The following is a 72,089-nucleotide window of genomic DNA, read 5'->3' as shown; positions in this document are numbered from 1 at the left end:
TGGCACATCACTATGTTTATATGGTAAAAGTTATGCAGGTTATAGAACCCACATGTTTTGATGAGGCTATTGGAAATGTGTGTTGGGAGAAAGCTATGGATGGGGAGATGGATGCATTGTATGGAAATGAGACTTGGGATTTGGTGCCATTGCCTGAAGGCAAGAAAGCTATTGGTTGTAAGTGGGTGTATAAGGTGAAACATAACATTGATGGTAGCGTAAGCAAGGACAAGGCTATATTGATAACCAAAGGATATGCACTGACACATGGAATTGATTATAAGGAGACATGTGCCCCAGTTGCAAAGATGGCAACAGTGAGAGTTGTCATTGTGGTGGCTGCAGCTAAAGGCTGGTTTTTACATCAGATGGATGTAAAAAATGTGTTCTTTCATGGCTACTTGTTGTAATAAGAAGTGTAAAAAATGTGTTCTTTCATGGCTACTTGCAAGAAGAAGTGTAAAAAATGTGTTCTTTCATGGCTACTTGTAAGAAGAAGTGTATGGATCAGCCACTTGGTTTTGAGGATACAGGTCACCCAGAGTATGTATGTAAGCTTTGTAAGGCTTTGTATGGGGATTGAAGCAAGCTCCATGAGCATGGCATGACAAGCTTGTTGAGTATCTTGTCACTATTGGTTTTCATCATATGGTAGATGCAGATCACTCTTTGTATGTGCGCAAGAGTGATAAGGGTATTGTGATCATCACCATATATGTAGATGATCTTATTGTTGGGAGTGACAACTTGGATGAGATAGAGCATGTGAAAAGTCTTCTCAAAAGGCAGTTTGAGATGAAGTATTTGGGACATATGTGCTACTTTTTGGGAATTGAGGTCATTCACACACCTAATGGTATTTGGCTATTAAAGAGACAGTATGTATTCGACATGTTGTCCAAGTAAGGGATGGCTGATTGTAAGTCAATCTCGGTGCCATTAGATCCAAATGGAAAGCTGAGTGTGGATGTAGGTTATGTGTTGGAGGATCCCATTATGTACAGGAAGATTGTGGGGGAGTTTGATCTATGTCACGATGAGCAAGCTAGACTTGAGTTACATTGCTGGCTTAGAGAGCCAATTTATGCAGGTTCCACATTACCCACATCTTGATAGTGTGCAACGCACACTTAGGTATTTGAGGGCCACAGTTGATTATGCATTATTTTATGCTGCAGCAAGTGTACCATTGAAACTATATGGGTACACAGATACAAATTGGACAGGTACCTCTAAGAGAGGAGATCTACTAGTGGATTTATGTTTTCATTGGGAAGTGCTACTGTGACATGGAACAGCAAGAAGAAGTCCACAATTTCCTTGTCGAGTACATAGGCAGAGTACAGAGGATCTACAATGGCAGCGTGTGAGGTAGCTTGGTTACACAAGCTACTTTTGCTGATTTGGGGTTACATGTGGAAAGAAAGGTTGTCATATATTGTGACAATCTTAGTAGTATAGAGTTGGTCTGGAACCCAATTTTCCATGCACAGATGAAACACATTGAGGTACATCACCACTTCATCAGGGAGAGAGCCCCGGGAGGCGATATCAACTTGGCCTACATCAGCACAAAGGATCAAGTCCCTAACATCTTCACGAAGGCTTTGGGAGCTCAGAAGCTCCGCATATTTCAAGATATGCTTGGAGTTCATGAGCTAGAGTTGAGCTTGAGGAGGAGTGTTGAGATATCAAGCTCAACATGAGCTAACACTCACGAGGCGCTTGCATGACCGTTCGACATTTCCATCATTGGCAGGTTTGGTAGCTAGCACAAACATATCTTCACCAGAGATTCTACATAGCTGGACTATGCTGACTAGTCCACACCTACTCACTCCTCTTAGCGTGTTCACATCACGGACCGCTTGTATATAATCTATTAAGTGTGTTAGTCACTTCATCTTCTTTGTAGACCTCTTTTGTTGTGTGTGAGAAAGAGGAAGAATTTTCAGTCTCTCACCTTGTGTGTTCTCTTCTAGGGTTTGTGTGAGTGTATGTGTGCTTTTAAGAGCTCAATCTCTCTTCTCCCTTGTATCTTTTTAAAATATGGTTTTAAATTTAATGCTATCTAGCTAGCACCTTGCATGATAAGAAAATGGGTTGGGTGATGCATGATGAGATAGTGACTAGCTAGTTATATGATAAGAAAGTCGACTGGTTGATGTGTGCTATGAGATTGGTTGTATGCATCAACAACTAGCAAGTCTTCTGTATGCACAAGGGGTCGACTATTTGATGGAGAAATGTTCCATTCTTTGCATAAATGAAATATTTGTAGACTCGATAAAAATTTCAACAATTTATCTTTTTATGGATGTACAATTTTCAACTAATGCTAATTGCAAGAGTATCATGATATGCCTATTATGATGTGTTTGGGATTTAAGAAAGAGATGAAAATAGTAGATGATTATGCTCTTATAATCTCCTTTGTGTAAGGCTAGCATGATTGCCAAATGTATTACTGCTTCATCATAACATTGTGCTAGTACAAACATAATAATGCATGCGATTTCTATATAAAACTAAAAGAGATAAAACCATCTAGAACTACCCAAGAATGTGTTATTTACCAAGAGTATTATCAATCACACAAGAAGCCCTCGAGGTTACTTTTTATAAGTTATCACTATTTTTCAATCTAAAAAAGAAGAAAAGTTGAGTTTCCTAAGAGTCGAGATCTCCATCAAAAAGTGTGAACCATTATAAAGCTGGCTAGCTGCTTATAGTGTGCAAGGCTTGGCCCTTTATAAGTTTGTTCCAATGGCACTCATTATGATCACGTACTCTAATAACATGATGCCTACTTAGTAACAATGGTGGTGTAGGATTGCCCTCACTACTACTAGTCATTATAATGGTAAAATTAAGAATGAGTGTTACTTCTATTATTGGTCACAACAAAGAGAATTGAAGTCCAAGCAACTACCAACATAGGATTGCCACCATTACTAGTATGTCTTCTTTTGCCAAAATGCTGGGGGGGAGAGAGGTCAATCGAGGACTTAGCCTCATGCTTTTTGGGTGCTTTGGTCTCCCCCATCACTCCAGGAGCAAGGGTATCCTTTTCAGCCTCTAACTTGTCTTGTAAGGTTATGAATTCCTCCTCTTGAACTAGGGCTTGCTCTGCGGTCTCAACCACAGTTTCCTTGACCAAAGCAAATGTCTCTGTGCGATAGATTCTCCAAGGGGTAATATGACACTGTCTAGGTGAGGAGCGAGGTTGGACGTATCAAGGTCCACCTCACACCGCGTGCATATAATGCACAAGCATTCATCCATTCTCAAGCTAGCTGCCTTTTAAAGGTCATGAAGAAATAAGTATTCTTCACCTTCCACCACAATGGTGCTCAAGAGATTGATCAAGCTCTGGCAGCACCTTGCTCTCCTCGTGTGGGGAAGATGGCTAGAGAAGGAAGCTCAATATTGTAAAGATGATGTATCACTTCTTATTATGAATACAATATAGTTTTTGCAAGCTTATTTTCATCAAGTATATCATTTTTTTTGTAGTTTCTACCATCAATTTTTTTTGTAAATGCATAAAAAATGACTCTAGGGGCCTGGGGGAGAAGTGCCAGAAGAGTGCGAATTTTGAGCTTGCACCGCTGCTGTAGAGCCCAAATTCGCACTGTTTTGGCACAGTTTCCCTAGCCCTTCAGGAGCAATTCTGATGCATTGGACGACAAATGTATTTTTACACATGATTAAAGGTGTTTTTTATCTTGTAAATTATTATTTTTCATAATCAATGTACTCAACTTCATAATGCATCAGAAATAATCCTGAGTGGCTGGGGGAGCAATGCTAGAACAGTGCGAATTTTGAGCCTACAGCGCCGCTGTAGAGCCTAAATTCGCACTGTTTTGGCATAGCTTCCCTAGTCCTCCGAGATCAATTCTGATGCATTGGATGATAAACAATGTATTTTTACACATGAATAAAGGTGTTTTTATCTTGTAAACTACTGCTTCTCACAATTACTGTACTCAACTTCATTATAAATGCATCAATGTACTCAACTTCATTACATAAATGCATCAAAAATCATCATGAGTGGCTAGGGGAGAAGTGCCAGAACAGTGCAAATTTTTAGCCTACATCGCCGTTGTAGAGGCCAAATTTGCACTATTCTGACGGCACAGCTTCCTTAGTCCTCCAGGACATTTCTGATGCCGATAGACACTCCGTTAAACAAGCATGATGACATCGAGACATTGTAAGAGAAACTTAAAATTTAAATTATCAGAAGGTTACAAATGAAAGCCAAATAGGCTTGTTACAAACGAGGGTTTGAAACAAAAGAGTTGCTTCAAAAAAGAGGTTAACATCTAAGATCTCTAGATCGTGTCTCGCTGGCCCCTCGAATACACCGAGCTAGTTGCAAGTCCTTGGTATAAATGGACTCCTCCTTGCATGTATTGCAAGGAGGTTGGTGTCTTCAAAAAGCCCAACAAGGTAAGCCTCGGCGGCTTCTTGCAAAATGCTTCAAGGGCAATCCCTTGCACACGGAACTCTGTTCTATATCGTTGGAGAATCTCCTTCACTGTGTGAGCGAAAGGGGCTCTTCTTATCACCAACTCAGTGTTCCTCTAATAAAACTTGATTTCTTGTAGTGCCCTATGCCCTTGGCACATCCTTCTCCTAGGAGCTCTCTGTGTTATGTTGGTGCATTGGCGAGGTTGGGACTTCCTTGGCTTGAAGAGCTTGACCTTTATACGCTTGCGCGCACTTGTAGGAACCTCCTTGGTCTCTCTCATGGTCTGAATCCTCCTCCTCCTGCTGTTGTGGTACTCTGTTCTATATCGTTGGAGAATCTCCTTCACTGTGCGAGCGAAAGGGGCTCTTCTTATCAGCAACTCACTGATAAAACTTGATTTCTTGTAGAGCCCTATGCCCTTGGCGCATCCTTCTCCTTGGAGCTCTTTGTGTTGTGTTGGTTCGTTGGCGAGGTTGGGACTTCCTTGGCTTGAAGAGCTTGACCTTTATACGCTTGCGTGCACTTGTAGGAACCTCCCCTTGGTCTCTCTCATGGTCTAAATCCTCCTCCTCCTGCTGCTGTGGTACCTGTGTAGTATCAAGTTCCTCCCGGGTAGGTAGGGGATCCTGTCCTAGTAGTAGGATCTTGCCACCTGTGGTGCTGCACAATGTAGGAATGTTTTCACCAACCCAGTCAAACTACTCATCATCGGCCTCTTTGTCGTCTTGATCTCTGGGGTGGCTGCATTGTGGGGTCTTCTTCACGCGCTTGCTCCCACTAGAAGGGCCTGCATGTGTGTGCGTTGGTGTTGCTATGGGAGGAGGGTTAGACTGTGGTGATCTGTTATATGCACATTATGTGTGCATATACTAGAAGGCTAACCCACATTAGTAGGCTTGTGAGCATGGGAGTATGGGAACAATCTCTAGTGGAATATGGGTTAGGACTAACCTTAAGGGCTAAGGTTAGGGTTAGGCATCCAAGGGTCATCGATTCCGGATTGATGAGTTGGTCACCAATTTAATGCTTTTTTTGGCATGATTAGATGGTATGCATTGATGGTTATGATAAACTATGGTTTTCATGGGTGGATTCGAGAAGCTTCTATGCTTTTATCCATGGTTTTACAAGGATCTTTTGATCTTTTGGATAATTTTATGTGCTTTGAAGGTAGCATTTACCTTTTTTTTTCACATAATTTTGGAGTATATTGCTTGTACTCTTGTACATATTTCAACTCGGATACCTAGTTGCTTATATATCTAGGTGAGTTATTTTTCTACCCTAACTGTATTGTGTTTTGGGTAGTTATCATTAGAAAGGCACATCACTTAGCATGTTGACCTCAACATTCAAAGACAATCTCATTTTTTTAAATTCACTAGAAGTTATAGTGTGGGCCTTCTTGAGATAAACTTCTTTTATCTATAGCCTGCATGTATTGATGAGTGTAATCTCGTCGGCATTTTCACTTGTTGAAATCTCTTTCTTTAGAGTTCAATGAGTTTATCTTGTTGTGTTCCGATTAAGGAAATTTGGATTTTTCCTTTGTTGTCATTTCTTTCTCTAGTTCCGTACTTTAGGTGATTTATACAATCAACCTGATAGTTACAGATGGACATATGTGACTCATCGAGACATTGATGACTCTCTATGTTAATATTGGAAACTCGGGACACAAATAATTCCATGTGCAGATGTGGGTACATCGGGGAGCCGATGAATCCCTGGTTCTTGCTATTATAATGCCATGTTTTCCTACTTTATTCTTCCGAATGGTTTACAATGAGGAAACTACTTTGAGTATGAATTCCTATGATCATCCGCAGTTTGATGGGCAAATAGAGCGTATGGATCAGATTATAGAGGATATGCTTCATGCGTATGTCTCTAGAAAAGCATCAAATTAGAAAAAGTATCTTCCAATGATGGAATTTGCCTATAAAAGTTTTAAACATACGGCTATTGATTTTAGTCCGTTCTTGCTTATGTATGGGTATCAACCCAGGGCACCTATTGATGTCAGTCTTAAGGACATCGAGCTTGATGCATTGAGGGATTTCTTGCGTGATATACAGGAAATGCTGACCAAAGCTCGAGATTCTATCATCACAAGTGCTTAGGATAGGGCACGATTCTATGCTGATAGAGGACGCTCAACTTAGCCAGGAGCGTTGGTTTATTTAAATGTTCCTAAAGATTCTCAGACTTTGTCAAAAGAAAAATGCTCAAATTTATCTCCTAGATATTTTGGTCCATTTTGATTTATATATCGGATTGGCATGGTTGCGTATGAACTTAAACTACCTCAGCATATTAGAGTTCATCTAGTCTTTCATATCAATAGATTGAAAGGAAAACTGGGAGGTGAGGATAACATAGTTACTCCTTAAGAACTCGTTGAAGTATAAGAATTATCCTATGTTCTACATGAACCTGATAAGGTACTTTCAGGGAAAGGAAACTTTGTAGTTGACTAATCCCTGAGGTTAAAATTAGGTGGAAAGATAAGAAAATAGAGGATTCGACTTGGGAGTCGGTTGATATTGTTCAGTGCAGTTCTCCTTCTTTTCATTGTTTGCAAGAGTGCAATGTTTTGAGAGAGGGGAAGTATGTTATATGCACATTATGTGTGCATATACTAGGAGGCTAACCCACATTAGGCTTGTGAGCATGGGAGCATGGGAACAAGCTCTAGTGGAGCATGGGTTAGGACTAACCTTAAGGGTTGAGGTTAGGGTCAGGCATCCAAGGGTCACACATAGGAAATGGAGAGTTAAGAGTCACTTAAGGGACCTTCTATATAATAAGGGCATTGGGCACACTCAAGAGAGCCTTGGGGGCTTGGGAGGCCAAGGCTATGTTATCTTGAGGCTTAGGCTATGGTCTCTTGATGTTAGCTTGAGGCTAGGTTATGTTATGCTAGTCTCTTTTGTAGAGGATCATTAAACTACTCACCTACCATTTCACACTATAGCGCTATTGGATTGGAGTTATACTTCTTGATGGTATGGGACATCAAGGTAAAGGTATGATGTATTTCATTATATTTCATGTGTGCATCTTTGGGTCCGGGGGTAGTCAGGTGGATGAGTTTATGCCTAATTTATGCATGTTTATGCATAACAATTATCTTGAAAGATCTTAGGGTTTTAACATGATCCCATTGGGTGTGTCCTAGAATCCAAGGGGTCACTCTCTTCCGTGGTGTCACCATTATGTGGTCGTTGGGTGCCTTTCATGTGTTTTGTGAAGGCATGATAACACGTGTGGTGTTCTTGGTGCGTGCCATATCCATGTACGACTATGCCTATTGTGCTAACGTGGTGATGTGCTAGTGTCCTTATGTGGGTGCCTACGTAGAGCTTGATCTCTCTAAAAAAGTGAAATGAAAATGAAGTGAGAGAAGGAACTATTAATAGTCTTTTTAGGGCAAAAAAAAACCTAACTAAACTTATTTTCTTAGCCTTATTACATCTAGATTTGTGCTGGTGCATGCACAACCCAACGCCTCCCTTGTCTCCTCATTCGGCACGCCAAGCACCATGCCTATGGGGAGCATTGGTCTGCAACCATTCAAGAGGAGCATGACTTTTTGCAGCCTTGCATGCCTCTTGCACAAGCTTTGAATGTGGGCCCGCTCCCTAACCAATACCCTCCAAAGGTTGTGCGATACAACCAATTAAACATCTCTTGTAGATAGTTTGTACGTGTTCCTCCTACAGAAGCTCCACCTCTATGTCTTGTATTTTTGAAATAAACCCCCCTTGCTTTATAATGTGTTTTCTCCATCCCTTGGGTACTCCACATGTTGAGCGATCCATACTTGTTCATGAAATATGCACCATGCGCATAAACTATGTGCTGTACACATGACAATAGAATTCAATTAAAAAAAGTCTAGGTAAAACGCGAGTTTATTTTTTTATTGTACAACTTACCATATAGTATGTTACTTTACTCTGTCCCCAAGCACCTAGCACACTTTTGGTGAATTCTACGATATATTGTTGGAATGATGCTCGTTCTTGGGCAGTTGTGCTACTTTGATTCATAAGTAAACCATGTTATTGAAATTTATCCAAAGCTTTTTGCGCATATTTTCAAGAGCTGGCATCGGACAATCTACATTTGTGGTGATTGCACACAGGTCTCTCTAGAGTCCCCAAGTCTTCTTTGAATTCTCTATGTTTGCTAGCTTCTCCAAAAATCTCCTTGTCTTTGCTCCAATCATGGAGACCTTTTGAGCAACCTCGTATGACATACCAGAGGCGTGCTTATAAAATAATTTACATGTTTCTGCCATGGTAGTCCAAAGAAATCAAAAGATGCTCTAATTTACCAAGGGCTGCAACTTTTCTCTCTTGTGTAGGCATTGTGAATGCATAATCGATATGGCACTTAAGCAATCGATCTAAGATTCTCATGAATGCATGAAGTGTAGGCATTGTGAATGCATAATCGATATGGCACTTAAGCAATCGATCTAAGATTCTCATGAATGCATGAAGTGTGCAAGAGTGAATATTCTTTAGTGGAAAAGTAATGATGGGGCTCCAATTTGAATTCCTATTTGGTTCTCCTAGCATATCAGGAGACATCACACCTTCCATCCATCTTGCATTTGGTTGTTCCTCATCTTCATCATCAGTTGACTCGGTTATCTACTGCATCTTCATGTTGCTTCTTCCCTTTATTAGGACCTTTCGATGCATCCTTCCCCCAAAAAACCAATCTTCTGCATACCTTTTCCATTTGTCATTCTCCGCCTAGGAATATCAATCTGAGCATTGCAGTATGGACAAGGCCATCTTGATTTCGTGCCTTGAGCACAACTCATCATGTATTTAATTGTCTTAAAATCTCTCCCAAGATGCTAATCCACCTTGAACTTTCCTATGTTTTCTACATCTAAAAGTTGACCATCAATGTGCTTTTTGATTGTATCTGTTATCCAAGGAGTCCTTTCAAACATCCATGTGAATACCTCATGTATCTCCTTTGGTACCTCGAGTGCACCAAGCCACCAGACCTCTTTCTCAGATTGCACACTAAAACTTGGTTTGGTAGTCTTTTCCCATGCACATATCATGGCCTCATTCATGAGTGTAATGCTCATGCGTTCCAGCTTCAAACTTTTCACAATTTGGCACTCATCTAGCTTGAGCACAAATGAAAGTGTGCTCCCCAAAATTGCAAATAAACAGTAATTTACAATATTTAAAACAAAATAATCATTTTCATTTTCTATTGAAAAACATGAATAGTAGCAATTTCAAGTTCTCACCTTCTGGTGAAAGGCCATAGAACTTCACCATAGCTTGTTGTAGTCTCTCAATATGAACAAAGATGTTATTGTAAACATCATAGTGAAATTTTGTACTTGTTGTCTTGATTTTCTTTTTTCTCGACCTTGTGTCTAATGTTAGTGTGCCCTCAACGTGATCAAATTGTCCCATAGCTCATTGCACATCATCATTATTAATATGCTTGACATTGTGAATCACCTTGAGTGTAGGAAATAAAGTGCTAGTGATTCCTTATCTTAGAAATGCATCTTTTAAAACCTGACGAATTGCTTGGTACCCTTTCATGCTAATTCCAGCCGCATCACAAGCATGTTGAATTAATGAAGAATCAATGGAGGTGGTAATCTCGCTCATCACCACATTGTTGACAACAGCTTTGCGTATTTTAGGACGATGAGGGTCAATAATAATTGAGAGAATATCCTTGGTATTCAGAATGGCTTTGACCAAATCCTTCCATCCCTCTTCGCTAGAACCACACACCTCTTGTAGAAAATTCCTAGCAGGACACAAATCATGACTATTTTGTTTAAATCACTGAGTGCATAATGAAGTTTTTCTTACTTTGTTGTGTACGAATCCTTTTCTTCCGTGCTCCACCTTTAAACATAAGAGATTTTTATACCAGCCAATGTCTTTTCGCGTTCACGAGCACCATTTGGCGTTGCTTTGAGTCATTTGATAAGTTCCTCTAGCCTTTAAATCTTTGCATCCTTCTTTCCATTCTCTACGACGATCTCTTTCATTTTATCTAATGATGTTTTAAGTCCTTCTTGACATTATAAAAGGGTAAATTGTGATGCTTGCAATTGAGATTGGAGAATATGGGTTTGCCAAGCTCCACTTGTAGTTAATCTTCTGCAATATCCTAACAAGCCAAGCTCTCCTTCACCAACCCCAAAGATCTGCATTTTTTTCCTTAGCTATCCTACAAGCTTGGACAAATTGTGCATCAGTAGGATGGGTTTTTTTAGAGCTGCCATACTCTTCAGGAATACGAATGTGTAAATCAACCTTCCGTTTTCTAGCTTCACAAGGGGCTACACACAGAGGTTGCAAAGGCTCCATAGCTAAGCAGAGGAAGAAGCTAAAGCAGAGAGATCCTCAGAGGGGGGAGAGAGAGAGAGAGAGAGAGAGTGAGAGAGACTGTTAAAACTTTGTTGTTGGAGGTTTCTTATTGGAGGTTTAACACAAATCCATTTTTCTAAGTAGAAAATGATATTTTTGATATACAAATATACTAACATGGATTTTTTCATCAAAAAATTACATTTATGAGAAAAAAAATTTTAAAAAATTGAAGTCCTCACAATTTCAAATCTTATGGATGTAGTGGTTCCTGACAGTTAGTTATGTTTACGGGGTTGTGGGGACCTGACATTTAGCTATGGATGTACTGGCTCCTAACAAGCTTGTGACTTGAACCTTGAATTACAAGCTTTTTGGAGGAAAAAAAATATTTTCATCATACATATTGGTTGGGTGGTGTTTTTTCCACCTCAAACATAAAAAATGGAAAATTAAAAAATTTCACTTTTATGGGCCCCACCTAAATACGAGAATATTTTGCTGATGTGGAAGAGAGATATGGTGGGAGTTAATGGAGGAAGGAGATTTCAAATTGACAAAGATTCAATAGAGTGAAGATAAAAAATTCAAAAAGTAAGAGAGAAAGTATGAGAAAAGTCAAAAAGTAAGAGTATGAGAATATTTCCTTTAAAAAGTGAAACTAGGGGGGTCTGGCTAATGTAGCAAGGCAAAAAATAGGTGTCATCATAGCCTTTGTCTCCCTTAAGCCCAACGTTTAGAGCTCTAATCTCTTAAAATTAGGAATCCCTTAAAATAGGTGTCATCATAGCCTTTGTCTCCCTTAAGCCCAACGTTTAGAGCTCTAAATCCTTAAGAGGCCCTTTTTGGGTCCAAAAAATTCCTAATGTGGATCTTCACATTTTCCATTCAATCTAGGTGGTTCGAGGACCATTTCTTTGGAGTCTACATGGTTTGGGTTTCTCTTTTATTTAGGTGGATGTGGTTGTATGGATTACTTCATCTTCGGGGGACATTCGTACCTCATCATCGACAGGAGTCCTTTATCTTTTCCATTTGGCTTGGGGGTCATGAGATTCATGTATTGGTATTGGTGCTTTATGATGGTGACACTTGGCCATGTATTTGGTTCATTGTATATAGCCTTTTATTTTTGTTTTGTGCACGACCACCCTATGATTTTTAAGGATGAAATCATTATAGGAGGGGATGGTTTGTAATGAAGTAGATTTGGTTTCACATGCACATGGGGGATGGGGCCTCGGAACTTGGGCTTAGAGTCATTTATATGTGCACTTTTGGGGGGCCTTGTGCTATATTAAGCATAGGGCTCATAGGCATTGTACCTTTTCATAACCATCATAATACAAGTCAATTACTCTCTTCTCTCTCTCTAAACCTAGAGTAATCATCCCCATATAGGTTAATCTAAGGATAATTAGGTTAATGCAAGGCTAATCTAGATGCTCCTTTCTTTCAAGAATGAAAGTCTTTTTCTAGTTAAATATGTTCCTTGGTTAGCAAGACCATTAAATCTTTTGTTTTCAAAAGAATGTTTCTAATCCTAGCTTTGGAAAATCTAGTTGAAAGATAAGTTCTTGGTTTTCAACTTTGAAAAGTCTTAAAACTCTAAAATTTTCAATAAGTAAAATTTGAATTTATCCTTGAAAGCATGATTTATTTTGTAGCAAATGATTATTATGTTAAGCTCCAAGAAGCTCTGAATATTCATCTTTTGAAACTAAGCCTTCTATTACTACTAGATTTCTACAATCTCTTAGTACTGATGAGAAATCCATTTCTCGATTGAACTCCTCATAATAGCCCTTGCTTGAGTAACATTTTGAGGGGACGTACATGAGCTTGCATCACCTATAAAATAAAAAGCATATAAGTAAGTTATTGAGATAATGCCATGATATAAAGCATCATGCAAATAAAATAATCTCTAAAACTTTCCATAAACTTTAACTCATGATCTTAAAGGACTTTGGAAAATTATCATGATTATTCAGGATAACTTATACTATGGTCACCTTATAACTATTTGGAAACCAAAACTCTTATATGATTGCTCTACGATCCAAGGAAATCATTTTATCCTTATTCAAATTACACACTTCATAATATACATAAAAATGTATAGTGAAAGTGTTTTTAACTTTTACTTTTTAATCTCCTAAACAAATTGAATGAAATGTTCTAATGAAATAATTAAATTAAACACTAAATATGTATTGTATTTTTTTAAATATGTCTTCTTGGCAGCTTGGTGGGATGTGACTCTCTCATGCTAGTGTAAACAATGTGGACTACCATTATGATAAGTTCTTGTTTATGAAAATATGGTATCACATGATTATTTAAACCATTCTTTTTTATAACTAGCTTAGTACTCTTTCCCTTTTATAACTACGGAACGTAGGTGAGATAAGAATGTGAAAAAAAGTAACATCTAGGTTATCCTTGGATTAACCTAATTAGTTTGGATTATGGAAAGCTTGAGAGATTATCACTAAGGACAATGGAAAGTAAAGTGTAATGATAGCCTAAGACTTCAAATGGTTCAAAAGGTATATCAAAGGTGCAGTAGTCCTAGAGCACATGCCTTTTATATTCCCATTTCCCATGTGCCCTAATCCCACATGTAAATGATCCTAAGCCTATGTTCCTAGGCCTATCCCATGTGCATGTGCATCCTAAAAAAACTTTGTTACATAATGCAAATAAGCATATCACATGATTATTTAAATGATTTTTCTTTTGTAACTAAATCACTCTTTCAAAAAGACATGTGTATGTTTAGAATAATTAAGGCATATCTTAAATAGGCAAAATCTAAGTGTGTAAAAACATTATCAAAGAAAAATTGTATTATAAATCATGATCAAGCTTACAATCAAATTACTCATATTATTGTGATATTAGAGTTTACATACATGCATTTTACACATCCTTTGTATTTTATGGAAAATAAGGAAACACTGGTAGTTTGTATTTTAAGGACAATAAGAAAGCGCTTGCACTTTAAATAAAAATGTTCTCTATATTTGAAGGACAATAAGTAAGGACTTCTCTATAAATAAAATTTCAGCTCACCAATGAGGTGATCGCCCAAGTGGTGAAGATTTTGGCCTAGGACTAGGTCCTAGGTTCAAAACCCCACAAGGTGCTTCCTTAGGTATATCACCTACCTACGGCTAGATTAAATAAGCCCACCTCATGTGCGTAGCGCACCTACTATGGGTAGTTAAAAATAGTAACTATGAAAGGATCTTGGGCCTAAGGCTTGTCAGATATTTAAAAAAAACAACTGAAGAACTGCACTTAAAAGACCATGTGTGGCTATCTATATCATGAAATCCCCACTTTTGATAACATTTAGAATATATGAATATCCTTCTTATAATTTAAAACATTCCATACATTGCATATTGATTAAGTTTTACCTAAAATACCCTAACAATATATATTGAAAGTTTAGCATGCGTGTTATGTTCATCATACACATACAATTACACACAACATGATGTTAAAAAATCTAAACCATAGCTACAAAAAACAATACATACTTACTTGTTTGATTTTTTTAAAAGAAAATTAAATCTTTTCATTGTCTCTCATATGTAGCTAAAATTTTGAAGTTGTGATGTTTTTAGGTTTTAGAAATGAAGTTATGATGTTTTTTACGTTTTAAAAATTGAATCCTTGTAGACCTACTGTGTTTTTCTAAACTAGAAATTTTGAAGGATTGAATTTTTTTAATGAGATTTTAAAGTTTTGAAATCTTACTTTTTCATACATTGCAAAAAAATGAAGTGCTTGAATGTTTGGAAATTTTATTAGCTTCTAAAGTTTTTGAATGTTTAGCCTTTCTACCTTTCTATAACTTTCATCCTTTTGGTTGTCATTTTTATGTGTAAATTAACGTATACATTTTCTATTTCATATTTGGATGATAACTTTAACTACGAATACCTTTATGTGAGTAATAAGAGGCCAAAATAGGTCATTTTATAAAACATAAAAGGCCTCTATTTACACTATAGTCATATAATAAACAGAATTATTTAATTTAATTATAGAACTATATAATATAATTTAAAAACTTGAAAAGTTAATTAAAATCCTAGGTTTGATATTTGAAATCCAATAATGTTGACACGAGAATGCTTATTGATTCTAATTGGTATATTTAGAATTATATATATATATTTACTCTAACATGTTTTTTATTTGTTAATTTATTTTTTGTTTAGTTTCTTACTTTTTTTTTGTTTAGTTTCTTACATGTTTAAAAGAAAAAAAATTGTTATCTTTACATATATTACTTGCTTGAATATTTTTAATCTAAATATATTTCATACAATATTATTAAGGATATGCACATTACTACAAAATATTCGATAAGAAAAAAAAAATTTCTAAAAATCTATAAAGTTAATCTGGTCATTACCTTATAACTCTTCTATGTAGAAACAAAAAAGCTATAATTTAAATGATTTGGTCATTACTAAAACACTTCTATGTAGAAACTTAAAAGCTATAAAGTGAATGTGGTCATTACTATACAAAACTTCCATGTGGAAACGAAAAAGCTATAGAGTTAATGTGGTCATTATTGTCCATAATTTCTATGTAGAAACTTAAAACCTATAACGTTAATATGGTCATTGCTATCCATAACTTCTATGTAGAAACTACTCAAAATTGAACACCGTACATGTGCTACTACATTTTTTTAAAACCATTCACATTGTATTAATTGTTATTTCATCATTACATTATATAAATTTAGTTACTATCCACTCTTCTATAATATTCAAGTCATGAACCTATTTGTATATTGAAATTGAAAATTAGCAAATGATATAAAAACATATTTTTTATCAATGCATGTGTTGTGTTGTGTATCATATTTCTTCATTTATATATAGGCAAATGTGTTATATGTACTTTATATGTATGAATGTTTATGTTAATGTGTATCTATGTGTGTGCTTATGTGAATTGGCATAAGAGTGTGTGTATGTGTGTGTATGGGGGGGTGTGTGTATGCATATATACATGTTCGTATTTTTCCTTGCTTACATGTATAGCTATGCACATGTGCACGCACACACACACATGCACATGCTTATGTGCATGTGTGTGCTTACATGCATTCCTATATACATGTGTGTGTGTGTGCGCACAAGTTTACATGTGCATGTGCATGTGAATGTGCCTCTACATGTGTGTGTGCATGTGCATGTATAAGTGTGTGTGCACATGTGTACGTGCGCCTACATGTGTGTGTGCTTGTGCTTGTGCATGTGAGTGTGCCCATGCATGTGTCTGCATCATGTGCATACGGGTGTGCATGTGTATGCACGTGTGTGTACATGTTCATGTGTGCATATGTGTGTGTGTGCATGCACATGTGTGAGTGTGCATGTGTGTATGCATGTGCATGTGCATGTGTGTGCACATTTTCATGGGTTGGCACATATTCATGTGCATGTGCATGGGCATGGGTGGGCACATAGTCTTGTGCCCACCCACATGTAGATATTCATGTACATGGGCATGGGTGAGCACATAGTCATGTACCCACCCACATACACATATTCATGTGCATGAAGATGGGCACATAGTCATGTGACCACCCACAATCATGCCCCCACCCATGCCTACGCACATATTCATGTGCATGTGGGTGCATATATACCTGTGGTGTGAGTGTGTACATGTGTGCATGGGTGGGCACGCATGTGCATGGGTGCATATTAATGGGTCGACACATTACACAGCTATGCATGTATTGGGATGGAGATAGATAGATAGATAGATAGATAGATAGATAGAGAGAGAGAGAGAGAGAGAGAGAGAGAGAGAGAGAGAGAGAGAGAGAGAGAGAGAGAAGGATGGTTTAAACTTACCTCGTTGTAAATAAGGTTGGCATCCATTTATATCAACACAATGGGCACAGTTCTCACAAGTGATTAAGATGCTTGTCTCTATAGCACAAAATATTAAGGATAAATAAGTGTACATAGACTTTTAATTATAACAAGAAAGTCTCTATATCACAAAATACTAAGGATGAATAAAAGTGTATGGAGTTTTAATTATAACAAGAAAGTTTGAATAATTTTCTTACCACTGGGTGCTGAAGTTTGTTTAGAAGCATGTCGATAAGGATCTTGCGAGCCATTCAAAAATAGAATATTCGAACCTATTGTTGCAAAATGGTAACCGTATTATAAAAATTGAAAAATTTACAAGAGCTCAAGGAACTTAAATCTAATCTCTCATTAGCTACCCACAAATAATATCTTTAAATCATAATCGACATCTTACTACCTAATCAAATGCAACTTATTGTACTCCTAGGGTATAAAAACTTTTAGAACTAGGGGCTTGTGCTATTGTGGTATTGCTTTTGTGATATTCTTCTTACCCTAATCTTCCCATAATTATAGGATTAGAATACAAAGTTTAAATCCTTAAAAAAATAAATAGCCAATTTTGAATGTAATTTTGACCTTTTAGAACACCCAAATGTGCATATGCATGACTGCCTGCTATAGCAAGGGAGGACCAATAAGAGAATGAATGGAGAAAAATACTAGAAGCATAGGAGAAGGAAAAAGGAAGTTTGAAGATACAACACTATGACAAGGAGATTATAAAGTTTAAGAACTAAATCAAGGGAATACCAATAAGAAAATGGATGGAAAAAGATACCAAAAGCACATGAGAAGGAAAAAGGAAGCATGTAGACACAACACTATGATAAGGAGATTATCAAGTTTAAGAAATATTCCCCTAAATCAAGGGTCCACATGACAATAGGTAAGTAAAAGGCCCCCCAAGGAGGCATTGACATAAGAGTTAAAGCATTTCAAGGAGGAACCACAAAGAATTTCAAGCAACAAAGAAGTAAAACATGAAGAACTTCAAGAAACAAAAAAGGAAATCATAAAATATATTCTCCTAAATGCCACCAAAACTAAGGTCCAAGAAAAGAAAACAAAGAAGGAAATCGAACAAGAGCTTCTCAATCATAAATGCCACCAAAACTAAGATCCAAAAAAACACTGCTAGGATAAAGAAAGAGATCAAGGCCACATCCTGACAAGACTGCAAAATGAGTGGAGGTAACTTAGAAAAAAATTGGCTCACAACACAACACAATCATAATGACCTTTGAAGACAAAAACACAAGGAACTTCCACCACACATTACATGTGTAAGTCACTAGCCAGCTCTCGAAACAAAGATGATGAGACCTTGTGGAAATAAGTGGAACCCTATTCACAGACATTTGGTGTCCAGGGGGGTAAGAACCTTAATAAGGAGAGTCCTTTTCTCTTTAATAACAAGAGAACTTATTAAGGAGAGGCCTTTTCTCTTTAAATTTAACGACACAAAAACCCTTAACTTTCCTCCAAGAGAGGGTGATGATTTCCTCCATGAAGATCCGTTTACTTGATGATCTCATCCCCTTGTAAGCAGAGCAGCATAAATGTTCAATTATGCAAGTTATGAATGTAAGAAAGTTTTCAAATTAAAATAATATACAATATAAAAAGTAAAAATAAATATAAATTTATATCATATAATAATAATAACAAATGTATACTAAAAGCTAATTGGTAGAAAATGTAAACATTTTTTAAAATAGATCCCTTCTTGAAAAGTAGTGTATTTTTACATACAACCAAATTTAGCAAAACGTCCCATGTAGGGTTGTATACCGACACTATTCCCTTATTTTTAAGTATAAACTCAACTATATTCTAGCAAGAGACTAGAAAGTTGCAGGCGCTACAAGTTGTAGGCCTGTACCTACATATAGGGAGCCATGACATGCTAAGACAAGCAAATGTCTACAGAGAGTATCAATTTCTTTTATTGTTTTTCTTGTATGGTTTAATTATTTCATGTGAGAGAGAGACAGAGAGAGAGAGAGAACTCTATTAAACATGGTTTTTCAGAATTGCAGGTTCCTTGGATGAAGCTCTCCTTTCTTTCTAAATTCTCTTTTTGCTCCTTTCTTTCTATATTATCTTTTCTCCCCCAATGAGATGATGTATCCTCTCTATGAAAGATATTGATTCTATCAAATTACTTCATATGTTTATAAATCATTACAATGCTCATGTGTGAGACCGGGTCTCACACATGGGGGAAATTTTGTACCCAATATGATGTTTATGTCTCTGCTATATTTTCTTACAAATTATTATTTGAAGTGACAATTTGATTATTTTGAATTCAATTTGTTCCACTACACAACATGGACTCCCCATTATGTGCTCTCATATGGCATAATATCATTCATCTACATTTATCTAGCTCTTACTAGACATCATATAGATAAGACATTTCAAGAGGTCTTACTAGACTTCATATAGATAAGACATGAATATATATATGCAATGAATATTTTTTGAATGCTTTTATCCTATATACTTGGGAAGGTTTCATCATATCATGAGAGGTTGAGCTCTCTCCACCAACAGATGCAATACAATTTCATCGTTTGTCTAGATATCTCTAGACTTCATCAAGATGAGACATGAATATCACAATGCCTTATTCCTACAAACTTGGGATGGTTTCACTGCTAGATTGAGCTCTCTACATAGATACATATCCCATGGTATGATGATCATCATAGGTCAACTAAGGGTTTCATCGCATCGCAAGATACTCAAAAGAAAGGGCGTCCCATGAGCCATAGGCATGTATGTAGTAGCCAATGGGAGATTAATTTTCATGACAGTTACATACTTAGATGCATAAGTTAATATGAGATAAGTGGATGCACCATTATCTCTATAGGGAGGGGTTTAGGCCTTTTCCTAGGGGTAAAACATTTCAAATATTAGAGATGCTTCAGTTATATCTATTGGACCTAAGGCACCATATAAAGCATTGTCTCTCCAAAAGGCAGTCATGCTTGTTAGTATTCATGCAATGTAAGTTGTTTTAAGTTCCATATATCTTTTAGATATCCCTACCCTTGTGTCCCTTCAAGTAGATCTTGGATGGTACATACTAAAGCAACTTGAGGCAGTGTGCAAGGAAAGTCTGTTTTCCCAAAGGGAGTCATTTCCTCCTCATATAATTCTCAAAGGAAAATACTGTAAGATATGGGATTTTACACTAGTTTAAACCGGTTTAGTTTCCTTTTAGCCTCAAACGCAATCAGTCCAACCCGATTTTCCACCGGCTCTACAATGAGCTGCTCAGGCACACCTTTTGTGCAGACTTGAGGTCCTTCTCATCTTACTTGTTAGTGCTAGACAAAAACCTTTTTGCAAACCCTTAAAATTAGAGGCAACTCTTGAATTCAACCCTTATTTTATACAAATTTTTAGTGCAAAAATTAAGCAAGGGTACACTATAGGCGAAACTCGGGTTCCAAATGGGCTCTTTAAGGGCTTTCTTTCTCCTCTTGAATCTCGAAAAAGTATTCTATGCTCTCCTATGGCATAATATCATTCATCTACATTTATTTAGGTCTTACTAGACTTCATATAGATAAGACATGAATATTCGCACAGTAAAGATTTCTAGAATGCTTTTGTCCTATATAGACTTGGAAATGTTTCACTATGAGAGGTTGAGCTCTCTCCACATACACAAAATAACTACATCATTTGTCTAGATCTCACTAGACTTAATCAAGATGAGACATGAATATCCTAATGCGTTCTTCCGATAAACTTGGAATGGTTTCACTGGATAGATTGAGCTCTTCACATAGGTACATATCCCATGGTGGTATGAGGATCATCATAGGTCATGTAAGGGTGTCATCACATAACAAGATACACAAAATTAGAAAGGGAATCCCATGAGACATAGATATGTATGTGGTAGTAAATGGGAGATTAATTGTCAGGAGAATTACATACTTAGATGCATAAGTTAATATGATATACATAGATGGATAATTTAATATGAGATACATGGATACACCATTATCTCTATAGGCAGGGGGTTCAAGCCCTTTCCCATGGGTAAAACATTACAAAGATCAGAGATTCTTCACTTATATCTATTGGACTTGAGGCACCATAAAGACATTCTATTGAGGTAGTAGCCTAAGATGGAAGGCACCATATAGAAATTTGCCATTGACTTCTTTGGTCCCACCAGATCTCTAGCCAACATTCATCCTATAGGATCTATGAGAATACATGGACTAGGACCCATAGAAGATTAAATTTCAAAATGTTTCTATCTTTAAAGAAGTTTTGAAAAGTAGAGAAGTAAATACCTGCAATTTTAGTTGCACCATAATATATATCAGTGAAATCTACAGGTGGTGAAGTTCTATTCCCAAATACATTTGCACAAAGGTCCAGATAATATCTTTAAGAAAAAAAGTAGGACATTAAAATCTCTCTCTCTCTCTCTCTCTCTCTCTCTCTCTCTCTCTCTCTCTCTCTCTCTCTCTCTTTCTCTCTCTCTCTAACATTTTTCAGTTGTTATCTCTCATGGGATATCCTCTAAATGTATTTTCTATGTGTATGTAGCCTTTATCACCCCTCAAGAAATTGTCTATTATTGTTTATCGTTTTTCTCCATGCCCTTCAACCCACTTGTCATCAACACATTGCCCTTCTTGCCCAAGACACATGCCCAAAGAGTCCTACCTTTTACCCAAAGAGTCCTACCTTTTACATGCTTCCATATGTAGCCTCTATCAGCCCTCAAGAATTTCTGTATTGTTGTTTATGGTTTTCTCCCATGCCCTTCAACCCACTTTATGGTTTATGGTTTTCTCCCAGGCCCTTCAACCCACTTTTCAAAACACAATGTCCTCTCTTGCCCAAGCCACACACCATTTACTCATTTCTTGCTCAATTTGTCCTTTGATATTTTTATTCCTTAGTTCCTTGAATTTGGTGCACACTAAGGTCATTAGACATAACAAAAGACATTATATCCATATGTATACAAAAATTATCTTTAGGGGAGCCCTTCCCTTGCATAATAAAGAGTCAAGTGCAAATGAGCATAAACCCATATTTATGTCTTTAAACCTTTTATAGATTTAAAAATTTATAAATGTTTAAAATTTTTAAAATCTTTTATAGATTTAAAGGGTGTTTCAACATAGAAAACTAAAGTAAAATGGAAAGCGGTGTCAGGTGGCATCAACTTTAAATGTTGACATTAGTGTTTGTGTGTGTTACAATCTTTTATTGGTCAACCACTAGACTAAAAGATTGTGTACATGCATAAGTGGTCAACCATAAGTGGGTGGTAGAAATCTCATACTAGTTTTTAGGAAGCTAAAATATATAGTCTTGATTAAATTTTGTCCCTTTTATCACACTATATAAGTTAAATAGCGAGGAATTAGTAAACCAATCTTAAGTAATATGTTCTATCATACTTGATTTAGCTCCTTATTTAAGCATGCATGTCATAGATCATGAAATATATATGCTATTTTATGATCTATGACATAGATCATGAAATATATATGTTATTTCAACCACAACTAAAAGATTGTGTACATGCATAAGTGGTCAACCATAAGTGGGTGGTAGAAATCTCGTATTATTTTTTAGGAAGCTCAAATATATATTCTTGATTAAATTTTGTCCCTTTTATCAAACTATACAAATGAAATAGTGAGGAATTAGTAAACTAATCTTAAATAACATGTTGTATCATACTTGATATAGCTCCTACTTTAATTAATCGTGCATGTCATAGATCATGAAATATAGGTGGGTAATATCACGTACAATACACATTAGAATAAGTAAACAAAATTATCTTACTGTAGATTAAGTGGACGCATAAAGATATTATTTTTTGATGCTGCTGTAATAAAATAACCGACTTCCGAGCATTGTTGGTAAGTCCATTGCCGACCTAAAACAAACACCACATGAATAGATGCTTTTAGCATGTTAGTGTCAGTGTTTGAAAAAAACTATTTTCCCAAAAAGTACAAAACCTTCATCTAAAAATTGTGAAATTATTTATAAAGAAAATTTTCAAATTTTGAAGGTTTTTGTTCTACAACCCCTCAAAATTTGCAGGTTTTTGTACCCTTAAGTTTCAAATTTGAAGGTAATTTTAAAAATCTGCAAGTGCAAATTACACTATACCCGGGTTTTTTTCGAACACTGGAACTTAGTGTAGTTTCATCATTATTTCACAAAGGCGTTGAGGCTGCTAGCTGCAAGCAGGCCTGCAAAGGCGGCAGGCAAGTCATCTTCAATGATGGCTGGTTGAGGGCGTAGGGTCGCCATGTTTAATGTCAAAGTTGTCGTTGAAATCTTTTCAAGTTTTCTTGTCTTTGTTGGGAGGCGATGCATGTATACGCATGTGGAATCTATTGGGTAGACTACTAGGTTTGGTTGGCTAGGGTTGACTACCTTCTACCTAGGGTCCCATAGTTGGCTAGGGTTGACTACCTTGTTCCATTATTACAAGTTGCCCCCAAGGACTTGTATTCACTATAAAATGAGTTCAATTACAACTCAAAGTCCACCAATTGAAAAGTAAGTGCATATAGAAGATCATTGTAATTGCTTGATACATGTTGTGTTGATCTTGTTGCATCTATTTTACTGTTTTCTAACAAACAACCCAAAAAATTTGCAAAACCATCTATTGAGAATATAGAACTACCTGCCTACAATCGCTTGCCATTTGATTTTACTAGAAAGTTGTTGTGTCATCTGGAAAGAAGAACTAAAATTGCAATAATGTGCATCTTTTTGCACTTTGGGTCATCCTTGAATATGTGAAACATGTGCTTCAAAGATAACATAAAATAATATGGATCCTCCTAAACCATAACCAAGTGTGCATGACATAAAGATTATAGTTAGTTAGTCTATGTCAAATTAGATTATCCTAAACCATAATGAAGTGTGCACAACATAAATATTATAGTTAGTTAGTCTATGTCAAATTAGAAATGTATCATGCAGATTCTCTTGAGTTAGCCTAATGTCAAATTAAAGCTTTTTAAATCTATCTCAACGCTATTAGCAAAAGATATGTCTAAGGTTAAGGCCACAATCTTAGAAATATGTTGCTTAAATATGGATTCTCCTCATAAGAAGAATCCATTTTTTTATGGTCTTGTCAAGGAGACCATAAAAAATGACTTCAATGAGTTAAATTATATGCAATAATGAAACATGAAGGCTCAACAATTTGTTTCTAAAAAGTAGCGCACTCCCTTTCCAAAAGACACTAGTTTTGGAGGCTAAAATTAATTTTAAAAACAAACAAAACTCCTAAAAAGGATACTTAAACAAAGTGAACTAGAAAGATTTGAAATTTCTTTAAAAGTAACTTTAAAAAAGCATGTTTTTTAATCTAGATACTTCATCAAATGAATTACTTGGTTCTAGTATCTTTTTGCTCGACAACTAATTCACACAAACTTGTTACTTAAATAAATGATACTTTATATTAATACCTAGTATATATGACCCAAGCTAAATAGTCTCTTAAGGGAACTAAAAATTACTTGATTACCAAAACATGTTCTATAATATTAGAGCTAAGAAATATAGGTGATGCTACTCTTTGCCTCTATTATTCATTAAATATGTGTATTATATTCAGACTCCCTTGGTTTAATACCTTATAAGGTCCAAGTTCTAGACAAATGATAAAGTAACTTCACTTTCAAAAACCTTAGAGCATTAAGATTGTAGCTAATAATACTAAATTAATGTTTGCGAGGAAACTAAATCTAAGCTAGCATCATAGTATATTGTGTACTAAATTAGTGTTTGCAAGAATAGTAAACCTGAACTGGCATCATAGTATATACAAACATACTAGTATTTAATGCTTGGTTCTTGCCTAAGACTGGCTTTATTTATTCCAAAAGAACCCCTCCATATCATTTTACATGCAAATTATTATTTCTTCCAAAAGAACCCAAGATATTGAAAATTCAGCCCCATAACTTTGTTGTTCTTTTCTATGAATTTAGGGTCTAACAATACTGACAATGTGTAAAACAATAATAAGGAAATGGTTTGACTAACCAAAAACTATTTTTAAAACAAATCTTTTGGTTTGGACAGCCACACCTATTTTGTTAACAAATTCTTAGAGAGAAGAAAAACTAAGAGGGGGGGACCGGGGGGGGCATATGTAACTTCGGATCAGTTTCAATGAGTTAAACATCAAGATGTAAAAATTAAAATAGATAGTGGAAAAAAGAAAATTAATATGTAGTATTCGAAAAGAAAAAAATAGTTAAATTCTATCTTTTGTAAATTTTAAGAACTGTTCTAATAAGCTAGTTTTGTTTTTTTAATAAGTCTCTTTGTTTAAGTATTCATTAAAAATTTGCATTTCAAACCATCAAGGTAAAATGAACAATATTAAGAGAGTTTTAATGTTGAAAAAAATGGAGGCGTTATCTGTTTCCTAAGATAAGTTATTATACAAGGGAAGTATTTTGTAGTTATTATTCACAGTCTTAGGAGAGATTAAATGCAAAAAAGGGAAGGGTTACCTAATTAACACAAGTAATTAGATAAGAGAGGGATTGTCTTAATACAAAACAAGTAATTAGATAAGAGAGGGATTATCTTAATACAAAACAAGTAATTCGATAAGGCCGGAGGGTTTAACTAAATACTAGATAAGTAATTGGATAAATCAGGGGTTATCTAAATATTAAAAAGTAAAAACAAAAAGATAAATGGAATACAATACTTTATGAAGACTTTATAAGTAAACCAAAAACTCTAAATGGAATAAATATAAAAACCAAAAGATAAATGGAATAAAATACTTTATGAAGATTTTTTTAAATAAACCAAAAACTCTAAATGAAAATTGATACATACCAACATCAACCGTAGGGTCTACATTCTTGTAGATTTCTTGGCTAAAATAACTTGTATCTCCTCCTGTCAATGCATTTATCACTTCCACATATGCTTCCTAAAATATTTACAAAAAGATATTTATTTTCTTGAATCACTTCAATAAAAAAAATTAAATCAAGATGTCATTTTTACTTTTTATGATGTATAAATCATATATCAATAATTCCACATAAATGTTTGATATTCTCATAATCATGGTTTTTGCATAAACAATTCTGTAAAAAAGAATTTTTTATTTAATGAAAAATAGCTTAACATTGAAAAAGTATGGTGCTAAGATAATATTAAAAAATGACCTAGCCCTTTTTTATAGCACGGCTTTAAGACAGGGTGGTTGCAAGATCGGGGTGCCCAGTTTTGTCCACTCAGGCACCCGTAACAGTAAAAAAACAGGCATTTGTTTACCTTTAGTGGCTAATCTCTCCTAGTAAATGAAGGAATTTCGTTTCAAGTTCTTTTGTTGGAACATCATATTCAAAGTTGGAAATATAGTTGCATAATTTGATTAAGCATTAGATAGTCAAAAGTCCTCATTTTCTTAGGTACAAAGTTAATGTATACACCCTGTCCCAAATTTGAACTGATTCCATAAAATGCTAATATCTTTTACATATAAACTCATATGAGATTCCCACTTTGTACCTTAGATCTTCACATAATATGGAGCTTAACTTGATTTTTTGAGAAAATTTTAAGATATTTGTCTATTTTCTTTGAATATTTCAAGGTCTTTAAAGTGTTATAATATACGCCACTTTTTGTACCCACAATAGCTACCACTTAAAATCCTCAATCTTGTAGATCAAAAGAGTGGGTAGATACTGAGACATTAGTAGAATGTGGTGGTTAGTAAAAATTGCAAATCCAATGGTTGGATTTTTAATGTTCTCTTTTTCAAAATTCTTTCAGACTATCAGAAGGCCTGTAAATATTAATAATCTAAATAGTAAAATTACATTTTTGATGTGAATCATCTAAAACCTATAGGGACTAGTGTGCTTGTAATGGTGCATCTATGGAAAAATAAATTGGATCACTCTAAGTATGAAAAGATCATTTGTTTATCATTTCATCATATTTTTGATTAATTAGATTAATTTATATTAATTTAAGTTATATTGGGTTAATTTAAGGGCAAGTGTATTTTCTATTATTTGCTTGATCTCATTTTAAGTACCTTGCCTCCCAAAATTTACTCTCCAAGCATTGTCCCAGTCCAGCATAAATTGGATAAAACTGGATACCCTGATCTTGCAGCTGCGGGGGCGTCACGGCACGGCATCGGGGGGGGCATCACGGCACGGCATCGGGGGGCGGCGGGGGGCGTCACGGCACGGCCCGGGGGGCTGCGGGGCCTCACGGCACGGCACGGGGGGGGGACTGCGGGGCTGCGAGGGCGTCACAGCACGAACTCGACAAAAGAAATATGTTTCAAGAAACCTATTTTCCATGGTGTATCTTCCTAATAAAAGAAAAATTTTTGTTATAAATTTCACCAAAGAAACTAGAAAATGACCAAGCCCTTCAAAAAGTTATGATGTAAAAACATATCATTGGTAGAACTAGTTTCACATTTATAGTTTTCAGTTTCAAAATGTGAGGTTATGATTTTTAGCTCTGAAATGTGAGGTTATAATGGATGTCTATCCATATGTACACCTAAGCAAAAAAGATTTGGCCTTCAAATAGTCATACTTTTTGGTGGAAATCTAAAGGTATATATTTAGTTAGTTATGTAGATTTTCAAGTATATTTTCTTTTCTAATTTAGAAGCTAGCCTTAAATCCCTCTAGTGGCTTACTTAAGTACACCTATAATTATTTATAATACAAGTTTCACAACCAATCACAAAGGGCTTCTCAGTATGTATGCGTTACAACATCTTTTTACAAATATGGTTGATGCTAGAAATGGTACCTCACTTTCTATATGTTGTAAAGCTTCAATTAGAAGAAAAGAACATCTCCATTTTAAAAGGTCTTAAACTTGTAGGAATTGTGGCCTAAGCTTAAGTTTTATCAACAAGTAAATGTTTTTGAAAGTTTTACCTATAATAACACATTCATTCAACAACAAGTACCATATTGAACAACATTAAAAAATTTAAATTTTAGGTATAATAACACATTCATTCAACAAGTACCATATTGAACAACATAGAAAAATTAAATTTTAGGTATATCACTTGTATAGGAACAAGGTTTATATTTTCATCCACATAATTCATTACTTTTTAGGAAACAAATATTGGACAAGATACAAAAATTAAAATTTAGGTGTATCACTTGTACAGTAAGAAGATTTTGCATTGTCATGAACATAATTTATTACTTTTTTGGAAAACAATATTGACATCTTTAAGCTATTATGGACTTTAATTATGCTAGAATATAAAACATGAAAAAAGATTACACTCTAGCCAATATGTGCAAGTGTGTCTTTGCATGCATGTGCATTTTTACCTTCATGTGTTTATGCATCTTTGGGTGCATGTGCATTTGTGTAGGCATGCTTGTATATGCACATACATATGCATGCATCTACATATTTGCATTCATGTGCATTTGTGTGGGCATGCATGCATGAAAATGCTTTTGTGTAGATGTGTGATTACACCATGTGTGTACATGTGTGTTTGCGCATGCACACATAGTGAAACATTTATGTATAGTTACAATGAATATCTATATACTATTGCACACATAGTGTAATAGTGATGTATAGTTATAATGATCTCTATACATTATAATTTATTGATTTCATAATGATCTCTTTTAGGCATCGTACTTACCAAAGTGTCAGTTCCATTGCTAATTGCTTCCAAGATGGGTGTACAGGGAGTGATTGGATCTCCATATTGAACCTGTATATGTATACCAAATTACTCTTCTTTTAATTGTTGATAGGTAGCAATATGGATCAACAGAATTAAAACTTGTTAAGAAAATTAATAACAAATATAATCTTGCATTAGCAATATGTTAAAAACTTATTAAGAAAATTAATAACAAATGTAATCTTACATTTATGCTAATTTTGTATATATAATTTTAAAGAAAATGCTCAGTATGTCTCAAAGTTATACCTTATTTTTTGACATAAATTATGCTACAAATTGAATGGTTAAAACCCTTGATCTATGCTTGTGTGCATCCCATGGTGTTACCATTTGTGCTTAAGCCTTCTAAGGGCTAGCATTTTATTTAAAAAAAAGAATGATTTCAATATCAAGAGAAGATATAATAGGAAAATATTAAATAACTTTGAATATATTTTGTATCTATAGATATTTTTGTTCGATTTAAATTTAAAAAATATTTTTATAGATAAATTTTAAAAATCATCCATGAAGAATATGTTCAAAAAATGCCAAATGTATTGGAAAATTCGTTTCACATATACCAACTTTTATTGTACATATTCTTCATCTATTTACTTTTTAATTTGCATTTCAGAGGTACAAACATCTTATTAATTTTTCAAAAATTTCTCACATGTATTAGCAAATTTGTTTCACATGTACATGTACTAGCTTTTATTGTACATTTTTCCCATCTATTTAATTTTCATTTGCATCTCAAAGGTACAAACATCTTATTAACTTTTTATAACTCTCATTAACTTGTTTTTTTAATTTATGAAAATTTACGAACTTGTGACATTGTGTTCAACTTTACAATACTCTACTCTCTCTCTCTCTCTCTCTCTCTCTCTCTCTCTCTCTCTCTCCCTCCCTCGCTCCCTCCCTCTCTCTCTTCTCTCTCTCTCTCTCTCTCTCTCTCTCTCTCTCTCTCTCCCCTCTCTCTACTTATAGAAATAGAAATTAAGCCATAAATGGTGTATCAATAGATAAAAGGACCTTTTGTCTTACTTGAAATAGGAACCATATTTTTATCAAAGTCCAATCATATCCATTGTAGTACAAAAATACAAACTACTTTAGATTATTTCACTAATAAGTTTTCTTTGGTTACTCATGCAGAGGAAGCTCTTACACTTGAATTCAAATGTGAATGTATTATGTACTCTCTATTTCACTCCTTCGTTTTAGAAAGGGTTTGTTTTAGAAAAGCGTTTACCCAACAAAATGATGTATGATTGCTTATAAGAAATAAGTTTCATGAAAATGTTATTTATGCTAGTAAATATTTGACCTAGTTCTCTATCTAAGGGATAATTAATTTGGAATATTGTTAGTGTTCTCATTCTTCAATTTCATAAGTTTAGTTTTCATTAATTAACTAAAGCTTATCTGATTTTCTTTCCTTTTCAAAAACATAACTATTCACTTTGATTATATCCTTAAAGAAATATTCATCTTGACTATTTTTTAAAAGAAATATCCATTTTTCGTATCTTTTTAAAAATAAAATTTCCACTTTCCTAACCTTTTTAAACAATTGTCCACTTAAAAAAAAAAGATATTTTCTTGTCTTTTTTAGATATATGATACACCACAACCTTTACTAATAGTAACATAAACATTGAAAGTTGAATTTTTTGATCAAAAAATAAAAATAAATAATGGGAGAGCTCTTACGTGGCCAGCAGGGAAAATTCCCATGAGACCTGCAAAGTCACCATCATTTAACTGCAAAATATATTTCATCTATTAATGAGAAATTCATGTAATCTCTTCTCTCTCTCTCTCTCTCTCTCTCTCAAGTTATGTAAGTTATAAGTGTTTTCACTAGCTAGCACGTGTGTGTTCTCAAGTACATGCATGCATGTCTCTCTCTCTCTCTCTCTTTCTCTCTCTCTCAAGATATGTAAGTTATAGGTGTTTCCACTAGCTAGCACGTGTGTGTTCTCAAGTACATGCATGCATGTGTCTTGGAATCCTTAAATATATATATATATATATATATATATATATATATATATATATATATATATTATAATGCATGAATTTCTATGCTTGCATGTGTTTCGGAATCTCTAAATATGAACAAATGTTTATAATGCATGAATTTCTATGCGCGCGCGCGCGCGCACACACACACACACACACACACATAGAGAGAGAGAGAGAGATGTTAAATTGATTTTAATAACCAATGAATCATCTTTCTATGTTAGAATTGGAACCTGTGTAGCATTGACGAGTGACTTGATATATGTTGCATTTTTCACAAGGGCTTCATCTAAGCGCTTTGTAATGTCCTTGTAAGCAGCACCGCATTTGGGGCCTAAAGATTCTCCAAGCTACATTCAAATGTTTGTAGAATAAAGAGGCATATTTAACAATGTTGAAAAGGAAATTTTAAAAAACTCTGAAAGTTTGAAAACCAATTCAATTGTCATCTCTATTCTTATGTTTGAACTTACGACATTCTAATTTACCTTATTTAAAAAGATATAGCTTTACCATCACCATAATGTGATCGTATACCTCCACTTTTGCAACACAAACTTGGGTACATTTGCACTTGCACAGATAGTTTGAACCATTCACACAATGTGCTTGTACATCTCCACTTTTGTAGCACATGCACTTGGGTACGTGTGTACCACATCGCACACGCGCACATGTATTGATACTAGGATTTTTTCACATGAATTTTCATTAAATTGATGTTATGATCGTGTGAGAACATCGTAAATGCATGCCGCTAGGGAGCTTGTATTAAATGAGAATCATCATATAGAATAATTGAATCATCTACTATTTTCTTAGGATAAAATTAGTTTAATAGATGGTCATATTTTAAGAGTGATTTTTGCTTTTCTTAGAGTCAAGGTTTTGTATAAATAATGGTTGTCCCCATCTCATAATTTAAGAAGGAGTCATTAAGAATATGTTATTCCTCTCTTTCTCTTATCAATTAGTCATGCTTTTAAGCAGCACACGTTGAGGCATTATGTCCCGAAAAAAGGAGCCCTCACAACACACATGCACATGCACATGTGCACATACACATGCACACATATGCATATACTGGCATGCACACACACACACACACACACATAGATAGAGAGAGAGAGAGAGAGAGAGAGAGAGAGAGAGAGAGAGAGAGAGAGAGAGAGAGAGAGAGAGAGAGAATGACAGTTAGGCAATCAAGCATACTGTATTTCTAGCATATTGACAATACTAATACTATGGTTCACCTATGGAAAGAAAGATTTATTTAGGAAGATAACTCAAATTCTGATACAGACCTATAACTCTCTATTTTATTACCTGTATATCATATGCTTGATAGTTTTCAATAGTGTTCACAACACCAGAGCTTGAAATGCTTCCCCGCACAAGATGTGGAAACTTAACTCTAAACCAAGCACTGAGTGCACCTGAATATGAACCACCCAAGACTATCCAAGCATTCTCAAAATTTTTTGATAAATTATAACGCTTGATAATTTGTTCCTGAAATTTTCATTTAAAAAAAACATATTATTATAGTAGCAAAGTCATTACTTTTGTATACAAAAAGGATCATAAAAGCTTTTTATGTAGTAATCACGGTTGGTAATATGAAAATTTCTATAAGTCATATCAAATGTAGTTATTATATCATGGAAGTCTATACACATAGATGCATTGACGTTAAAATAGTTAATATACAATCTTATTCAAAAGACATAACACAACTCTGTAGATCATATATAATCAATTAATTTTGACTTAGAGAAACCATTTTGTAGTGTGTAGAAGAAATTAAAATTTTCTTAATTAACACATTAACCATAGAAATCATGTTGTAGTGTCTATAAGAAGTAACAATTTTCTTAATTAACACATGGAACCATAGAAAGGTGAGCTTCTACTGACCATTTTTGCACTTTAAAAAAAATTATGACTTGAGATTCCAATTTAGAGTCGAGTTTCCTTTGCATCATTCACTATAAATCGTCTTCCAACAAATTTTACAATAATGATTTGGAAAAATCTATAAAAACCAAACTTTAGGACTATATGTTATGTAGTTGTTGAAAATTGATATGAGAGGAAGATACATGTAACATAACACTTTGATTTTTAAAAACATTACTTATAATCATGCTAAAATGACCATTTTTGTTTAATTTGTTAAGTTAAATAAATTTTACATTGAAAAATAATATGATGTTGTGCTTTTATCTTTCTTATCATAATTGTTTTAGACTCTTTTTAACATAAAGTTTCGAATGGTTGTAATAAGATTGTCAAATGACTACATAAAATAATGTTGTTATTGCATTTGTAATGCATTTTTTACTTCAACGATGTGGTATCTTTCTCATGAAATCTTTCACCTATAGTTCATTCCTTATCAATTCTCTCTCACAATAAAATACCTTTCTCATCAAATTCCTTACCTATTGTTCATTTTTAAAGAAGATTTTTTTTAAAAGCATATTTAGATAAGTAAGACTAGGAGACACTTTATGATGGCACCACTTAATGAAAAAAAGAGTGCTTGATACCTTGAAATGATTCATACCTGATAATAGCTACGAAAGGTGGCAAGGTCAAAGAGAGCTTGCTTTGAGCTCAGATACTTAAGGTTTTCTAATTGTAGGTCTGGAGTTGGAATGCTTTTTCCATAATAGCGATGCTCTAGTGTGACACAAGCAGCCTTCACACCTTGCGCCAAAACCTATAATAAGAAGAAAATTATAGTAAGCAACTTTCACATCTAGTGCTAAAACATATAGTCATAACAATATAATAATTTCCTTATCCCATGTTACAGTAACTCATAAAGAAACCTTTGAGAAGATATTTATGTGCTTACACTTGTGCATATAAATATGAGAGAGAGAGAGAGAGAAACGAAGAGATCATTTGTATGTCATGTGCATTAAGAACGATGTTATCTCAAGGAATGGTGGCTCAATGAGACACTTTGTTGATTGTGGTATTCAGCCTGAAATTCCATATTATAGCATTTTTTACTTTTTATAGACATACATGTATGCATCCATATATGCCTACATGCATGCTTTCATATAAGCATATGTAGGTATTTGCACAACATGTAGGTATAGAAAATGCATTGGTTCAACTCCACTCCGTCTTTATGCAACTATTTAGAATTTGGCTCAATTTAATGCGAAGTGGATTATTCTATGCTAGATTGATATCATATATACATATTCATCTAGGAAGAGATTGTGGTTTAAAAAATCACATGATATAGCCAATTCAAAATTAAAAAATATATGGAAGTATTCTACCCGCTTGTGTATTTTAAATGACTTTAATAAGGATGAATAGATGGGTGTGTGATCACCAACAAGAGCTAAGATGGGAGAGGAAGGGAGAGGAGAAACATTGGGTCTTATCTCCCTTTAACTTTTGGGATCACACACCCAACACATTGCTCCAACATTGTGGGTGGCTCCAACATTGTGGCTTCCTTTAACTTCTGGGTAAGCACGTAACGAACTTAAGGTCTAGGTTTTCATCATATAATGGAGGCCTTGGGAGCCCTTTCTTCATGGTAAGCACCTAATGAGCTTTTAGGGCTTGATTTTCATGTAATACTAGAGCCCTTGGGGGCCCTTTCTTCATTTTAACTTCATGGTAAGCACCTAATGAGTTTTAGGTCTTCCTTTTCATGTAATAGAGCCCTTGGGAGCCCCACTCGATAACGATGGTGTGGCAGATTTGGGAAGCAAGCGTACAAGTATGATTGCACAAATGAATAAACCTGTCCTTTTTAGCATAGTAGCACATGCATACACATAAGTGTTTCATGTTTATGGCCGGCACTAGGCTACATATAAATATGTAGTTAGGCATAGATGGAAGGCTGAAGAGCCTCGTGTACAAATCGGTTTATATACTGACCAGGTAGTAGTCGTCGTATATCCCTCCACATGCGGACTCTCCACAGATCAGCAAGAATATAGGACCTTGCGGGTCAACGAAATAGTCAAGCAACTCATAATAACGCTGTTGGAACGTTCGTGTGTCCTGTGATCATAATTAAGGTCACCCAATGAATTAGTTATTTTGTGTGCGCGCGCGCGTGTGACTGTGAGAGAGAGAGAGAGAGAGAGAGAGAGAGAGAGAGAGAGAGCACCTGAGGGTTGAAGTGATCCACAGTTTGATTCATCCAGAGAGGGGCACTACTTGCAGAAGCTACTGTCTTTTGAGATAGCTTGCTATGAAGCCGTCTAATGTGGTTGTGCAAGAGACTCTCTGAAGTGGGCATGTGCGCAACCAGAAGGCAATACGTGACAGCTACCACCAGCGCAAATCGCCCGCAGCACCTCCTCCATGAGAGTGGCAACCTAGGAGAAGATGAAGAAGCCATTACTATTACTAGTGCGAGCTGCTGCAGCGATACGACTTGCAGCTGCTGGTAATGGTGGCCTATACATCGCGCTTAAATAAACCGAATATTAGGATCAACCACAAGAAAAAGAACGCCTTGAGGCCGGCCGCGGCCCGCGGCCTTGTCACTATGCGTATCTCCTTTAAAAGTTTTTCCTACGATCGTGGGCACCTTAATTTGGGAGCCAAATCTGTACACACCTAGATTTGAGAGTGCATACTACACGGTTTATGCAATAGAGTGCGAAGAGTGGGGGATATTGATGGCCTGCAAACTTGCCGGCCGTGAAGATGCATTTATGAGGGAGTGGCCCATTCATGACTTGTGTCTAGTCCTTTTGGGCATATGATGGTGTTCATTGTTGGGTTGGAATTGCTCCTATTGACACTAATGGATCTTTTGTATCTTAGGTTTCATTCACATGTTCACGTCAGCTCAAGAGGTGTAAGTATCTAATCTTTAATTCCTATTACCATTTCTATTAATTTTTGTGAAAAAGCTTGAAATCTTGATAAAGATCCAGATACAAAAGGTAATATAAGCAATTTGTGATCAAGAAAGTGATTACAACAGTTAGTGTTAACCCTTGAAAGATTAGTGATAAACTTAACACTAAAATCAAGATTGAGTCCTATAATAATATAATACAAGAACCTTTTCATCATTAAGCTTTAGTTTGGTCAAGTTCTCATTGAGATAGGACAAATAGTTGGACAATGGATAGTGATTACAGTAAGGATTAGTTCTAATCAATGTGATCAGTCAATAATCTTGGCAAAGGAATAACTGCGTAGAGGACAAGAAGTTGAACAACAATCTACAACAGTCAACACATATTTGATGGTCTATTTTGCCTTGTAAGTCTATTTAATAGAGTTAATATCTTGATTAAGCTTCCTTGAGCTTGATTAAGAGAAGGATTGTAGTGTTAGTGAAGATCAAAGTGGAACTAGTGAAGTAGGTTCAAGAACAGCTTGCTCACAATACTTTGTCCTATATCCACGGAAGGTAGAAGGTTGGAAAGCTCAAGCAACAACAAGCAAATCTAACACTTATGATACACTTACAATGGTTCTAATATAGAAAGGGATTAGATTAATAGCAATCTTTGGTATATGGTTGTAATGAAGCAACAACTTTAGATTAGGTATAGGACCATGTTTATGGGCTTAAGTATAAAAGGGGGCTCATGGGTCAGTATTGTATCTTTTGACATCTTTTAGACATATTATGATATACTTGGTTATCTTGACTCTTGGAGCCTCATGGCTTTCATACCTTGGCTTGTTAAAGGCTACTTCCATCCTTTGGTGAAAGGCTTAGGCTGTTGAAATTTGAGCAATGTGATGAGCTATGATGGATCAAACACTAGAATCAACATCATTAACAAAGTGATAAGCAAATAATTAAGACGTAATTAGTGGGTAATTAGTAAATAAATTAAGATGTAATTAATAGGTAATTAGCAAATAGATTAATGTAGGCATGGATACTAAAAAACAAGCAAATTCTCATTAGGGCTATGCCTCAATTTATAGAGTTTACATCAAGCATCAAATCCCACTGATTTCTCCATGATTCACTCCACCTCTTTTCCCTGATTCTCTCTACCTCTTCACTTTTCCCAGAATATCTCCACACTTCCCAGAATATCTCCACACTTCCTAAATCTTCTCATGCTACCCTTTATTCTCTCCCAGTAGATTCTTCTAACCTTTTCATAGGTTCTTTCACATTTACTCAATCTCTTTTATAGCCTCTAACCAAGGGCTTGTTCCCGCACACACCCTATTCACTTGTATTTTCAACACCTCCCCTCAAGTGAATACTCTCTAGCACACGTGGACCCTATACCAAGTTTCCCTCTTACTTGATAGCCCGCGACCAGTGCCTCAAGTCCCTAAACTCCATAGTCCTTGACACTCTCTCTCTCTATGTGTCCAAGGCTACTATAAGTGCCTGCCACCTTGACTAAAGTGCTCACACATACATCTACCACGTGGCCTACATCATCGGTGGCTCAGAGGTGGTTTTACTTTCTTGGGGCAGGTTACATTGGGTTGTGGGGTCTCTCTCTCTCTCTCTCTCTCTCTCAGAAAAGATGATCCGACTCCACTTCCTTTGGAGCCTCCATGAAGTTTGCCGATGTCGTTCCTTCTTCACCACTGGGTTTGTTGTAGCAGTCTCTCGCCATGTGTCCTGGCTTTCCACATTTGTGGCAAGTGAAGGTCCTTCCTCCTACTCTGCCTCTTCCTCGTCCTCGTCCTGGAAAGAATCCTCCTCGGGTAAAGAATGCTTTTTCTTCTCATGCTGTTGAGTCGAGCCATTTCTTCTCTTTGCCTCTGCTAGCTGCTTCTATCTCGTGTAGCTTCAATTCAGGTACATTCTTTAGTGTTGCTACAATGTTTTCATAATCACCTTTGTCCACACTCTTCAGAAGCACTGCTAGTGCCTCAATCATCTTCAACCTTTTTGCCAATAGCTGCCAGCTGTTGCTTAATGCTTTTATATATGTTCAAGTGTATGATTAAAGGTTCACTTTTCTTCATGTCCAATTTGTAGAATTGCATTAACAGATTTATCTTTGAATTTTTTGCTTGTGTACCAAATAATTTATTGAGTTCATCCCATGCATCTTTTGCCCATTGTATCCCTGTGATGTGATGAATGATTTCATCATTTAAACTGAGTGCAATAAGTCCCAATGCTTTTTCATTCCTGCTCTTCCACTCATTTTCCCCTCTCTCTGGGCATTCATCTCTCCCTTCAACTAATCCCCACAGATTTTTCCTCATGAGCAAATGCATGGTTTTGTCTGCCGTGTGTAAAATTGCTCCCCATTAAATTTGGCTATTTCCTGTGCAAGGGCTAAAGGCTCCATCAAAATGCATCATGAAAGCAGTTGGTGGTGTCTCCAAATCTTCATATACTTCTTCCTTTGTTCCTGTCCCTTCTTCCTCTTCCTTCATTGTAAGCAAATCTGCAAAGAGAGGCCCTAGTGGTGTTTTCTGTAATAAAAGTGAAAGAGAATTCTTGAAGCTCACAAATCCACTTTGTAAACTTCCCTCCTACAGGATTGGGTTTGCGGACCAAGAATTGTAAAGAAGGTTGAGATGTGAGGAAGAAAAAAGGGCGAGGTAACAAGTATAACCTGAACTTCTTTACTGCAAAAACAAGAGACAAACCACCTTCCTCCATTTCACCATACCTCTCCTCGGCATAAGTGAGTTGTCAGCTTGCATAATACACTAGTTGCATATGCCCCTGCTCTCCCTTTTGCAAGAGTATAGCACCCACTGAATGTGATGAGACACTTGGGTTCACATAAAAGTCCTCCCTCCACCTAGGAGGTACATAATTGGACCTTGGCTTATGCATTCCTTGAGCAAACAAAAAGCTTGAATTTGATCGGGCCCTGATTGGAAAGAAACATTCTTCTTTGTCAACAGTTCATAGGATACATCTTCTCAGAGAACATGTCAACAAAGCGTTGGTAATACTTTGTTTTAACCAAAATTCTCCTTACCTCCCTTATATTGGTAGGTGGTGGGAGGGCCACAATTGCCTACACCTTCTCAGGATCCACTCTATGCCTTCTTCTAAGATAACATGTCCCAAGAGAACCACCTTCCTTTGTGCCAAGCGGTATTTTCTAGGATTAAAGCACCATTTTGCGTCATCAATACTTTTCAAGGCCAACCTCAACTTTCCAAGTGATCCATGTGGCTTGAATAAATGCAAAAATCATCCAGAAAGACCCTTATAAACTTTCCCAAGTAAGGTGCAAATACTTGACTCATGAAGCGTTAAAAAGTTGTTGGTGCATTGGTCAAGCCAAATGGCATCACCCTAAAGGCATACACTCCCCAAGGGGTGATAAATGAGGTTTTCCTTTGATCTTCTTCACAAATCCGGATTTGAAAGTATCCAGAGTATCCATCACCTGAATACAACTCATGACCTACAACTTGATCCAAAATCTCATCTTGAAAGGCTAGAGGATAATAATCCCTCTTTGTGCATGCATTAGGGCAAAAGTCCACACACACACGCCATTTTTCACTCTTTTTGGGAGTGACTACAATTGGGAAAATCCACTCTGAATTCTCTATTGAAAAAATAAATCCAGCTTCAAGCAAATTAGTTACCTCATTTTTAAGCACCTCCGCTTGCACTACTCCCAAACGCCTTACCACTGGCTTACTTTGGGGCTTGAGATCAATCTCGTACTCTACTAGGGTAACTTGGCGTACTTGTGAGTAGCTATTTGCAAAAAGGTTAGGAAATCCATCCAACATTTTTAAGTAATTCTCCTTTTCAGTACCTTCTATGGACTCATCAAGAAGAAGTTCATTCTATTGGTGAAGACTAGTGAGGTCCATATCTCCTTTCTTGCACATGGTTGAAGAAGCTTCCCCTTCCAAGGCTCCATTGTCTTTAGCATCCCCTCGATCCCTTCCCAGGGAAAGACCAAATGCAACTCCCTCCACCTCCCCTTCTGAGATGGAATCCTCGGCGCTACTACTTGTCTCCTCTTCATCGGATGACTCTGACTCTGAACTTTCGAAAGTTGAAGGTTTACCTCTTACCACTTTCTTGCGATGACTCTTGATGTTGTAGTGGACCTTCTTATTCTCACCTTGTAGAATAAGATCACCTGTCTCCCACTTTTGAATTGCCTTCACTTGGCGAAGCCATGGCCTACCCAACATCAATGGGTAAGCCCTAGCATCAGGCTTTGTAGGAATGACCTGGAAAGTTGTAGGCACAGAAATACCACATACATACACTCCCAAATTCTTGACAATTCCTAAGGTTTTCACCCTCTAGTATTATCAGCAAGTTTGATGCGATAGGGAGAGTTAGTAGAAGAAGACAACTTTGAATCGGCATCTTTCATTGTTTTTTCACTCATGACATTGATTGACACACCTCCATCAATGTATGCATTAGAAATTATTTGCCCCTCAATGATGACATCAATCATAGGCACATCATCTCCTACATCAATATTTACCTTTTGAGCCATAGGAGTCCCATTATCCCTCTTCTTCTTTTTCTTAGATTCCCTTGTGCTAGCCAGCTTACTCCATTCCTTTCTGAGCTTTGGAGAGAGTGCCAAAAGCTGCCCAAATGTGATTTGTGCCATTTTCTCCCTAAAATCTGTTAAGAGGTCATAACTAAGAGATCCTTGTCCAAGAGGAAAGTCAGACTGTCCAATTTTTTCCTAGACGACTTCTTCTTCTAATTATTTTTTTCCTTTTCTTCAGATTTATCTTCTTGTTCTTCTTCTTCTTGGCTCCTAGTTTTACCTCCCCTTTGCAACTAATGGAATCAATGTTTCCTCTTCTTCTTCTGAGCATGTTTCCTCTAAAAGTGCTAAAATTTTATCCTCTCTTTTCCTCAATTTTGGACACTCAGTGCGATAGTGCCCCTTCTCTTGACATTCATAGCATGTGACACTACTTCTATCCCTTAGGTTTATCCTCAACTTTTGGAACCCTAGGTAGCCTTGCATTGACTAAGTGTAACGTCAAATCAGCAAATTCTACCATAAGTTGTGCAATGTTATTATCCAAGGATGGAGCTTGTACCTGAGATGTTGAGGCTATCTCTACTCGTAGTGGGGTCGGCACACTCGGAGAAGATTGGAATGTGGACTCAATATGAAGAGTGGCCTCCTTCTTCAAAAGCAATATAAAGAGCCTCTTTAAAATTAGTGGGATCTTTGCTAAGAAGCTTACTTTTTGGATCTAGTTGAAGCAGGAGAGGAGAGATGAAAATATCTCATTATTTGTGAGTTTAAAACTCCACCACACATGTGAAATAGGCACCTCCTTCACGAGGGGAATTCCCCCACCCTGAGGTGTCAAAAATGCATCATTTCACTAAATATCTCTTCTTTTTTAACTAATATCCTTGTCCTTAGTCAACTCTTCATCTTATGTGAGTATTTACTCATTTTTAGGGAGATTTTCTTTATTTCTTTATTTATCTCCTCCATACATTTGGATGAATCTGATTGGCCCCTCAGAACCTTAATTTAAATTTTTTCGAAAATCTAGACCCCTAGGATAAGGCCTTTTGAACAGATTATAATTGATTTCTAATGCACCTTCTGAAAATCTTTTTGAACTTCTATTTTAGGGGAATTTATTTTAATAAGAAGAGATATTTTTCCATCCACAAATATCCAAAATCTGAAAAACCTCTCTCTAGAACATTTTCTCTCTCTAAGCGAGAATAGGTAGAAACAAGATCTTTTATATTTCTGAAGAGGGATTTGATTACAAGGGAAGATATTGGACATCATGAGAGGTGGGGGAGGAATGTTACATTCTACCCCACGTAAAAAACGCGAGATGTCCTCATCTCGCAAAACTAGAGGAGAATTCTTTTCCTTAAGATCCAACTGATTCTGGGTTCCCTTATATAAAACTCATCATCAACAAAGATCCCTTATATAAAACTCAACAAAATCCTCGGATAAAGATCCCTTATATAAAACTCAACAAAATCCTCGGATAAAGATCCCTTATATAAAACTCAACAAAATCCTCGGATAAAGATCCCTTATATAAAACTCATCATCAGATAATAATTCACTCAGATCATAACATTCAATCCTTATCACAATAATGGTCCATTAAACTGAGATTTCTATTTGAACAGTCCGCCATGGAAATTTTCAATTTTACAGAGTTTTAATTTGACACCCCTTAACTTGATCCACTGGATCAAGTGTTAACAACAGCAATCTGCCAGCACAATCCACTAATCTCATAGTGATTTGCTGAAGTCATTAACGTCATTCCATCTACCTACGAACATTATCACAGGGACTCGTCCCATTCATCCTTATTATGGTTTTGCTTAGTTATTACAATTCAGCCAAAATTCAGAAATCTTCATTTTTCAATCAGAATTCAAATCAACTCATCAGTTCTCAATCAGAATTTAAAATCATATCAACCACATTCGAATTCATCATTTAGATAGTATTAATGCTTACAATTTCAAGTCTTAGATTTACTCGTATATACTGCCAGTAAACAGCTGCAGTTATATATGGGTAGTCACGATCCTTGAAACTATAAGGTAAATACGATCATGTCTAGGCCTCAAGCAAGTCAGGGATTCCATACAATTGCGGTACTTCCATCTGAAGACCCAATTACCAATTTATGAATTTTAGTTTGAATATTAATTTGTATGAATTTTATTACACAATTACAACCTTTTACTGCTTCCTTATAAATTTTTGACATTTTGGCTTGTCAGTTGATCCTCATTAGCCAATTTGCTCTGATACCAGCTATAAGATCCCATACCCCACTGCGCAACGAATTTGGGGGTGCTAGCAGTAGAAGTAGCACTTCTTGCATGGAGCAAGGTCCCACACTCGCGGCCTCACCCACGGATATCCAGATAAGAGACTAATCCATCGGTTCTTCCAAAACCGAACTCGGAAAAACTTTCCTTGCCTAGAAAGCACGAGCGATTTCTCCAGGATAACTTTTCTCTAACGTAGTCAAGCCTTAACTGAACTCATCTGACCAAACCCGTAAGTCCCATAATCAAATCAGGGAAAAAGATTATACTTGGATCACAGAGACTAACGCTTTTTTCCTCATTGAGAGGCACAACCATTGATTCTTTTCCATAGAACAATTCTTATCCAGGATTTACCTCATCTATCGTACTATACAAAAATTGAGTCTTGATCTACGGATCCATCAATCCACCAGCCTAACCCCATCCAGTCGCATGGGTTAGCCAACCACTGTAGTGATGGGATCCAAATAGGAATTTGGTTAGGTTTTGTCCCGGGTACCAGGGAAAAAAGTTCCCAGGCCCCCTACCCGGATACTCATGCAAACATAAAACTAGTCACACCACTTATACACCCAATATGCACTTGCCTTTTTCACAGATTCAACAATCTTCAAAATAATCATTTAATGAAACCATAGTGTTACTGATCATAATCCTCTAATTGCCCAGCTCAATCCTATTTTCTACTTCCTTCCTTCATCGGTGTACCTATGGCATCATTGGCAACCAGAACGCTCACCACCTGATCACTCTAGGGCCTTTTCTATAGTTCCTAGCTCATAGTATCTAGCAATATAATCACATAAAAATATCCAGATGGAATCTCTATTGAAGATCAGCAAGATCAACCAACAGATCCATATAAAAGAGCCATGGATGCATCCATTGAGAACCAGCAAGGTCAATCAACCAGATCCATGCCCGAATTTAAAAAACAACTCTTACTCCTTGTTCCAATATCTTCGACGTACTCATGGGGGTATCTTCGCTGACCTAGAGCCCGAGCACCGTATGGTCAGTAGCCTCTAGGATCCTTCGTAGGTCACCTAGCGCTTCACTCATAGGCCACTTCCTTGGTCCCTCATCCACTGTACCAGAAGCTCACCATTTAATCAAACCAAGGCTAGTCAAGACCTCGGCCGACCTTGCTACGCGAGACGTCCTCCGATGACTCTCTGTCAGTAGTTGTAACTTTAACAGATAGGTCTCCACACGACCTCATTCACAAGATGGTCAAAATTCTTCCCCAGCATTCTTGACATAAAACAGTCGTTTAAAAACAGATTTCACAAACAAATACAGTTCCAACAATATTTCCATCTTTTCTCATTACTCTGCATCCTTTCACATTAGACCCCATCTTTTTTTCATCTTACCACAATTTTATTCTCATCATCGATTCCTATCACATCACATCATTCCTACATCAAATCACATCCAATCGCATCATCCACACATCAATCCACATCATCTTTAGATCCATCCACATCAATCCACATCATTCAAACATCCATGCACATCAATCCACATTATCCATACATCAATCCACCTCATCCATACATCCATCCACATCAATCCACATCATTCACTCATCATACACACACCAATCCACATCAATCCAAATTATCCACACATCCATCCATATCTTCTATACATCCATCCACACGTCAATCCACACCATCCAAACATCCATGCACATCAATCCACATTATCCATCTCATTTCATAAGCATTCCCATTCTCATCTAATCACATCTTTTTCTATCTCATCACTTATTTCCTCATTTATCCTCATCAGATCTCACCCAGTTGCATCTACCCATATATCTCATCACTTCACATATATTAACATCTATCCCCAGTATCCAATTTACATCGCATCTTATCGCATTTATTTCACATAACATCTCATTCATTCACATCCTGATTCACATGCTAACACATTCATTCATGTCCCTTATCGTTCATTCACATCTCGATTCACATCACATCACATCCATTCACATCTCTTATCATTCATTCACATCTTGATTCACATCACATCACATCGATTCACATCCCTTATCATTCATTCATACCCTATATCATTCATTCACACCTTGATTCATATCACATCACATCCATTCATGTCCCTTATCATTATAAACATAATATATCATTCATTCACATCCCGATTCACATCACATCCATTCACATCCCTTATCATTCATTCACATCCTATATCATTCATTGACATCCCGATTCATATGCTATCACATTCATTCACATCCTATATCATTCATTCACATCCCTTATCATTCATATCTATCCAATTTACATCACATCTCATCGCTTCAATTCTCATTCATATCCATCTCATTTACATTCACATATATTCTCCCACATACATCCACATCCATACTTATCACTTACACATCCACATCTATCCTTTCACATACATCCACATCCATACTTATCACATATACATCCACATCTAGCCTTTCACATACATCCACATCCATACTTATCACATACACATCCACATCTATCCTTTCACATACACACATCCACATCCATTCTTTCACATAAATCCACATCCATCCTTCACATACATCAATATCCATACTTATCACATACATCCACATCCATTCATTCCCATCTATCAGATTCACATTACTTCTCATCACATCTATTCACCTCACATTGTCGTCACTCCTCTTCTCATCACTTCCATCCATCCATTCATTTCCATCTATATGATTCGCATCCCATCTCATCACATCTATTTACCTCTCATTCTCATCACATCTATCCATCCATTCATTCTCATCTATTTGATTCGCATTCCATCTCATCACATCTATTTACCTCTAGGCTCTCATTCTCATTAAATCTATCTATCCATTCATTCTTATCTATTTGATTCATATCACATATCATCACATCTATCTACCTTCTCATCTATTCATTCTCATCTATTTGATTCATATCACATATCATCACGGCTATCTACCTCTCATTCTCATTACTTCAATTTTCATCACATCTATTCTCTATTCATTCTCATCTATCTAATTAACATCCCATCTCATCACATCCATTTCTAGAATGCAAAAGCATCCTTATCTTCTATATAAAGATTCTTTACACATCTATTTATGCATAATTTCAATTTTGAGAAGAATAGCACTTTCGAAAAAAAATTAAATCTTTTATGCATCTTTCTATGCATAAATTCAATTTTAATGAGAATAACTCTTTTGAAATAAATCTCTTTTGGGTTACACAGATGCAGATTGGGCTAGCTCACATTTATCTATGCGATCTACTAGTGGCAATTGTTTATTCATTAATGGTTGTCTTATTTCTTGGACCAGCAAGAAACAACGTTGTGTTGCAGTTTCTACAACCGAATCTGAATATGTTGCGGCATCACTTGCAGCTCTCGTGAACTCATTTGGCTTCGATAAGTGTTGACAGATATTGGCCATTCTCCTCTTTCTAGTACACCCTTGCGGTGTGATAATCAGAGGGCTATTAGTCTTGCAAAAGACAATGTCCAACATAACAAGTCAAAACATATTGCTGTGCATTACCATTATGTTCGATACAAAGTACGCAAAGGCACTATCATGATTGAACATTGTCCAAGTGACTAGATGATTGCAGATATTCTTACCAAAGGTCTCAATGAGTCACGCTTCATTCTCTTGCACTCAGAGCTTGGAGTTGCCTCGGGCTCACTCTTTCTAGATTAGGCTCTTTACTCTTATGGTAGCTTTGTATATATATCGTTGTAATCTTCTAGACACCATGCACTTTGCACATTTCACAATTGCACACTATGACCTCTTGGTCCTTTTGTATATTTGTACATAGATGCACAATGCACTTTCACATCATTACTTCTGGTTCATATTTTCACATTTGTATAGGGGCTTGAATTTTTCCCTTGTACTCCCCAAGGGTTTTTTCATCCATATCTAGAGACCCTTGTTTGAGTGGGGGTGTTGGAGCTCTATATATGGCTCACTCTACCTAACTTGGTCTCACCTATATATATGTATCTTGTCCTCAATATGAATTAGTCTTTGGGAGCGTACATGATGTGTCTCTTGTCTCGTCTCTTTCTCTCTACATTTCAACAAGGCTAAGGTCCTTTATACACATTTTCAATTAATTCCAAATGCTTATTGGAAAGTTCTTTTAGAAATTCTATTTCAGGGGAAACCGTGTTAGACACTAGGAGGACTTTTATATCCAAAAATATCTCAATTTTAGATTACCTCTCTCTAGATATTTTCTCTCTCCAGGTCAAAACAGGGTAAAACTTTTTGCATTTGATTATTTGCATTCCAATTTCATGGGAATTCCTCCTTTATCATCAAATATTTCTCATAAAATAAATTCATCTAAAATAAAATATCCATTCATTCAATATGCTAGGAATTTCTCTTTTTTCATCTAAATGATTGAATTCCAAATATCATAGAAATTCCTCTTTTATCATTTAAATATTTCTCATAGATAAATTCATCTTTGAATTTAAATAAAATATCCATTAATTCCAATATGCTAGGAATTTCTCTTTTTCCATCTAATTGATTAAATTCCAAATGTCATAGGAATTCCTCTTTTATCATTTAAATATAAATATAACTTTCTCTTTTCTTAATTATTTAATTACACCTAAACTTAAAAATTAGTTTTCCATTGAATGTGACAAAAACCATTCTTTTTGCCTAGGATATCGTGAGCCTTGCCACAAGTTCCTTGGCACTAATATTATTTTTAAACATTTTTTAAGTTGTTATCTCTTATGGGATATCGACTGAACGTATTTTCTATGTGTATGTAGCCTCTATCACCCCTCAAGAATTTGTGTATTGTTATTTATTTTCTCCATGCCTTTCAACCCACTTTTCTCAAGACTATGGCCTCTCTTGCTATTGGGGGTCACCACCCATGAACTACCAAACAGGAGGAAGGAAGCTCAGGAAGGGGAAGAACTGGCAGCGGGGAGCACGATGTGCCCCTCAAGTACCCAAAATTCAAAGGCAAAAGTAAGGAGGGTCCAGATGCCCACATATTTGCCTTCGAAACCACGTTCTAGGCAAATAGAGCCCTGCTGGGGTAAAAGACATAGTATTTCACTACAACGTTGGGTGGCAAAGCCACCAGCAGGTACTCAGTATGATCTGGAGTACTTCCAAACATTTGAAGAGCTGAAGAACGCTTTCCTGAAAAGATTCAAAAAAGAAAAGACCATAACGGAGATACTAGAAAAGCTACAGAGGATGACATAGAGAAAGAGGCAAACAAAAGACTACGTAGCTGAATTTAGAGCAATGCTGATGCACCTAGACCAGCCCAATCATCCCGCTCCAGCCACACTGAGCTAATGGTTTGTGAGAGGTCTCAGGGAAAACCTCTAAACGATAGTAGCCTCATACAATGAGGAAGCCCTGACCTTCGAACAAGTTTTGGTAGGAGCCACCAGAGTTGAAGGAGTCCTTAAGCAAACAAACAAAGACTCAGCAAGAAAAAGAAGAAGAAGAAGAACAAACCTCAAAATTTTATTCGAGAGAAGATACCTCAGAGTTAGAATCCAATCAATGTTGAAGAGCAAAAGCCCCGAAAAAAGAAAGGCAGGAAGCAAGCAGAGAAAGTTTAGGAAGAATTAAGGGCCACACTAGCCAAGATTTTCAGAGGACACGCAAGATCCAGACTCAAGTGGCACAATAGATTCCTTAGGCTAATCAAGTGGCATAGTAGATTCATGAGGTTCCTAGCTAATGTGGCATTGCCCTTTTATAGCCTAACGGTGAAGGATGCAAAATATGTCTGGTCCGGATCTTGTCAAGAGGCATTTTGAAATCTCAAGAAGATACTATCTGTAGCTCCCATCTTCCAGTAGAAAAACTATGACTGGGTGTTCCATGTGTTTGTTGATGCCTCTGATGTAACCATTGGTAGTACTTTAATGCAGGAAGCATAGGAGGGATGGTACAAACCAGTATACCATTCAAGCATGAGGCTGTCAAGACTGAAAAAGAACTACTCCACCACAGAGAAGGATAGCAAAGTTTATTTATGAAACCATAATGACAAGATTCGGATGCCCTATAGAGATAGTAAGTGATCAAGGGAATCACTTCATTAATTAAGTGATCAGGAAACTGATGGAGCAGCACATGATAATACAGAAGAATTCGACAATCTAGTACCCACAAGCCAATGGGCAAGCAAAGTCCACCAATAAGATCCTTAAGGGAATCTTGATCATCAAGACTATAAATGAGAACATGAACGATGGGACATGAAGCTACACTTGGCATTATGGGAATTCCAGAAAGCTTATGAGAATGCAAGATGACTTACACCCTTCAGTATGGTGTATGGAATCTAAGTAGTACTACCCATGGAGTTCCTAACACAAAGTCTTAAGATAGCAATGGTGGTTGAAAGGCTCTCTCCAAAAGAATCAGAGTTGCATAGGATCAAGCAACTCCTCAAGCTTGATGAAAAGAGACTACAGAGTGCTTGTATAATAGCATAAATTGTGCAAAACAGAAGGAAGCTCCAAGTGGATAGGAACACAAGCATGTTCAAGATCTTTAAGAAAGGAGATGTTGTCCTACTGTTCACATCAAGAATGGGACCCCACTTGGGAAAATTAAAAATGAGATGGACGGGCCCATACAGGATTATCAGAAAGTTGGGAACAAGAACTTTTGAGCCAACAAGTCTAGATGGTGAAAAACTCAGGAAGTTGGTAAATGGGTACACGCTGAAGCCCTATTATGGAAAGATGCTAGATGAAGGGAGAAAGTGTCTAGAAGGGAATCACAAGGAGTAAGAAGAAGGAAAGGATTCCAGATAAATTAAAAATGGTAAAGAAAATAGCCCAAAATTAGACTCCCCATGTGTAAATATGATAATGGTGAGTATAGATACCAAGGAGCTAGTGGTAGCAGCATGGCGCAGGCAAGAAAGTCGAGGTTACCCCCACAAAAAGGGGTATATCTAGATGTGAAAAGGAACTTGCCATGTCACCAACACCTATTCGTGGCACCCACAACCATTAATAACCTTATGAATAGTGTGCATAGCATTGATGATTGGTGTACAATGAGTATCGAGGGCTATCATGAGAATATGAGGCAATTATGGTCACCCTTGGGGAAGGTGCAAACAACGACTGAGTGCATCTCCACATCAAAATCCTAGTTTTCAAATCACATTTTGAAAATTCTCTTCTGCTAAACTCTGTTTTCCTTACCTTCTCACGCTCACCCCCTGCATTCCCAAAACAAAAACCATGGTGCTGGACTTCGAGTCTTTGTCCTCCACTGTATACAAGGAAGTAGGCATGCCAAGTGGCTAGAGAGGATGGGGCTAAAGGAGTTTGCTAAGCTATCCTAGGAGGAGCTACAATAGAACTACAAGGTTGCGAAGCAGCTACAGAAGTCACTAGAGGAAGGTTGAGGTCTATAGGGGCCCTTTAAGCTACCATATTATGATTTTAATGACTTTTGTTAAAACGTTAAGTTACTTTGAGTTTAGATACCTTCTTGTTCTTCAAACCGCTAGAAGTTTGAATTTCAAAGCTTCTCGCCAAAATTGAATTTGAAATCGAGTGAGCAAAACTATATCATGTGACATATCTATGGAAAGAGCTTTTGAGCTCATATGTAGAAGTTATGGACTTCCGAAATTTCAAAAACGTTCCCCCCACTTTTTGGAAATGAAAAGTACAAAAAGGCATCTTCTAGAGAATCTTTTGACCACCTTAATCACCCAACACTTTTGTATACATGGCATCACACGATTGGCCCCTATAGACCTCAACCTTCCCCTAATGCATACAAAATCATGCTTCCATCGAGGGACAAAAGGGTGCTCAATCCCTTTTACGTGGTAGAGGTATTCAAATTATGGACTGAACAGAAAGGAGAGATCAAGCCAGCCAATGAAGAAAACTTAATCAAGGAGTCTGGCCCGTTAGAATGCAAGGCTAAGGAGTTCAAATATAAGAACTCCACACGAGGATAGGCAGAAGCGTATGCACTTAGTGGTGGAGATGATCAAGGAGTCTGGCCCGTTAGAATGCAAGGCTAAGGAGTTCAAAATTAAGAACTCCACACAAGGATAGGCAGAAGCGTATGCGCTTAGTGGTGGAGATGATCAACCTCACCCACAAGCCATATCGCATGTCCAGGAAGGCCTTTGGATTGGCAAAGGCAGCGGAGATAGGGGAAAAGGTGGCTTGGGCAGAGGTGTTGTATAATAACCTAAAAGACCAAATTGGGAAGGTCACCCGCCCAAACACCAAGACAAAGATCGGCCCCTACTTAACAGCTCTCTTCAAAGCACAACTAGGAGCGGCAAAGGAGGAGGAGATCCAAAAGGAGGAGGCAAGCATCAAGAAAGATGCAGGGCAAAGGGAGGAGACAGAGGCAACATCCTAGCAAGAAGGAAGATTCAGACAGACAATATCCAGAAAGAAGAGAGACATCGAGTTTAGAGAAAAGAAGAAGAAGGGAAAGAATGTGGAAGAGAAAAATAGCAAAAAGTTGAAGGAGGACTTCGCCGATATTGGCAAGTCAATACTTACATAGAGACTCGAAGAGTAACAAGGAACAACAACCTTAGAATGCCCACATCTTGAACATGCATAGCAAGCAGCTACAGACATAGAACATGTACCTACAATTGGGACAGGAACAACCCTTGCAAGTAGAAGCACAAGCTAACCTCCTTGCATCGTGTTCTACAAATTTTTTAGAGTCATTTGACACATACTAGGTGCAAGGATGCCTCAATTATTTGCAAAAGTGCATGGCAGCAGATGGACTTAAGGAGATCACTAAGCTGCATGCTGCTGTGGTCACGAAACCAGATGGGATCATCCCCAGACCATGAGGAGCTAGCAAGAGCCTCTACAAGAAGAGTTAAACAGAAGGAGGGGAGAAGTAAGCAAGATGGAAGAAATACAGAGTCAGATACTAAAGCTCCAAAAAGAGGAAGAAGAAACAAAAAGGAAAATGGCAATAATAAAAGGAGTGCTGGCCAGGAAAACGAGGAGGCAAATATAGGTAGCTAAAGAAGGAGATGAATAGGGAAAAGGAAAGATAGGCTAGGGCAGAGGGCCAGATCCTCTTGATCATAGAAGAACACATCAAAATCATGTGAGAGGTGTAGGCCAGGGTGGATAGAGACAAAGTGGAATTACTCAAGGCAGAAGCCCGACTTACAGTCCTGGACGCCAAGGAAGAACTGAAAGTGTATGTGCTGGCAGCAGAAAAAATGGAATAATGGGAAAGCCACACCATGGAAGACCTGAAGAATGTGGGGGTTGGATGTTTGGAAAAAGTAGCAACGGCAATGTGGATGTTTGGAAAAAGTAGCAGTGGCAATGTAGTCTCCCGACACCTAGCTACAAGCAGTTAGTTTCCTTCCAGAGATGAAAATTTGGAGGGAGGTTTGGGAAATCCGCGTGCTGGAAAAGTGATAGGAGATATCCCCACAAGAGCCTTGGAGGCTGCTACCCATAGTAGCCAAGGAGACAAGGAGGTACGGTCCAACAAAGAAGAAACCAGCAAGGAAAAGGAGCTGCAAGCTCAAAATGAGCAGGTTAGACTGGAAATAGAGACATGGAAGATGAAATTCACCCAGCTAAAGGGTGATGGGAAGAGGATGCATGAGCAGGCTGAGGGGAAGGGAAAAGAGCTAGTATTATACAAAGGATTTTCAATGGACATAATCCCTGATGATGAGCTATGAGAGCATTAGGAATTTTTTGGACCTAAAGAGGGCCTCTTGGACTAACTTTTGATTAGGAATGGACCAATAGGAAGAGGGTTGGGTGTACATTTTTGACTTCTTTGACCCTAGGGGGCCTAGGCTTTGGTTTGCTAATGGGGCCTAATTACTACTCTTATCCCCCTACCTCTTGGGCCCAATCTTAGAGGTCCCCCCACCTAGAATTGTGCAGATTAAAAACCTTAACACTAGTTTGGTACCAAAACAGGACACTTGAGTGTCCTTTTTTGGGGGTTGCGAAAAAAAATCAAACTCCTAATGTAGGCTTTAAAAACCAAAATGCTTCATTGGGCATTTAGAACATAACCCTATGCTTATGTAAAAAATGCTAAACATATAAAATGCCTTTTTATTTGGAAGTACATAAGCAACAAAGTAGCATATGTCTTGAAAATGAACATTTTTCAGGATTTTTTAGGATTTTTCCAAATATGCAAGCATCATTCTCTCAAAAAAAAATCCAATGATATCAATAGCATTTTTCCCAAGATATTTTGATAGCATACATCAGTCCAAGGGGGTAGAAGTTCACCAAAAAAATCATTTTCCTTTCTTAGAATTTTTTCCAAAAAAGTTGTATAAAATCAGCAAAAGTAACGCGTATTATCAAAACTCAATCACGCCACTAAAAAAAATTGTAGCCCTATCAATGAGAATGTTGATTATTGGTTTTCATGCTTGAGATGTGATAAATAAGCCATAATTTGATGTGTATGACACCAACTTAGCCTCCACTTAAGTAGGTTCTTATCGCCTAGTTCTAAAAAAATTGTAAAAAACAAAAATACAAAATTTGATCATCTTTTTTCAAAAACTAATCATAACTATGCTTGCACAAGTAGTCTACACCTATAGTTACAACAAATAATGCACTTACACAGCTTTCCCCTTTGATGAAAATCAAAATTAGGCTCATAATTAGACATTTTACGTATTAAAAACAGGTTGCGCAAAAGGCCATGTATGAGAAGAGGCCCAAAAAGTGGCTCTAAAGTTTTGGAAAATTCAAAACAAAGTAGTATTTACCCTATATAACATGGGTGCACCTCAAGTTTTACATTATTAGCTTGCATATGGAAGGAGAAAAATTCATGCTCCACCTGTATAAAAAACATCATTTCAATATTAGCGAGTCAAAAATTTATCCAATAATTATCGTTTGATGATTCCAAGATTTAGTTTACATCATGGGCTTTCCATCAAGCCAAGTTTCATGATCAAACTATGTCCTTTCTAAAAGTTATGTACAAATTACTACTATTTTGAAAACAGCAAAAATCATGCGTTTTATCAGCATGTGTCTAAGAAAATTAAAATATTGCCTTGCAAAAGCTAAGAAAAGTGCAATTTAAAAAATCTCAAATTTTTTTTGGGTCTTGAGGAACATCTGTGGATGTTAAGCATTTCAAAACTCTTAATAGATTGCCCACAAAAATTCAAGAAAAATGCTAACTTTCAGGACACTTTAGTGTCCTCAGGACACTTTAGTGTCCAATTACAGAACTAGTGTTAAAAATTGAAAATTTTCAATTTTTTCCCAAAAGTGTGTTTTCCCTCTCAAACTTCCCCCCAACATACTCTAGGTTTGGAAAGTTCATTTTGAACCTCTTTCTTCCTCTTCTAAGCTCTCCATTACTGCAGAAACTCCATACCTCTCAAGCTCTCCCTCCTTGTCAAGCTCCCTTAGTCTCAAGCTCCAGCTCCCTCTTTCTTCCTTTTCTAAGCTCTCCATTGCTGTAGAAACTCCATCCCTCTCAAGCTCTCCCTCCTTCTCAAGCTCCCTCCCTCTCAATCTCCTTCTCTCTCTCTCTCTCTCTCTCTCTCTAGCTCTCTCCCTCTCCATTGTTGCTGAAAGTCTATCCCTCTTTAGTCTACTCTAGGTTCAAGAAGCCTATTCTCAAACTCTAACCCTCTTTTAAGCTTTCTATTGCTGCACTGAAAACCCTGAACTTTCTCTCCTCTCCACTCCTCTATTGTAAAATAAACTTTTCTTTTCCCTTCTTCTCTTTTCTTACCACCGTGGCCTCTTTCACAGTAATGTGAGAAGACCTAGGGAGAAGGTAGACAAGCTTGTGCTGCATAACACAAGAGATGAGAATGGAGTTTGGGCTCCAACAAGATTCAGGGTTGGGGCTTGGGTCTACATGCATCCAAGCTCTAAGGGACCACATCGAGTGCATCAACTCGGGAATATGCTACATCAATGAAAGGGGTGGCTACAAGGATTCAAGCATACTAAGAAGGAAGGACTGGTTGCCATAGTGCAACATGTGTATACCCTTGGAGACCTATACATTCAATGCTTATTCAATGCCAATGACCAAGGTTTCCTTCAAATTGTCAGTGTAACATAAACACAGCTTTAACAACATGCTAATATTGGATTTTTTCTTTCAAATTTTCTTATGATTCTCCATTTTCTTATGTCTCTGTGCAGATATTTTTCCCTCTAATTATGTTGAGGAACAACCACTCTAAAGCCTCACTGGAGTTTTCTATGCTATGCATGCATCCATTGGAGAGGCAATGTTTGTATCTCAAAGCCCAAGTGATCTTGTATAGAACAATATATTTTTCTTTTCTCACTCATATTTTGTAGATAAAAAACCAGGTTTATTTGGCAAGCTAGAAGAGATCCCCAACCCTCCTCTTAACAATCCTGAATGGCCCAAACCTGATGCTTGGACCATCTTATGCTTAAAGTTTAAGATGGTAAGTGATATCAAGACATCACTCAAGTTCTCAAAGGCATCTAGGCCAGTAGGGCTAAATTGGTTTTGTCCTTTACATGTTTTTATGCACATGTTCAATTCCATGCCAATGCACCAAACAAAAACAATGTATATTTGTAAGGAGGTACGGTCTGACCTCATTCAAGAATTACTAGGAGAGGGTTGGGAGGTTAATGAGGGGTCACATCAAGGTGATGTGTACAATTGCAATGTAGTAGATTCTACACGTTCTTTCAAGTTCTTGAAGGCACGCTCTATTTTGTACAGGCGTCTGCACCACCAAAGATGGATGCAAAAGCACGGGACATGGATCCCACTTCAAGCCTCAGAAGAAGAAATTATGCCTATTGAAGTAGCTGTGATGATGCAAAATGGATGGATTGAGCGAGTGGCAGTAAGCAAGCATTGGAGCCTAGCAGACCTGCGTTAACACTTTAGCATCATGGTCTTTGACAATGTGGAAGAGTCAAGTTTCAAATTGATGAGAAGAAAGGCATATTTGATTCCACTACATGTCTAGAATTAACCCTTACACTTTCTGGTTATTGTGCCACTTTCTATATTTTCACAGATTGGGAAGCGTAAGGAGGGGACAACCATGGTCTCAGAATCATGGCAAATGGGGGACCTTGAATTTTCAGTAGCAAGGTGCATAGCCCTACCAACACATAGTAGGCATGTGGAAGAGCTTGAAGATGAACTGAGTATATGGGAAAATAGCCTCTGTTTTGATGCACATGAGGGGCATGAGTTTCAGGATCGAGGTGAAGGCAATGACAAGCTTTCAAGTCAACAAGGAGATGGAGATCACAAGAGGGGAAAAAAATGAAGACATTGTAACAATTTTAGATTAGATGACATGCTTGTAATTTTGTAGTAGGCTCTTTTTTAACCAATCTTTATTTAATTGAAATCTTAATATTTTTACAAACTGTAATTTTTTTGTCTAGCGGTCTAGTTTGAAAAGGCCAAACTTTAAATTTTAACTATAAATAGCCAAAGGTGCCTTCTTTCTCATTTTCACGCGATAGAAACCAAGCACGAGCTCACACTATCTCTTTGCATTCACATGGCTACCCACTTTGACAACTTCTGTGAGTTTCTCTCCACCACCTTGTGGGCGGGCAAGAGCAAGCTCTTTGTGATGTTCTCTCACATGAAGTCGACTTTGAAAAGTCGCTCGCCCTTGCGTCCCAACATTATGAGATGCAGATTGCATACATGGAGCAATACTTGGCTCCCCACTCCATCTCCTTTCCCCATTGCCCCAATGATCGATGGGTGCCTATTTAGCTGCTTAAGTACATTCAACAATATGCCCGCCCCTACATCCAGTGCCGTGAACGCACCAAATGTATAGTTCTGATTAAAAAATTCCTTGCCTTCGATGTTTTTGGTTCTAGATTTAGGGGTAAGATTCTTGCTCGTATAGGTAGAGACAAAATCATAGGCATAGAGGATCCTCAAGAAATAGCCCAATCACTCCTTCAGCACACTGTGCCCAATAACAAGAGAAGGAAGATCAATATTGTAAGAAAGCTTTTGTAAAGATGATATATCACTTCTTATTATGAATACAATACAATTTTTGCAAACTTATTTTCATCAAGTATATCATTGTTTTTTTTCTAGTTTATACCATCAATGTTTTTGTGAATGCATTAGAAATGACCCTGAGAGCCTAGGGGAGCAGTGTGCCAGAACAGTGTGAATTTTGAGCTTGCACCGCTGCTGTAGAGCCCAAACTCGCACTGTTTTGGCACAGCTTTCCCAGCCCTTCAGGAGCAATTCTGATGCATTGGGGATGACAAATAATGTATTTTTACACATGATTAAAGGTATTTTTATCTTGTAAATTACTGATTCTCATAATCAATGTACTCAACTTGATTATAAATGCATAAGAAATGATTCTGAGTGGCTGGGAGAGGAGTGCCAGAATAGTGCAAATTTTGAGCCTGCACCGCTGCTATAGAGCCCAAATTTGCACTGTTCTGGCATAGCTTTCCCAACCCTCCAGGAGCAATTCTGATGCATTGGATGATAAAAAATATATTTACACATGATTAAAGGTATTTTTATTTTATAAATTTCTATTTTTATAATTAATGTACTCAACTTCATTATAAATGCATCAGAAATTATTGTTTTTATAGTTAATGTACTCAACTTCATTAAATGCATCAGATATTACTATTTTTATAATTAATGTACTTAACTTATTATAAATATATTAGAAATTACTGTTTTTATAATTAATGTACTCAACTTCATTATAAATGCATTAGAAATTACTGTTTTTATAATTAATGTACTCAACTTCATTATATGCATGAGAAATTACTATTTTTATAATTAATGTACTCAACTTCATTATAAATGCATCAGAAATGATCATGAGTGATTGGGGGAGAAGTGCCAGAATATTGCAAATTTTGAGCCTGCACTGCTGTTGTAGAGATTAAATTCTCACTGTTCTGGCATAGCTTCCCCAGTCCTCCAAGAGCAATTCTGATGCATTGGATGACAAACAATGTAATTTTACACATGATTAAAGCTGTTTTTATCTTATAAACTATTGTTTCTCACAATTAGTGTACTCAACTTCATTGCATCAGAAATGATCCTGAGTGGCTGGGGGAGTAGTGCCAGAATAGTGCAAATTTTGAGCCTGCACCACTGCTGTAGAGCCTAAATTCGCACTATTTTGGCATAGCTTCCCCAGTCCTCTCTCCAAGAGGAATTTTGATGCATTGGATGAGAAACAACGTAATTTTACACATGATTAAAGCTGTTTTTAGTTTATAAACTATTGTTTCTCACAATTTGTGTACTTAACTTCATTAATCAGAAATGATCCTGAGTGGCTAGGAGAACAGTGCCAGAACAGTGCAAATTTTGAGCCTGCATCGCCGCCGCTGCAGAGCTTAAATTCGCAATGTTCTGGCATAGCTTCCCCAGTCCTCCAGGAGAAATTCTGATGCATTGGATGATAAACATTATATTTTTACACATGATTAAAGGTGTTTTTATCTTATAAACTAATATTTCTCACAATTAGTGTGCTCAACTTCATTATAAATGCATCAGAAATAATCCTGAGTGGCTAGGGAAAAAGTGCCAGAACAGTGCGAATTTTGAGCCTACATCGCTGTTGCAGAGGCCGAATTCGCACAGTTCTGGCACAGCTTCCTCAGTCCTCCAGGAGCATTTCTGATGCCTTGGGTTACAAACTGGCACATGATAGACACTCTGTGTTAAACAAACATGAATTATCAGAAGGTTACAAATGAAAGCTAGATAGGCTTGCTACAAAGGGGGGTTTGAAACAAAAGAGTTACTTCAAAAAAAAGATTAACATCTAAGATCTCTAGATCGTGTCTCGCTCGCCTCCTCGAATGCACTGAGCTAGTTGCATGTCCTTGGCAGATAGCAGATATGGTAATCCTCTTTGCATGTATTGCAAAGACAAGGAGGTTGGTGTCTTCAGAAAGCACAACAAGGTAAGCCTCGGAGGCTTCTTGCAATGCTTCAAGAGCAATCCCTTGCACAGGGAACGCTATTCTATATCATTGGAGAATCTTCTTTACTGTGCAAGCGAAAGGGGCTCTTCATATCAGCAACTCACTGTTCCTCTGATAAAACTTGATTTCTTGTAGAGCCCTATTCCCTTGGCACATCCTTCTCCTTGGAGCTCTCTGTGTTGTGTTAGTGCGTTGGCAAGGTTGGGACTTCCTTGGCTTGAAGAGCTTGACCTTTCTATGCTTGCACGCACTGCAGGAACCTCCTCTTGGTCTCTCTCATAGTCTGAATCCTCCTCCTCCTGTTGATGTGGTACCTATGTATCCAGTTCCTCCCGGGTAGGTAGGGGACCCTGTCCTGGTAGAGTAGGATCTTTCCACCTATGGTGTTGCGTAATGTAGGAATGTTTTCACAAACCCAATCAAACTGACATCATCGGCCTCTCTGCCTTGATCTCTGGGGGTGGCTGCATTGTGGGGTCTTCTTCGTAGGCTTGCTCCCACTAGAAGGGCCTGCATGTATGTGCGCTGGTGTTGTTGTGGGAGGAGGGTTGGACTCTAGTGATCCCAAGGGGTCACTCTCTTCCATGGTGTCGCCAGTATGTGGTCGTTGGGTGCCTTGCACTGTGTTTTGTGAAGGCATGGTAACACGTGCGGTGTTCTTGGTGCGTGCCATATCCATGTACGACTATGCTAACGTGGTGATGTGCTGGTGTCCTTACATGGGTGTCTACATAGATCTTGAGCTCAAGCTCTCTAAAAAAGTGAAATGAAAATGACATAAGAGAACGAACTATTAATAGTTTTTTTTAAGGGCAAATAAAAAACCTAGCTAAACTTATTTTCTTAGCCTTGTTACATCTAGATTTATGCTGGTGCGTGCACAACCCAACGCCTCCCTTGTCTCCTCATTCGTGCACGCCAAGCACCATGCCTATGGGGAGCATTCGTTTGCAACCATTCAAGTTGAGCATGACTTTTTGCAGCCTTGCGTGCCTCTTGCACAAGCTTAAATTGTTGGTGGGCCCGCTCCCTAACCAATACTCTTCCAAAGGTTGTACAATAAAACCAATTGAACATCTCTTGTAGATAGTTTGTACTACCTGTTCCTCCTGCAGAAGCTCCACCTCCATGTCTTATATTTTTGAAATAAACCCCTCTTTCTTTATAATGTGATTTCTCCATCCCTTGGGTAATCCACATGTCGAGCGATCCATACTTGTTCATAAATCCCTCTTTCTTTATAATGTGATTTCTCCATCCCTTGGGTACTCCACATGTCAAGCGATTCCTTGGCAATATCTTGAAAAATGTCCTTGAATTTGATGGCATTAAACTTGAGGCATTGCCATTGCCCCTATCCTGCACATGTGTGTTAGTATGAAAGACTGACTGCATATGTGAAGAACAATTTCCCTCTGTATCCACATTTGTTTCTACATGTGTCTCTGTATCTGCATCCTCAATTCTCTGCTTACAATATGTGTTTCTCTCCTTCAGCACTTCCATATGTTGATACAGGGCCATAGTAGACAAAACACAATCAAAAAGATCTGTTTGTGGTTCTGCATCTGAGTTTTATGAGCTCAAGTCACCATACATGTGTTTCTCTCCTCTTTCTAAGTTTCTTAAACATTTTGAGAGAGATGAAATTGTGAAGTTGGGATCACTTGGCCATAACCCCAAGGCAAAGTGACCATAAGCTGTTTGTCCATGTCCATGAGTGAGCATTCCTGTTAAGGATACTCGAAGCCTCTCAACCCCATTGAGAGATTTAGGAACTGGTTTAATTCGTTGTATGGCAGTCTTGCTCTGGTCCATCTTATCATGTATAATACACAAATACCTGTTTGGGTTCATTTCGAAAGAGTTCCTCCAAGCATAGTATAGATTTCTACAACTCATTTGTTGCAACATGTGTGCCCTTCTTTGTGCCATGTATCTGGCACGCTCCTCTTGATTTTTTGTTGATTCCAACTTGACCTTGATTTCCATACAAATGTCGCATTTTGAGAAGGTGCTGGTTTTTGATAAACTAATTGTCTTGAACTCTGTGTTTCACAATCTTGAGAATGATGGCCGGTATTCGAATGAGACAAGTGTGTCATTCACTTCAGGCAATATGTCCACCTGTACATTGCTGGTAGAACACGTTGGGTCTTGCGGGCTCCATGCATAGTTGTCCTTGACCTATGTGGCATTTGATAAGCATTATTATCTATGAAGCCCTGTAATGATTGATTTTGCTATCTCAACATGTGTCATGCCCTTCCGTATTATCCCACTGTTGCCATGACTGACATTACATGCACCATTCAAGAACTTCTTTCTGAGCCTATAGAATGTTGACTTACCAATGCCACGCATTACATACCATGCTTTACTACAAACCTTCTTCCCATCAAATGTGAACTCAAAGCACTCGTCATCTTGACCTTCTCTATAGGCCATGCCCATGCAATCCAGTACAAATGTGTATCATGTACTATAGCTCTGTCCCCAAAAGTGTACCCTAGCTTGCATGATTTTGGATCTATCTCCAAATTGACATCGCTTCTCGCAACAATCAATGGTTGCGACGTTGTGAATGTTTGCAACATCACATTTTTTGCTAGCTCCATGAGTTTTATCGTAATTTTTCATTACCCTTACCCTATGGACATAGCTCCTTTTCTTATTTGTCCCTTCAATGATATCATAGTTAGTTATCATGGCATCATGGTATCTGTCATCACAACTATTGCCATCATTGCCCTCTACATCATCATCCTCTTTTTCATCACTTGAATTGTTTAGGCTATCAATATTTTTTTGCATGAAGTGATCTTGAATACCCTCATCAATAGAAGAAGATTCTGCAAATGTGAGTTGCCTGATCGGCCAACTAGCCAAATTGAGACTTGAAACACAAGTTGAACTTGGATGCAAAGATCCTTCTATAATGACACCCAAGCTACTCTCCCCTAGTTCTCTACAATTTATAGCCTCGTATGGGCGGACCAGCAGTACTACTCCATTGCCAAGTTTTGTAGATCTGTTGTCATCCCAGAGGATGACACTTTTCTCTTTCTAGCTCTCCCTATCTATAAAGTGATCTTCTTGATCAATAAGAAGTTCTACAAAATTATCCTCTTTGGTATTAGTAATGTCTTTGTCCATAACAAGGTTGACAAATGGCCATTTGATGATGCTTCCAACTGCTTGAGACATTGTTCTTGCATCCATTGTGGCAAATGGAATGAGAAATGTGTCATCAAAGCTTTGTTGAACATGTATTGCTGCACATGTCTCACCAATGAATTGAAAACCACATGTTTGAGATGCATCAATGGAATGAATAACCCCACGTGCCTTCCTTGCAGAACCATCAATGAATTGAAAACCACATGTTTGAGATGCATAAATGGAATGAATAACCCCATGTGCCTTCCTTGCAGAACCATCAATGAATAACCCCATGTGCCTTCCTTTGCAGAACCATCAATGAGAAACACTGAAGCACCTTGTTTTAGACCCTGCAATCCCTGAGAAAATCAAGATCTCAATAAGAAAGATTGAAGCGATGTTTTTACGGTAGTACACAAAACTATAAATGTAATTTAATCTCAACATGAGTTCAGGCTCCAACCAAAGTTTGAATCTCACCTATCAATGCTAGTTTGCTAGGAGGCTAGGCTCCATCTAAAGCTTGAGCCTTGCCTGCATATACTAGCTTGTTAGTAGGAGGCTCCATGAGCCTCACCATCATATGTTAGTTTGCTAGGAGGCTCCAGTTAAAGTTATCATCCTCACTTGCATAATATATTAGTTTGCATATGTTAGCTAGAAGGGTAGGCTCCTCCAACAAAAGTTTGAGCCTCACCCGCGGATGCTAGTTTGCTTCTAGGAAGTTGAAAGTAAAGTTTGAACCTCACCTAGAGATGCTAGTTTGCTTGGAGGCTCCAACTGAAGTTTGAGCCTCACCTTCATATGCTAGTTTGCTATTAAGAGGTCCCAATTGAAGTGATAATCCTCACCTCATGTATATGCTAGTTTCCCAAGAGGTAGGCTTCATTACTCTCTTCATCTGGCCACACCAATTCATTGGGATATTGAGTCAAGATATGGTGTCAATTAGCCATCAATATTTCATAGCTACAAAATGCAAAGGTGAGTGGTTACAACAGCAGCAAAGGCAAAGAGAAAGCAATAGAGAGAAACAATATGCTAGTGAAGAGAATGTGACATGGAAATGAGCAAATGGACATTGGATTTGAGACTCTTCTCCTTCGTGAGGCTCAAACTCAAGTTTGAGCCATTGTGCATTATATAGATTTTAGTTGAATTTTTAATCGCAGAGTTTATAAGTATATTTGGGTGTATGGGAAAAGAGGGAAGAAAAGAAGAAATCTCAAGCTCAAGCTCAAGCTCAAGGCCCAAACTTGAGTTTGATCCTTGTCTATTACACAAGCAAGTAGGAATAGAGAGGGTAGCTAGGATAATCCCAGAGAACAAGTGGGGTGTGGGTGAAGAAGTGTATATAAACAAAAGTGAAACTAACTATAATCAAAAGATCTGGGACTTGGGCCTGGGCCTGGGCTTGGGCTTGGGGAAGAAACTGAAACCGAAACTTCTTTCTGCCGCCGCACTAGGATGACACTCCTCGGCCAATTGGCCTCCTCTCCCATGCTGCACGGCTGCCACGCCCCTCTCCTCTCCTCTCGTGCCGCACAATTGCCCCGACGCTCCTCGGCCAATCGGCCTCCTCTCTCGCGCCGCATGGCTACCACACCCCTCTCCTCTCCTCTCGCGCTACACGGCTACCCTACCATGCCCCTCTCTTCGGTGTCTCTCCCGTTCCCGCCCCGCCGCGCTCCTCAGCCAATCCGCGCTCACCCCTCTCCTCTCCTGCTCGTTCGGCTGCTCGTTTGAGAGAGATGGAGATAGATTAGTATTTCAATCTTCACCAAACAATAGGGAAATGCAATCAAGTCTAGGAGCCATCATCATGGATGAGTATGGGAGCATGAAACGAAAGTAAACTTGTGGATGTTTTGTTGTAATTAGCTCTCATTGATAATATAGGATCACTTGTTTTAACATTGTTAAGTATGTAAACACATTAAAGTGTTATCATTCTTCTGTATCGTATGCAAAAAATATTCCTCGTGCAATCACCATAAAGAAACATGCACTTATACTTGATCTTAATGGAGTTTTACTCAACAAGGAAGAGAAAGAGGCATCCACAAACAAATTGTATTCGAATTGATATTGGTCGCACCACAGTTGTTATTTGCCTCGGGTGTTTTGAATTTTTGGATGAGATTTGCCAGCACTTTCATGTTGGTATTTGGTCCACCATGCTACACAAGAATGTTTGTGCCTATGTAAACACTCTTGAACAGTATGCACATAAGAAATATCATTTCTTTATGGTGTGGGGACAAGAAGAATATTATATCCATAATCTTCGAAAAGTGTATAGGCTAGATAAGCCTACTGTTTGAGGCTATGTTTAAACCTTTACTCAAGGTTTGGAATCAGTGCCAAGATATTTGCAATAAGAAGAATACATTGCTTATTGTTGATGATAGCCCTTTCAAGGTATGTGTTAATCCAAAAGACAACTGTCTCTTCCCTGAAAGTTTTCAAGGAGGGCACGACTACGTACTGTGCAATGACCTTCTACCCTACCTTTGAAATATAAATAATACAAATGACATTAGGTCTATTATTTTGCTTAATCGGCTAGGTCAATCTCCTATCACAGATGGTCATAATTTATTTATCAATTTTCAAGATGTACTGGAAGAATGGCTCCAATTCACCTCCCAGTTTTTGCAAGAAGAGCAAAGAAGTTGGAGACAGAGAGAGAAGTTGATTCAACTTTAGTTGGTAGTTATGATGACTATTCTATTGGTTCATCTGAGACAGAGAGAGAAGTTGATTCAACTTTAGTTGGTAGTTATGATGGCTATTCTATTGGTTCATCTGAGACATATGGGGAATGAGAATTGAACCAGAGCTTGTTAGAGTTGAAGGTAAATATTTGTGGTGTACAAATGATTAGCCATACAATAGAGTCGGCTTGTGCTCAAGCTGTGAAGCCAAATGTTCCAAAAGATGAATTGATGCAGATGCTAGCAAAGGATTTGAACAAAGAGGAAAAAGAGAAATATCAAGAACTACTCGATAGATACCCCAAGTTGTTTGCTAAGGATTATAGTCCAGTGAGGGGTACCACTAGTGTTGTTCATGAAATCAAGTTGAAGGAAGGTGCTAAGCCAGTAATTCAAAAATTAAGGAGATTAGGGACAATACAGAGACAGGGGTTACCAATCTGCTTTTGCAGGCTGGTTTTATCTATCCAGTTGATGATGCTGAGTGGGTGTTGTGAGGTGAAAAAAAGAAAGAAAACCCTGCCTCTACAGCTCTTCCACCTCGCAAACTTGGAATAACAACACGAACGGGGGCACCACTAGCCACCGGCTGGAACACTTCTTGCACTTCACTACCCAACCCACGCCAGACAAACGGCACCAAACAAGGGCACCATAGACAGAAGCAAACACCCAGCAATTATATTTCCAAATCAACACTTCATACAAGCTTCTCCCGACACAGAAGCCTTACTCGCACAACCATAAACAAAACACTGACTCAGACCTGCCGAGGATACACCACATCCCCAATCACCACGAACCACTCGCTTGCCTGCTGTACCAATACACACCAGAAAAAACCCGGCCACTCTCACTTCAGAAGGCGCCCACACCAGCTAACCCTCAACTCTCTGCAGCCCATCTACTCTGCATGTGTCGTCAGCAGTAGCTCGACCATCATCTCTTTCTCTCTCTGTGCTGATCCTCTACCAGCTCGCAACAAACCCACTTCCTCTTGCAGCTTATCTGCAGTGCTACCGACCCACCACCAAGCAGCAACACATGTCTCTGTCTCTGCTTCACTCGGCACCCTGCTCTATCCATTGTCAGCTTCACTTACGCGGCCCACACCAGCCTACGTACTTGTCGAAAGCCCAAGCGGCTTCCACCATTCAGCAGCTGCACCCCACTTCACAGGCTCCCTCTGCCTTCGAAGTCACTGCCCACCTGTCTCTCTGTGTGTGTCCTCCACACACCAATTCTCGTACCCCAGGGCGGCCATCTTTATCTTCTCGCCCGTCTGCTGCAGAGCCTCTACCAGCTATCTCGGCCAATCACACCAACTCAAAGACAGCCCTCCACTACATCTGTCTCTGTCAGCCGCTCCAGTCACCTGCCAGCGACCTCCACACTTGTTTCTCTGTCACCTCAACGGCGGTCTCTTTCTCCCACGCGTCTGCTAGCTTTAGCTGCTCCTACCCAAGGCGGCCTTCTTTGCAGTCTCCAATCGCCCCACCAGCCACACTCTACATAGCCCGTAACTTAGCCCTTGTCGCTTAACACCAGCAGCTGCTGCATCTTCAGTACACCAGCCCCACAGGCGGCCTGGCCCTTCACTTAGTTGCCGCCAGCTACCTTACGCTTCTCCCCAATCGCTGCCAGCCATCTACACATCGGCTTGTCCGCTCCACGCTCCACTACTCTTCACACGGGAGGTCCCCACGTCTGCACGATGGCCACACACCCCAGGCGCCTCTCTCTTCAGCTGCGCTCCACGCTCACCAGCTGTTGCGCCCAAGAGCCCCCGTGGCTCTTACTTGCAGCTGTGCTCTCTCCTGTTAGCATCCCAAGAAGCCCCCGTGTTCATCACAAACAAAGCGACCCTCTTTTGTCTGCAAGCGCTCCACGCTCCACTACTCTTCACACGGGAGGTCCCCACGTTTGCACGATGGCCACACACCCCAGGCGCCTCTCTCTTCAGTTGCGCTCAACGCTCACCAGCTGTTGCGCCCAAGAGCCCCCGTGGCTCTTACTTGCAGCTGTGCTCTCTCCTGTTAGCATCCCAAGAAGCCCCCGTGTTCATCACAAACAAAGCGACCCTCTTTTGTCCTGCAAGTAAGAGCCCCCGTGGCTCTTACTTGCAGCTGTGCTCTCTCCTGTTAGCATCCCAAGAAGCCCCCGTGTTCATCACAAACAAAGCAACCCTCTTTTGTCTGCAGGCGCTGACTCGCCAGCTTCTGAATTTCGTGCTGGCAGCAACGTAAACTCCCATGTGGCCTTGCACAAATTCGCCACGTTTTTTATATTATGTTTTCAAAGGCCTATAAGATGGCCTCCATATACTTTTCACACTATGTCCAAGCAACCTTGGCCCATAATCTCTAAATTACCCATGCTCCACATACTTCTATTACAATCCACGATGCCTGCTCACGCTTGGGGACGCATACACAACCAAGCCACCACGCGAACAGCTGAAACCATCTCCATCGAACCATGCTCCAGACAGGCCTGCACGAGTCCAAAACCAAAAGCATCCACCCTGTACACCTGGCAACGCCCTCAAAACCAAAACCTTCACACCTGCCATGCATTCATATATACACGAGCCCAGAATACCTCTCAGAAAAATGCCTGACAGGTGTCTCCTATTGTAATTGTTCATAAGAAGGGGAATAAGTGGAGAATCTATGTAGACTTTGAACCACTGAATGTTGCTACCAAGAGACATCACTAGGTACCCCCTTCCCTTTCAATATGAGATTCTAGTTCAGGTATAGCAAGGCATGAAAGGTACTTAGTTTGTGATGGTTTTAATGGATACTCTCAAATTAAAATAGCTCTTAAGGACTAGAAGAAGACTAGTTTTATTACTTCATGAAGAGTGTTCTGCTACAGAGTGATGCCTTTTGGATTGCTTAATGCCTATGCTAGTTTTCAAAGTTGGGGGTGGACAAGATCCTTGCTCCATACTTGGGAACTTCTATGAGAATATTCATTGATGATTTCAGTGTATATAGTGACAGGATGTTGCATGTAGAAAGGCTTGATGTTGTCTTAATTAAACATCGTGATGATGATGGATCTCAATTGAACCCAGCCAAATGCAAAATAGCAAGGGCAAGAGTAGTTCTTTTGGAATATGAAGTGAGTGAGAATGGAATAACCCCATACCCATCAAAGGTAGAGAATTTTCTACAGATGGAAAGCCCTAAGTCAGCTAAAGAATTGATAAGCTTTGTTCAAAATCTCAAATATCTATCCAGATCTTTCTGTATGCTAGCTGAGTTTTTTTACCCTTTGCAAAAGGCTAGTTAGCAGGGTCCATTCAAGTGGAGTAAGGTAGAAGAAGATGATTTTTAAAGCCTTAACGATAAGCTATCTACCCTGCCAACAATAATGCCCCCAGATTTGAGCGAACCTTTTTATCAAAGTCTCAGTGTTGGGAAACATGTAGTAGGGGCAATGTTGATACAGAAAGGAACCAAGAAGTTATATGTGAGACCTTTTTTTTACATCAATAGGGCAAAGGGTGAGATTGAGAAAGCGTGGCATGAGGTGGAGCTATTGGTCTAGACACTTATATATGCTACAAAAAGGTTGAAGTCCTACTTGATTTATAGACCTTTTGTTGTGTTTACTTCCTATACTCTTTTACCTCATGTAATATTGAAGCATCCTAGGGATAGCCCAAAGTTACAAAAGTGGATCATGGCATTTCATGAGTTTGATATGAGCTTTTTTAAGGAAGACAGTGTGAGGGTCCATGTGCAAACATGTTAACCTACAAAGAGGTATAGGTGAAGCCCAAACCTATTAAGGATATTGAAAGGCATGTGGTTCCTGATCATAGGTTACATGAAAAATGGTAGGATGTAGATGGGATGCTATACTTTGATGGGACTTTTAAAAGAAGTATGGGTAAAGGGGGTGTTGGGTTTGTTTTCGTGAGTAAAAATAGCAAAGAGCTATGGTCTGGCAACTAAGAGATCCAGGTTAAAATAAACAATGAGGCTGAATATTCTAACCTCAATTTGGGTTTTAAGGAGCGCAGACAGAAGAAGGTTAGAAGATTGATTATAAAGGGGGAGTCTCTATGTTTTATAAGGCAAGTATAAAGTACTTGGAAAGTTAACAAAGATGAGATGAAGACTTGGTTTTTTAAGGTGAGGAAGCTCCTAAATTGTTTCTATGCCTTTCAGATATGGCATGTATCCAAGGAAGACAACATGAGAGCCCATGAATTAGCATAGTAGGTTTTCTCTAAGGGTTTGCATGCTATGACAGTCCAAGAACCATTATATCAAGGTAGAGAAACCCTTTATGAGAAACATCAGGCCCTTTTGATAGTTTTTTCCAGGTATTTCAAAGAGGAGGGCAGCTATTAGAAGAGCTACCTTTGGATTGGAGAGACAGTATATCATAAATGAGGTGATGATATTTTGAGAAAGGTTTTATATCAGGAGGAAATTCAAGATTGTCTGAAAGCTTGTCATGAAGAGGGATGTGGTGGCCACTATGGGGTCGACATTACAAAGAGGAAGGTATTGACATCAAAGCTCATGTGGCCAAGCTTGTCATGAAGAGGGATGTGGTGGCCACTATGGGGTCGACATTACGAAGAGGAAGGTATTGACATCAAAGCTCATGTGGCCAAGCATGAATAGAGACATCCACCATTGGTGTAGGAGCTATCATCAATGCCAAGCTTTTTAGAAGAAGATTCTAGCCCCTAAGCCCATGCATCACATTATAAGCTATGGAGATTTTAAGCAGTGGGAGATAGATGTAATAGGGCCTCTTCTAGGAACTAGCAGTAGAAAGCTCTACATCATCACTACAGTGGACTATTTGATAAGGTGGCAAGAGGCTAGGGCAACCAGTAGTGCTACTGCATAGAAGGTTTGCAAGTTTGTCTATAAAATGATTTGCTGTATGTTTGGTGTTCATTTAGAACTGGTCATTGACCAAGGGAGGGAGTTCATAGCTGATTTAGTCAAGGATCTGACTAAGAAATGGGGAATTAAGCACAAGTTTACCACGCCATACCATCCCCAATGCAATGGGTTGGTAGAAAGCTTTAATAGAGTTTTGCAAAGGTTGTTATTTAAACTAGTGGAAGATCACCCCAGTGATTGGGACATGTACTTAGATAGAGTAGTATGGGCATTTAAGGTGTCTGAGAAGACTACAACTGGGTATACTCCATATCACTTGGTGTATGGAGAAAAATGTGCATTGCCAGTGAATGTGATGCTATTATCACTTGATTTTTTGTTACAACATAACATGACCCAAGAAGAGCAAGAGAAAAAGAGGTTGACTAGTTTATATTCTTTACTGTTGGACAGAGAGGAAGCTATAAAATGGTATGAAATGGTTAGTTGGAAGATAATTTAAACTTTTAATAATAAGTTGGGAAGCAAAGACCTGAAGAAGGGAATGTTGGTCCTTAGATACAATAATGCTCTAGATACTACATTTCAGACTAATTTCAGAGTCAAGTGGGAAGGAGATTTTATTGTACATGAATTTTTCCCTAATGGAGTTTTGCAAGAGTTGGGGGGTTAAATGCATGCTAGTAGAGTTAATGGCCCAAGATTGAGGCCATTTCATATGAGGGTTATGTGAAAGTAGAAAACATAGTGTGAACATTTGAAAGTGTTTCATTGCACCATTGGTGAGAGGATCCTAGAGCTCAAAACAAACATGAAATGTGGGAACATCTAATGATTATATGGAGGATGACATGGATCCTAAGTGGCAAAAAAACAACGTGGTGACACGAGTGGATAAAAGTAGGTATAAAAAAACCAAAATAGAAGTAGCATGGAAGAACATGGAAGCCGGTGCAATTGTTCTAGAAGGCAGCAAGGGGGTGACAAGAAAAAAGAGAGAATTGGGATAACTTATGGGAGAGTAGACAACTAGAAAAGAAAGGGAACAAGAAAGAGGAGTGAGTGAAGTGTGTAAAGGATCTACAGTGAAGAGACTGGTCTTCTAGTTTTTGAAAGTTGCAGAAGTGGGGTGAAATTGGGTAAATGAGAGCAGAGAAGGCACCAAGGTCCAAAGAATCGGATAGGAGATGTGTCCCCACTGATTTATGTGAGGCGACTCTCTTAGAAACATGGTTTAAGTCAATATTAGATAAAGTGGGAAAAATCCCATTCCCATGAAAAAAATGGGGGTATGGTAAACTCATCCAAAAGTTTGTCAAAACATATTCATGTGGCATATCATTGGAAAGAGCTTGAAAAGTAGAATCTAGATCTACTTTGTCCGACAAATTTGGAGTTTGCATGTTCAAGTTATGGCCAAAACAAATTTTTTAAATACATTTCCATTTTGAGGGATTTTTTCCATTTTATCTAATATTGACTTGTTTAGTTCAATTTATGTTCACGTACCTTGTGATTGAGAGCATGTGTGTGGCTAAAGAGAGGCTATACATGAATCATAATTGCAATAGTGTTGGGAGCATAGTTGCAAAATAGTCACGTTATGATTGGTACCATCGATATCACTACTTGCAGCACTCTCTCACTATTTCATGGCTACCTTTTGGAGGTGGTAGTAGCCATGTGTACAACCATGAAATAGTTATGTTATGGTTGGTGCCAACAATATAACTACTTGCACCACTCTCTCACCATTTCATGACTACCTTTTGCAGCTATGGCTTTCATTCTCTTATAGTGATAATTTTTCAATTTTATTCTTGTAGGTTTTGTGATGTGAATGAATCCCCTTTATAGTAGCCAAAATAAAAATAAAGAAAAATATAAAAGAGCAACGAGTGACACTTTTCCACATGATGGTACTTTGATGTTATGTGCACAATCCACTTGTAGAATTTGTGATATGTTGTTTTAAAATAAAAATGTGGACTAGTTTCACCCACTGGAGAGAACAATGTCAAAAAAAATCTACCCTTTAGTATAGTTTGGAAGAAGCGGTGATCTTCAGGCTATTGAGCATTCCCATGGGCTTTAAGGTCACTTTAACTCATAGATGGCATTGGGTCTTAACCAAAATAGAAAGAAAACTAAGCAGATGGAAAAAGAGGCAACTTAACCTTGTGATAGGAAAATGGCTGTGAATCACTTTATAATCCCCTCTATAATCTATTTCATGAACTGCTACAGACTTGTAGAAGAAAACCTTAAAACATTCAGCAGACTTTGTAGAAACTTTCTGTAGGGGGGAAGACCCTTGGCTAAATAAATTACCTAAAGTCAAATGGGCTTGGTGTTTCATTGGTACAAGGAAAGGGGGGTTGGGCATCATAGATGTACTAAACCTTTTTGAGAGACAAGCTGCCAAATGGATTTTGAGAAGCTTCCTCCATCCTACAGAAACCTGGGCCCATCTAATCGATAGAAACACCAACCAATTCACCCTCAAAGACTACCCTAAATGGAAACACCTCTTGCCCCTCACTATCATGGTGAGCAAGTATCAAATTAAACCTATTGGCAACCCACTAGCTAAATCTCTATGGTGGTCAGCCTAGAATGCCCTCAAGGGGGACCTAATCCTTTTAGTCAAACCCATTTACACGTGGGGCCTTCATGGCAGGGATTCTATTTGGTGGCCCATGCTCCCTTTTCCTCTAGTGGCTTCCTCCAGGGCTAAAATGGCACTGAGGATGCATAAGAGAGGAATCTGTAGTTGGTGGGACATGTGGGATGTTGCAGGCAACTCATGGTTGTCCAGCGTTAAATTAATAAGGGTTTTCAATGCCAAATGCAAAGCTTAAACTAATAGGAGAGAGGATTAGCCTTTGGTGCCCCAATGATCATTGGCTTCTGTCAGTCAGAGATATGCCTCACCCAAAA

General features: G+C 37.9%; 1 protein-coding gene across 1 annotated transcript; it reads right to left on the bottom strand.

Moving 5' to 3' along the window:
• Positions 1 to 12,515: 12,515 nt before the first annotated feature.
• On the bottom strand, positions 12,516 to 35,015 carry LOC147609614 (putative serine protease EDA2). The gene is made up of 13 exons (XM_086787712.1): positions 34,742 to 35,015; positions 34,507 to 34,632; positions 33,155 to 33,310; positions 31,912 to 32,097; positions 30,819 to 30,935; positions 30,271 to 30,321; positions 28,522 to 28,593; positions 25,689 to 25,785; positions 22,635 to 22,728; positions 21,116 to 21,210; positions 16,982 to 17,056; positions 16,761 to 16,838; positions 12,516 to 12,711 (listed from the first exon to the last, which is right to left on the bottom strand). The coding sequence occupies exons 1-13, from the start codon at positions 34,973 to 34,975 to the stop codon at positions 12,617 to 12,619; spliced, it is 1,476 nt and encodes a 491-aa protein (XP_086643838.1). The 5' UTR covers positions 34,976 to 35,015; the 3' UTR covers positions 12,516 to 12,616.
• Positions 35,016 to 72,089: the final 37,074 nt, after the last annotated feature.

This window comes from Cibotium barometz, chromosome 51, assembly GCF_041138505.1.
Source record: "Cibotium barometz isolate CiBa-2024 chromosome 51, ASM4113850v1, whole genome shotgun sequence".
NCBI lineage: Eukaryota > Viridiplantae > Streptophyta > Polypodiopsida > Cyatheales > Cibotiaceae > Cibotium > Cibotium barometz.
This window is presented reverse-complemented; position numbering and strand designations above follow the sequence as displayed.

Bases quoted from the DNA above. Each gene is read 5' to 3' on its own strand.
- LOC147609614 (XM_086787712.1), bottom strand. From the start codon at position 34,975: ATGGCTTCTTCATCTTCTCCTAGGTTGCCACTCTCATGGAGGAGGTGC. The intron at 33,311-34,506 runs GTCAGTATATAA...TTCTTATTATAG, and splicing joins TATACGACGACTACTACCTG to GTTTTGGCGCAAGGTGTGAA. The intron at 22,729-25,688 runs GTATGTATCAAT...TGTTTGTTTTAG, and splicing joins AGACCCTACGGTTGATGTTG to GTCGGCAATGGACTTACCAA.